At 34.2% G+C, this 72,089-nt stretch overlaps 3 protein-coding genes across 3 annotated transcripts; 1 reads left to right on the top strand and 2 right to left on the bottom strand.

Annotated features, from left to right (window-relative positions):
- Positions 1 to 420: 420 nt before the first annotated feature.
- Positions 421 to 6,162, bottom strand: LOC136220087 (GPN-loop GTPase QQT2). Its single transcript, XM_066007779.1, has 7 exons — positions 6,037 to 6,162; positions 3,192 to 3,314; positions 2,982 to 3,108; positions 2,659 to 2,885; positions 2,224 to 2,514; positions 1,022 to 1,227; positions 421 to 938 (listed from the first exon to the last, which is right to left on the bottom strand). The coding sequence occupies exons 2-7, from the start codon at positions 3,267 to 3,269 to the stop codon at positions 659 to 661; spliced, it is 1,209 nt and encodes a 402-aa protein (XP_065863851.1). The 5' UTR covers positions 3,270 to 3,314; positions 6,037 to 6,162; the 3' UTR covers positions 421 to 658.
- A 29,767-nt stretch (positions 6,163 to 35,929) lies between these two features.
- LOC136220085 (flowering time control protein FCA) lies at positions 35,930 to 49,135 on the top strand. Its single transcript, XM_066007777.1, has 17 exons — positions 35,930 to 36,547; positions 37,509 to 37,576; positions 38,058 to 38,136; positions 40,661 to 40,743; positions 40,824 to 40,875; positions 41,209 to 41,276; positions 41,514 to 41,580; positions 41,945 to 42,024; positions 42,111 to 42,175; positions 42,289 to 42,357; positions 42,447 to 42,603; positions 44,752 to 45,294; positions 46,493 to 46,687; positions 46,766 to 47,071; positions 47,145 to 47,183; positions 48,567 to 48,618; positions 48,803 to 49,135. Exons 1-17 carry the CDS (start codon positions 36,058 to 36,060, stop codon positions 48,808 to 48,810), a joined length of 2,421 nt encoding a protein of 806 aa, XP_065863849.1. The 5' UTR covers positions 35,930 to 36,057; the 3' UTR covers positions 48,811 to 49,135.
- On the bottom strand, positions 49,077 to 53,439 carry LOC136220086 (peroxidase 40-like). The gene is made up of 4 exons (XM_066007778.1): positions 53,260 to 53,439; positions 51,886 to 52,077; positions 50,434 to 50,599; positions 49,077 to 49,566 (listed from the first exon to the last, which is right to left on the bottom strand). Exons 1-4 carry the CDS (start codon positions 53,305 to 53,307, stop codon positions 49,175 to 49,177), a joined length of 798 nt encoding a protein of 265 aa, XP_065863850.1. The 5' UTR covers positions 53,308 to 53,439; the 3' UTR covers positions 49,077 to 49,174.
- Positions 53,440 to 72,089: the final 18,650 nt, after the last annotated feature.

Below are 72,089 nucleotides of genomic sequence, written 5' to 3'. Positions count from 1 at the left end.
TCACCCAAACAACAAAATTCCATTCACCCGGAAAAAAAAAAAAGGCTTGCTTAACTTTTAAAAGTTACAAATACCTCTTATTTTTATCCAATCACCTATTTTAATCCGATTGCATTCTATTTTGTCCAATTATATTCAATAACTTATCTAGTTACATCTGTCCATGAATTTCAAAATTGAATTTCAAAATTTCCTAATTTTTTTGTCTATTTGGCAAACACATCTCCCATTCTCCATATCTAACAAATTCTATTGAAAAATAAGGGGTTATTGAAACAATCGTGATCATTTGGACTTCTGAAAGTTCAAGGTACTGTTGAAGTTTTGGGCCAAAGACATCGGCAAACAGATGTATTAGGCCAAAAAAACAACTGATCCAAACAGATATACTTTTGAAAATACCATAGATACTAGTGCAAATGACTAAACCTGATGTTATGTTATGTATTAACCACTAATAACAACTACTTATGAGTATAAACAAGTAATTAGGTTTGTCAATAATCCCAAATCTCCAATCTAAAACACTCAAACTCATTATAAAATGAGCTCACAAAACAAAATATTGACAGACAAACAAACAACAAACAGAGCACATGATTACCTATCATCAATTCTATGTAAGTTCATATATGAAGTTAGTTAGCTCAAGAAAACATCACCTAAAAGAGAAACTTCCAACTTCTTCATCTTCCTCCTCATCTATACCATCATCATCTTCGTCTTCTTCGCTGAACCTCTCAAAGTCCTCATCTTCATCTTCATCTTCCTTATCCATCATAGCATCTTCCTTGGCTTTTCTGTCCTTCAAACCCGTGCTCAACACCACAGTTTCTCCCCTTGTCTGCTCCATATCGTTCCTCAACTTCTCCATGTTCTGCCTTCGGCGTTCTTCCTCTAATCGCAGCTTCTCTGCCCGTCTCTTATCCAGGTCAGCCCTGTGACAATTAAGTTTAGATGTTAGGGGAAATGGGAGTGATTGTGAAAATAATGAATAGCGTTTGAGGGGTTATGGTGTTACTTGTAGGTTTCCATGTATTCCTCAGCACTAGCCTCGACAGCCTTGAAGAAGGAATCCATTCCAGCTCCAGAGATGGCTGAGACTCCGACGGATTTTAAGTTTTTGTAGAATTCGTCTAGTACGAGGGAAAGGCTTTGTGCTAATGTGGATGAATATGAGTTATCGGAATTTACTGCTGCTTGAAAGGCTTCAAAATCTTCCATCCACTGCAGAAATCACAGCTGTTAGAATATAACACATTTATAAAGGATATAAAGCAAAATCTTACGGCTGTCAATTTAGGACATGATTTACCCCGTTGACACGATTATCATAACATACATAATCATGTAGAATATATAGATTACATATCACGATTACGACATGATAATCCATTTTGACACTTCTAAGAACATTGGATGCACTAATCCCAGAGATAACTAAGGAATGAAATATAATAATGAAGACAGTTGGAAAATCCACAAGCAACAGAGAAAATTTGAACTTCCAATTTAACTCCTGAAGCAATGACGTTAAAAAACGAAAATCATAATATTCCAACATCAAAGAGTAGCTTTCATGCTTTAATGTACATTTGACAATAAAGTTATACGGGTATAAAGTTTCTACTGTCACTAAAGTAGGAGTGTTGTGCATAGATGGTCACTATAGTAGTTTTTTGACCTGATAAAGTCACTAAAGTAGGCCAAATTATGTCTATAAAGTCACTATAGCCGGATCCAACCATCTATACCATCAGAAAATTGACATGGTTATCATATCAACAACACCTCGCAATATATCTGACACATACCGCCACATGGCAGTCACATGGTGACACGTGACAATTAAAAAATGAATTTTCTAATTATTCTTACCAAATTGATCTAACTTTTTTTTTAAGATTTCATTTCCACAAGGCGATATGCATCAAACATATCATGAGGTGTTGTTGATGTGGCAACCACAACAGTTTTTCGATGGTTCAGATTATCTGATCCGGTAATAGCGATTTTATTGACATAAAGTTGCTACTCTATTGCGTCAAAAACTATTTTAATGACCACCGGTGCACAAATTCCATAAGTTGGTGACCATAAAAACTTTTTACCCAAAATTATACAGACTGGAAGTCTGGAACACAGTCAGCAGTGTTGAATACTTGAAAACAGATTTAAAGGCCAACTTGGTTGAGAAGGTATATTTATACGGAACGCTAGTACCTCCAAAGCAAACTGGTGTTGAGCCACATCAGTCTTGTTGAATGCAAGCACAAGAGGCAATCGTGTCTTGTAGAGTATGCTACAAGCATAAAGCATGTTGCTCATGAAAGTAGTTGGGCTAGACGAACGAGGTGTGTCGACTACGTAAGTAACTACTGTTGGAAATGTAGAAGCGAAAGCTTCTGTAATAATAGCTCCGGAAGCAGACCAAGTGAATATCTCAATCTGACCAGGTGTATCCACAAGAACGTAATCAAGCTGATCTGCTCTGTTCTCAATCATTTGAATGACCTAAATTGGTAATCAGAAAAAGAAAAATAAGAATGTCTTGCGACATACAGTAGAAATACAAAGAATGGAAAAACGAGTACACGGAAAATATATTTGTACAATTATCAGTAACTTTAAGACACGGACACCAAAGTAAAGTTTCACCTCATCAAACTTTGTAGCAAACAAGTTTAAGGATGTCAGGATTCCACCATTTGGTCCAAGATTAAACTGCTTCATCACTTCCTTGTAACGAACAGTGTCTCGTATGTCAATGTTTGCACCATATGGAAGACTCATCACAGCAGGATCAAGATTGAGTACATAACCACGAAGATTTGTTGCTTGAGTATGATAAACCAACCTATGAAGGAAAGTCGTTTTTCCACTTCCTGCGGAAATGTGAGGATGATATTCATGTCAGTTTAATAGTGCACTTCATTCCAGTATCAATTAAGACCAAATTTTGTTCATCAAATTTACTCTACCTGCCATTCCAACAACAATAATGACAACAGGTTTTCTTTTGAAATTTGACGGGGAAGACCCAGCCTGTCCAGATGTTGATTCTTTAATATTGAGCTTGTCCATTGTTTCAGAAAGCTCCTCTTTCTCCTGAAGATCAAAATTCGAAGTTAAGAAATCAACAAGTGAAGCAATAAAGCTCATAAACTAAACAATATTAATTCATAGCATACCTTAGAATCCACCTGCATTGATGAACCATCATCTGTTGACTTAATACCCATTTTCTCAGAGTCAGAATCAATATCCATTTTGAGCAAAAGCAAATTCAACTATCAACAAACTGATCCTTAGCACTGCAAGAAACCACAGACCATCGTCACGAGAATCAACAGTAGAACAAATACAAACTTTTCTCTTAACCTATAAAATAACTGTAGTAATTCAAATCGTACAAAATATGGAAGACGAAAGCATTCAGGGACGGATCCAGGGAGGCACTTCAGCACCCACTGGTCGACGGAAAACACCGAAAATTCTATGGAAACTGTGTAAGTAAAGGGCCTTATGAAAAACACCAAAAAAATATCAATTTAACACTCATAAATCACGAGAGACCACCACAAGCATCCCCTGTCCGTGAATCCTGGATCCGTTACTGAATGCAATTTGGAAGAAACACTTCGCGGAAACAGGTTATAGCATACAGGATATGGTATTCTTATTCTAATATATTGAATCAACTGAAATAAATAAAAAACAATCTATCCACAATAGCTTAGAACACAAAGCAACTGTGTGAGATAAGTACAAAACTAGAGCCTTTTATTCGGGAGAGATTGAAAACAACAGGACCAGAAAGAATAGTAAACGAGTGAGTACTAATCTTATTGGGTATATTAGTATATTTATTTACTTAACCATCTAATTTTCATGAATTTCATCTGTCATAAAGGTGGGCCTTAAGCAAGAACTCTATTGAACAATGAGAAACAATAGACTGTTCCTGATTTTGTTAATCCATTCATACCATATCAAAAGAGACAAGAAACCAGCTCCAATTATTCAAGACAACAAAAATATCAAATAATCAAACTTCACTTATGATATAAGACAGATTAAAGGATTCTGGTTAAGATACAATCATAGTTGTTAAAGGAGCAAGGCCCACTAAGGTGGTAAGGGGTCCTGGAGCTAGGCACAAGGCACACGCCTGATGAACATGAGGCGTAGAAAATAAAAAAAATATATATGTATATAAAATCTACATATCAAGAGGGCGAGCCTTGGCGCAACGGTAAAACGTTGTTGCCGTGTGACCAGAGGTCACGGGTTCGAGTCTTAGGAGCGGTCTCTTGCCAATTAAATTGGCAAGGGAAGGCTTGCCCCCAATACACCCTTGTGGTGGGACCCCTCCCCGGACCCTCGCTCAGCGGGGACGCGTAATGCGACCGGGCCGCCCTTTTTATAAAATCTACATATCAATATCACTAAATACTCTATTACTACACAAACAAGCCGAAACCACATGAAAACATAACATTAAATGTCAAAAACACCAAGTTAAGTTCATAGAGACATATAATTAACCTAAGTACATAACTAATGCTAATAAACTAATAAGCATTCATTGTGATAGAGAATAGTCTAGTCCGTAGTAGGAATATTCTGGAAGGGGTGAGGTGTATGGGATAAGGGTATTTTGGGTATAAGATGTTAGGACATGTGTCTAGGGTATGAGTGATTAGTACATAAGGAAGGGTTAGGGAAGGGAGAAGGTAAGGAGGTTTTACATTGTTGTTTGGCTGCTCATTGCTGTGGCTCTACCTAGTAGAGAGGGAGGAGGTTTCTCCTGGGGGATTAGAACATCCGTTCTATCCATTGTTTATCATTGTTTATCTTTTATATATCAATATATATCAACATTTCTCTTTTCTATTTTCATCTTGGTATTTGAGTTTCTATCACATTGTCGATCCAAAAGAACTCAAAAAAACTAATCATCATCATCAAGATCCTCCTCATGATTAATATTGTCCTCTCCAAAGTCTCCACTATCATTTTCATCTCCAATTTCCTCCTCCTCATCTAAGTGACATAGATGGCCTAGCTCTCACAAGCATCGAGGAGTTGTTTTTGCTTTTTCCTTTTGCTTAGCCTTAACAACTGAGGTGGAAGCAACACGTTTGCTTCGAGTTTGAGTTGTATATATTTCATCGTCAACCCCACTAGCCCTAGCACATCATCCTCGAACACTAAATCATCATCTTCATGTTCTTGCTTTGTTTTACACTTTTACTTAGATCAGATCAAGGGTGAAAATTAAGTTTACTTATGGGGCGTTTGGTTCGCATAGGGTTAACGGAATGAAATCTAGAAAGGGAAACAAAGAGAAAGGAAAGGAATGGCCATGAATTCCCCAAACGCCCCCTTAGTTTAGATAAGTGGTTGGCTATTAAAAAAACCCTAATCAAAACACTAAATGTTACTTGAAGCCTACGCAAGGGGCACATGGAGACAGCCTTTTAAAGTGCACCTCTCCCAAGGGAATTAAAGCTCACTACCTTGAGCCTTGCATAAGGCGTGCCTCAGCCTTCAACAACTATTGATACAATTGCAGGGTCATTTCCAAGTTATCAGATTATCACCATGTATACAGGATAATGGAAAATCCCCTTTCAAAGGTTCTAAAACAAACGTCTTCCCCATCATTGAAACTTTAAACCATGCCAAATTTTTCAATAACAGAAATCTTCAATATACTGAGGATACGTGGGGTTTTGCTTACCCCGAGCATCTGAACCCTAGATTCTAGCAACTAAACAGCTCCATGAATTAATATCCTTAAGTTCAAACTCTTTATCATTTCAATTTTGCAAAGAGACGAACGAACTACAAACAAAGCCAAAAAGATACATATACACACTGGAAAAATTTAAACAAGCAATCAATGAAAGCTATTACTAGAAAACGGAATACGTAAACAGAAACCACACAGATGAACTAAACGATGACTTAACATTGGCCAAATAATGTGTACGTAATCCTACAAATGCGTTGACTCAAACAGAAACTGACCTTGACGGAGAAGAAAATAGACTCAAAGAGATGGCGCCGGAAAGTCAGGTGGATGGTCGGGCGTTACGGCTAATCGCCGGGTTTTGGTGAAGTAGTGGAAGATGAACCAGGGTTCAGAGAGGAGAGAGGCAGACTAAAGAGGGGTAGTAATTTATAGGCGCGTTAGAATAAACAAAGGGTAAATTACACCCATGCCCACTGAACTTTAATTATTTTAACATTATGCCACTGAACTTCAATGCTTAACGGTTTGACCACTGACCTTTATATGTTTTTAACAGATCACTCAATTTTAATTTATTTCTCAAAATGACTGTTAAAAACCTCAAAATAAAAATATTCAAGAATTAAAGTTGTTCATAATGATATTTACCGTAAAACCACATTTTTTATTTTCCAAAATCACATTTTTGGAAACTTTTTCTCTCTAAAAATTCAATATCTCTCGACCAAACAACACCTAAATGACCTCAAAATGAAAATTTTTAAGAATTAAAGTTTCTTAGAATATCATTAACTCTTTAAATTTTTTATTTTGAGACCGTCAACGGTCGTTTTGAGGTATTAAGTAGCCATCGATGTTAAAAAGTGTAAAATTGAGCGGCTATATTATTAAAAAATTAAAATTCAGTAGCCACAATGTTAAAATGGGTAAAGTTCAATGTCCATGTGTATAATTTACCCAATAAACAAATGATGGGAAATTAAACGGTAAATCACAAGAAAAGGGCCTAAATCATTATATCATTTGTTAATATTTACAAATATCGGGAGAACCGGACACGATAAACCGGATTTGTAGTTAAGTTTAAGGGTACGAAAAATAACCAGTAATCGGATTACCAAATCGATATCGAAATCGAAATCTTAGTTTCGTTCAGTTCGATTCGGTTTTAATTTTGACCTAGTTCGATAATAGGCTATAGGTTCGATTATTGAAAAAAAAAATAAAAACATTTTCATTTTCATTATGATGTGGAGATGAACTTGAAGCAATAGGAGTAGGAACACATAAAGAAATAGAAGCACTAGTAGCGTCAGACATTTTGTCTGTCCTTGGAGGAAAGACATTTTCAAGAAATTTCACAGCTCTGGATTCACATGTATTATACTCATTCAATGTCATAAATCTATAAGCAGCATTGTTTGAGGCATAGCCAATGAAAACATAATCAAAGGTTTTAGGTCCTATGTTTGGTTTTCTAAAAGATGGAAAAACAACTTTGGCAAGACAACCTCATACCTTAAAAAACTCAAATTAGGTGCAAACCCCTTCCAAAGTTCATAAGAAGTCTTGTCTAATTTTTTGTAAGGAGCCTTGTTCAAAATATAACATGTAGATAAGACAGCTTCCCCCACATATTATTAGACAAACCAGAACTAATCAACATGACATTCATCATCTCTTTGAGAGTCCTATTTTTTTCTTTCAACTGCACTCTTTCACTGAGCTGTATACGGTGCATAGGTTTCATATATAATACCATTTTTCTCACAAAAGGTCTTAAGGAAAGTAGTTTCGTACTCTCCTCCTTTATCAGACCTAAATCTTTTTATTTTTCTATCTAGCTGATTTTCACTTCTGTTTTATACTTTACAAACATTTGTTCACTCTCGTCTTTTGATTTCAATAAATACACCTGAATATATCTAGGAAAATCATCAACAAAAGTCATATAATATCTCTTACCACTTTTGCTAACAGAATTTTTGAAATCAGCCAAGTCATAATGAACTAAATCAAACAATTATGTACTTCTACTCTCAACAGGTAAAAAAGGTTTCTTTGCAAATTTTGCTTCCACACATACAAAATTGGAGACTCCGAAGTATTGATTATGATCTTTCTATTTCACGCCCGATGCCGATTGAGGTCGTTTAGGGTCGGGTGTGACATTACGTGTCCTAATCTACCATGCCATACATCCATAGATTCACAAGTAAGCAAAAGCAGAGGTACTTGCATTATTTCCAATAGAGTTCACAGAAACAATGTTCACAATAAAAAGACCATCAGCTAGGTACCCTTTTTCCCACAAAAGTCTCATTCCTAGTGAGAATAACCTTATTAGCCTCAAAAATAATTTTCAGTCCAGTCTTATTTAATAAACTACCAGAAATAAGGTTTCTACGAAGTGCAGGCACATACAACACATTGTTCAAAGATAGTCTTTTTTCAGAAGTTAATTTAATTAAAATTGCACCTTTACTGACAACGCCAACAGTTGTGGTGTTTCCTATGTAGACACATTCTCCATTGGCAGCATCCTCAAAGTGATGAAATATGCATAATTGTTGAGCAATTTCCGCAAGTGCACGATTTCGCTTGTAGTAATAAAAAGATATCGATCCCACAGAGAACGCTTTTTAACGAAAACTTATTTTAATTCAGTTTGATTCACGTTTTAGGTTTATAATATGGAAAATCGTTAATTGAATTTTGGGTTTTGAGATTGAATTAATAAGAATCAGATTAGAATATGTAGAATGTTAGAAATCAATTATGTTTTGAGTTTGAATTACAAAACGGAAACGTTTAGTGTTTAAAATAAGAGATTAATTGTGTTCGTTTGCATTAAGCAAAGAAAACAACTTTAAACTTTGTATAAATTATAAAAGTGTAATAACGTAAACTTCTTCAATTAAAAGGCTTTGAACCGCAGACAATCTTCCTACGGTCGGGATAGATTGCTACCTTAACCAAATTAATTCTCGAAGAATGAATTTGCCTAAGTGTTCAACAAAGTTTCCTTGTAAAGATATTGAATTTAACTACGTTTTAATGAAAACACCAGAACTCACTTCGGATCAATTACAGAAGTGCTACATAAAATTATACGAAATTGCATGAACTTTATTAGATGAAGTATGAATTTGATATAAGTTTACAGAGAATAGAAAGCATGGAAGCATTCAAAACGACATTCAAGTTTCGGGTTGTCAATCCTTTCTCCTCAAACCTTGTTAGAGTTTGTCAGGCTCCGGGGTTGAATCCGCTACTTAATCTTCTCGCTGAGTCTTCGGAATAGAGATGATTCTTCTACTACCAAAATGTAAACTAGTTTGAACTGATCTTACTCTAAATCTAACTGCTACTGTGTTTGTAATTAATTTAAGAACAACTTGTGTACGGCAAGATTGCTTTTACAAAAATGAAATCTAATCTCTGACTCATTTTTTAGTCAGAGTTTCTGCATAAATTATGCACTAAACTTAATAAATCTAACTCTCTATACTCTGAAATCAACTCTTTATTTATAGATATTGAAGAGTCGTGTCTAAGGGTCGTGTCCGCTGCGAAGAGACGTTTGAATAAATGTCATTCAGTCTTATTCATTGCATTTATTCGTACTAAAAATAAAATGATATATGCAATATCTCCTCCCACACTTAATTTGGACCATGTCCTCATTGGTGCAAAAATTGATAAAAAAACGAAAAATGGTACGAAAATAAATCATACAAATTAAGAAAGAAAAAGTATGAAATTAAATCATCCATCATCAGATATTAAAATGTATCAAACATAATAGAAAATAGGAACATTGTACCAAACTTAATTAAGACAACATAACCAGAGAAATGAGTAAAGAAAAAATTAGATAAAACCTATTCATGTGGAGGTGAACCCGGTGGAGATGGTGTAGTCACGACTCCTTGACGACGAAAAAATGATAACAACCGGCGTCGGGTTGACGTTTGCTCTCTCCTCAAAGAATGGATGTTTGCATCCATCGCATTTAATCGTGAACTCGTCTCTTGATTGTTCGCCACAATATCATCGAACTGGAAATTCATTTGACGGCTGTGTGCATGCATTTGGTTCAAAATTTGTTGCAAATTAACTTGATCATCAACATTGTTCTCTTCATCTACATGACCTTGTGCTTGTGCTAGGGCGTGTGGTTCAACATGCTCCTCCTCCTCACCTTCTTCGTCATCTTCATCATACCGTCATCCCCACCAAAATGCGTCTGCTCATTACCATCCTCTTTAATACCATTACCATGTGAACTTGAAGTATCAACATCGAACTTGCTAAACTAACCAACATTGGCTAACCACTAAAGGAATGTGTAAAAGTTGCGGCATAATCCCAAAACAAGTGATTGCATAAAATTACATCGGATAATGATTAGGAGTAAGTGATTGAAAACTACTCCATGATACCCGTAGCATCCAAAACAAGACCCGTAATCAAAGTACGCATAGTAACTTGCTTATTGGTTGAAACGGAAACATGGTTAAAATTCTTAAAAAGTAAAGGTTGGTGTGGAATTGATTGGGGAAGAAGAAAATGGTTTTAAATAGAGTTGATGTGATGGTTGTGTAAGTGATAGGGTTATATAGGGTTGAATATATGTGTTAGGAGTTAGTGTAGGAATAGGAAAAGGTTAATTTTTATGCAAAATTTGGATCTCCCCCTACCTACAGGTCGTGTGTCGCGACCGAGAGTCCAGAATCTCGGTCGCGACACGGTGATTTCAGGGGGAAAATTTCTCCTGAAATTTCATGTGTTCGCTGAACCTGTAGAGATTATATAATCTCGACCGAGATTCGGCACCTGATTGCTGAAAACGCGCGTATTAACTCCGTTTCGTGCAATTTTCTGGGTAAATATGTCTTGTAATAAAATAAATGTGTACCTGAACTTAAAAACACAAATTAAAACATTAAATACAAGGTAAACCAAAGATTTATCCTTATTAAAGTGTGAGTAATGAAACATTTAAGGCCTTCAATAGAGTTTTAATGAACAATTAATGTGCATTAAATCACATAAGTTAAATGAATCTTCTAAAAAATAAATAATGGTACATTAATGTAAGTGCATGTAGGTATTTAATCATGTTTAAAACGTTAGACATTAAACTCAATCAAATTAATTAAATTTGATACAGAATCATATGAAAAGTTATATGGCTCATTTTGATAAATTCATATTGATAAGTTAATAATTAACATGATATAAGTTCATAGAAGTTCATAATGAACTTAAGGATGTAAAATGAAAAAAAAATCATTATCATGTTCAATAGTTAATAATGATTATAACGTATTTAGCATTAAATTGATTTATACATATTCATTAATAATGGTATATAAATTTTAACAGACATAAACCAGAATGAAAAAATGAAATTATGAAATGAATTGAAGTTTTATTGCATAATACATATTTACATTTTTATAAACAAGAACATATGTACAAGGAAAATTAAAAACAAAACAAACCTATATACAAACATAATAAAACAAATCAAACGAAACTTAAAGTAAAGTCTCATCCCGTTGAATTGGGATTTGCATAGCCCGATAACGATCAATCTTCGCTTGCACGAAGATCTGTCTTTCGTCAAAAGAAAGAAATCATGGGCCAACTCGAAAAAATTCTCTCGACAAAATCCCTCAATTTCCAGGAATTCATAGTCAAGGATAGGGAATGGTTCTTTATCAGTCCAAGGAACCGAAACAACGTCTTTGGTTCTTAAAATAATTCCTCATATTATATTCCCATATCCAATTTTCATGTTCTTGGAACGTGATGCGGCAACGAATCCCTCTATTAAGATCTTTTGAGGAATTAATGGTGTTGCCATGGAAAATGTCTCCCAACACATACAATTTAAGAGAGGAAGTCATGTTTGGAGAATTATGAATGTCTGTAACCTTTAGATATGTTATAAGAATTTCAGAATTCTGAAAGAGATGAAGTGAAAATAAAAGAATTCTGAACTTTCTGAAATATATAGGTTAACAGAATGAAATATTATGTCTATTGAAAACGAAATGGTGTTAATTTATGCCTTTTGGGTTAAAACTGACAAAAAAAATCGAATCTACAGCAAAGAATTAAGGAAGATGCAAAAAACTAAGGTGACAGGTCGACCATATGCCCGTGTCACGACCGAGATGCTGGAATCTCGGTCGCGACACGCTTTACCCCTCTTGGATAAAGGCACGTCGAAACCTTCTTCCGCTCGTCTCGGTAAGTTCAGAAATTTCCTATTTTATTCATGAAAAACCTAAACTTGAAATCTCTACTGAGATTTCTGGATTCTCAACTAAGATTCCTGAAATTTCACTAAACACAATAAAATTTTCTGAAAAACATTTAGAAACATGACTTTAAAGAATTTTTATTGAATAAAACTTGTTTATACACAAATCAAACTTATGAAATGAAAATAAAACAAAAATAAATTAAACTAAAAACAAATAAACATAAAAATTATGAACAAGAAACAAGAAGAATGAAGATTTAAAAATGAAAACTAAGCGAAAAAAATTATGAACAAGAGATAAGAAGAATGAAAAATTTACAAGTGAAAAACTAAGCGAATCAATTTTCAAAGAACTTGTTCACAAATTCAATTGCTTGAATTGGAGCTCATTCATATTCAAAATATTTTTATCAACTAAATATGGTCTTGTCCATTTTAACTTACCTGGAAATAATTTCAATTGGGAATTAAAAAGTTGAGCTGTATCCCAAACTTTGAAATTATTATTATATTTTTTTTTTGCGTTTTCTTTTTTTTAGCATTTTCTTTTTTTTAGCGTTTTTTTATTGTTTTCTCAAATTAAGGATCTAATGATTTCGGTTGAATGCCCGAACTTCTAGTTCTGGCCACGAACAAAAACTACGCATATGAACCGAAACTTTTGAAACTATGGTAAAAGTCGATAATTCCTTCCTGGCGGACAAGATAATTTCAATGACAGTATTCCCTATTCCACGTTCTAATGAATTTGTCTGAGAAAAGTCTAATGGTGATGATCCTGCTGTTTCTTAGAGAGATTGATGTAGGTGTTTTAAGGAAATGATATGATAAAAGAAGAAATTATTTGGGTGTAATGTAGGAATTGAATAATTTTTTTACAAAGAGATATGACGTTTTGGTAAGGGTTAAAGGTGTTTGGGAAAAAGTAAATTTTTCAGGGAAAATCATCTGTCACGTCTGACATGTTGTTTCAAAAAATTCCTTCCCCTTTGATGTATCTGTATACTGGATTTCTTTTCTGTAGACAACTGTGAATTTATATTGATAATCAAATCTCCAGTTTATCTTTGAAAAAACTTGGATTTTTTTTATCTGCAAACATCTAAATGCAAACGTTAAATAACAATGAGGATTTAGTCCTAGTGACCATCCTCAATAAATAAAATAAAACTAGAAAATAAATAAATACATATATTATAAACGAAGGTTCGAAATAAAACACGAAATATATAAATTTTTGTAAAAAAAATTGGCGTTCCCAGACAACGGCGTCAAAAACTTGTTGAGCAATTTCCGCAAGTGCACGGTTTCGCTTGTAGTAATAAAAAGATATCGATCCCACAGAGAACGCTTTTTAACAAAAACTTATTTTAATTCAGTTTGATTCACGTTTTAGGTTTATAATATGGAAAATCGTTAATTGAATTTTGGGTTTTGAGATTGAATTAGTAAGAATCAGATTAGAATATGTAGAATGTTATAAATCAATTATGTTTTGAGTTTGAATTACAAAACGGAAACGTTTAGTGTCTAAAATAAGAGATTAATTGTGTTCGTTTGCATTAAGCAAAGAAAACAACTTTAAACTTTGTATAAATTATAAAAGTGTAATAACGTAAACTCCTTCAATTAAAAGGCTTTAAACCGCAGACAATCTTCCTACAGTCGGGATAGATTACTACCTTAACCAAATTAATTCTCGAAGAATGAATTTGCCTAAGTGTTCAACAAAGTTTCCTTGTAAAGATATTGAATTTAACTACGTTTTAATGAAAACACCAGAACTCACTTCGGATCAATTACAGAAGTGCTACATAAAATTATATTGAATTGCATGAACTTTATTAGATGAAGTATGAATTTGATACAAGTTTACAGAGAACAGAAAGCATGGAAGCATTCAAAACGACATTCAAGTTCCAGGTTGTCAATCCTTTCTCCTCAAACCTCGTTAGAGTTTATCAGGCTCCGGGGTCGAATCCGCTACTTAATCTTCTCACTGAGTCTTCGGAATAGAGATGGTTCTTCAACTACCAAAATGTAAACTAGTTTGAATAGATCTTACTCTAAATCTAATTGCTACTGTGTTTGTAATTAATTTAAGAACAACTTGTGTACGACAAGATTGCTTTTACAAAAATGAAATCTAATCTCTGACTCATTTCTGAGTCAGAGTTTCTGCATAAATTCTGCACTAATCTTAATAAATCTAACTCTCTATACTCTGAAATCAACTCTTTATTTATAGATATTGAAGAGTCGTGTCTAAGGGTCGTGTCCGTTGCGAAGAGATGTTTCTATCCACTCGAACGGACGTGTTTCTTTGTAATTGAACATGTGAAGATAGTGCCACCTGAAAATCTGAAGTTACCGAGAATGGAAAATCTCTACCGAGATTAGGGGGGCAATTTCTGTGCTTCAGAACGAACAAGCAAAGCGACTGAAAAAGGCATATCGCGACCGAGATTAGGGAATCTCGGTCGCGACTCGGAGTCTCTACCGAGATTCCGGAATCCCTACCGAGATTCGGAATTTTCCTACCATTTTTGACTTCGTTCCTGTCTTCCTCGTATCGGTGTGCTGATTTTCTCGTCTTTTGGCTCGTAACTTAGGGTATTTCCTTCGTTTTTGATCCGTTTTCGTTTCTATTTGGATTTTACCAAATATTTAGGTACCTTGCATAAAAGAAACATATTCGGATGTAAAAGTACTCTAAATAGATATAAACAGCACAAATTCGAGCAAAACTGATATAAATAAAGATGATATTTTAGGTATATTTTAGGCTTAACAATATTCATATGTGTCATCTATTTCTGATTGTGATTTTCTTACAACCTATGTAAACAGATGGATAAAAGTTGGATACAACTTAGAAATAAACTTGATCCATTATATATTAAAGGCGTTCAAGAATTTATCGATATTCCTAGCTCTCAAGTTGACTTTATTGGTAGAATTCGTTGTCCATGTCAAAATTACAATAATTGTTACTTGAAAATGGTAGTTGAGGTGAGATATGATTTGCTTAGGCATGGAATGACTATGGATTATACTCAATGTCCCTGACCAAAGGACTCAAACAAGAGCTGTGTCAAGAATGGGGAAAAGGCTCAAATGTGGCTAAACTAAGGGTTGGATACTGTTATTTTTGTTTGTCTTGAGCAAGACTAAGGGTTCGAATTAATTTGAAATGGCTAAGAAAAAAAAAACTACTGCCCTTATCATTTTTAATGCTCAAATTCATCAGATGTGGTCTCGAAATGCATAACATGGCAAGTTCTAGAATTTCAAACTAAAATTGGACAACACTCAGAAAAATAGAACAAAGTGTAATGTATTTTGTTCTTGCATTTAGGCTCAAAGTCTTTCCAAAAATAGGGATAAAAGTGGTGTTGCTTCATTCAAAACATCTTTCCATGTAAGGGAGATTAATCAAGTAGTTCATATGCATCTTTAAGGCAATTGTGCAATCATGACCCTTTGAAATCAATGACCTTACTCAATACAAGACTTAAGGATTTCAGTACTAAGTTAGCAACCTAGTTTCAATCGAGCGCAAAATAGAGAGCTAGCATTGGTAGTTTTAGGGACGAAGCTGTTGGATATTAGGCTAAGGTATAGCAGCGGAAATATGAAAATTTTAGCCTACTTCCTTTTTAACCATAGGATCCGTTAATCGTTATTTCATATAAAGAGGGATAAGAAGGAATACCTTTCGATGATCAATCTACCGTTGCAAACGAAGTGCCCACAACTTCAAAAGAGATGGAAACTGTTTACCAATCTGTTCCTATCCGAAACAGACCTTCCAGACCTCCGAACGACAATCCCTTCGGTGGAAACGTGGAAGAATATGTCTAGAAGCTCCTGTCAAAAAATCGCGACGATCCGACGGTTCAATCTCCGGGAATCCGCGAAATAGTGAACTGACCTGATGTAGGTGAAGAAAAACGAAATTCTCCCTTTTGTTTGTTTTTCTTGTTTCATGAACACAAATAAAACACAGAAAGATTAAGTTAGAATCAACCGTATGAGATGCAACCAAAATAGATTGCCTCTAATTAATCAACACAAGATTAAAGAGAAAAGGAGATGAATGAAATTAATCAATCGACGGAAGCCGCATGAATTCTTGTCCACGAACTAGGGGATGCGAATTCACTTTCTCTTTCTAAAGGAGTATTTCGAAAATCACCAAGAGGGGAGGGAGAAGGCTTAGTAGAAATTCACACATTAGGGGTATATATAATAACTTGTATCTAAACCCTAGTTAGATAGGAATAGGTTACTTAATAGGAATTCAATTTGGAATAGGATTGCTAATTATTATCTTATAATATATCTAATATATTTAGGATAATAATAAATAACCTAATTGGATAATAATAGGAGTATATTAATCTAATTAAAACTCTTAATTTAATTATCTCTCTTAATTAATTTAATTCACAAACCTAATCAAATTAGGATTAAGGGAATTAAAATAATTCCTAACTTATTATATACAAATTTCGGCCTCCCCTAATTAAATGGGCCTTATTGGGCTCATTTGGGCTTCCATCTATTAATGACATCCATCTCTCTTTTGGTTCCAAGTCTTATGTGTGATCCATTAGGTTCTTACTACTTTTGGCCGTATGCAACTATTAAATTAATTTCTTCAAGAATTATATTTAATCCTTGCATAACGGAATAATGTACTGAGTATGTTATAGGCAAGTCTGTAATCATTCCCCCAGAGTCCGTTAAGAAGACAGGTTGATTCTGTCGTTAACCCTTCCGTATTAGTTACAGTATAATTCGATCATTTATCAACTATATCCTTGAACTGAATCTTATGACTATGGATGATGTCAAGTCACATATAGCGAGACGTTCGTTTTACTTGTTCAGGCCGAGTCAACTCAAATAGATAGGTTAAGTGAAATCTGTATTTCAAGTCTTAAGCTATCACCTTGCAAGGATTTAGAGTCGACTCTTCCACAAGCGATCCTTGGATATATCTCCCATTAATCGGGAGTGATAAATGTTCAATCCAATGTATAACTACCCTGACATTACTTCCTGTGACACCCAACCTTTGCAGTTCACACCCTAGAGTCATCTCTGTTAAGGATCGTGGGACCGCAGGATCAAAGTCTCACATTCAGTAATTCAGGATGACCAATTAACATTCCTTTGAGTCTGAGGATTACTTATACCTATTAATACCAATGAGATGAACAGGTGACAAGGATGAATCTATCCATCCTGTTATCTCAAATCGGATCCCCAATCCTAATGAACGACGTTTCATCGGATCTATGTAACTGTCCAGATATCTATATATATGAAGCTTGTGAGATCAGGTTTCTGTCGGACAGAAGACATTGTTACATACAAGTCTCAGCAGTGATATATCAATCCTAAACATATCACTTGACTTGGGGTGGTTTTAAGTTTATTAGTTTATTATAAAGTTTTGTCTCACTTCATGCTTGTATGAACACTTTATAATCACTTTAAACAAACTTACGGATTTCCTTTTATTAGACTTTATTTAGTGCTTAAAAGGGATTGCCTTTATATAGTTATAAAACATATATCTCATTAAAACAAATGATATAAAGAACAATTCATTTACATTAAGTTTGTATCCTGCAACAATTGTCTATAAGACACTAAACCCCAACAGAAGCAAGAGGTGGACACCTCACACTATTTTCAACACATATCCCATAAAACTATGCCTAATTTTGCAACAGCAAATTGCACATAATCCATCCAAATTTCAGCACCAAATTCATAAATTTACAGCAACAAATTCATCAATTTATAGCAGTAAATCAGCACCAAAAACCATCAGCAAATTCATAAATTTATAGCAGTAAATCAGCACCAAAAACTAGAAAATTTGCATCAATTAACTCAGAAAATTTCTGCAGCAAATTCAGAAATTTAATCCCAAACATACCAGCATGAAAATCATAGCAAATCATCACTACTAATTGGATTAGAGACCCCTAAATACCTCACACTTAATTATCGTATTGTCCTCAATGCGGAATAAAACATGATTATAGGATGAAGGGCAATAAAAAAAATTAAATGAAAGAGAAAGGGGTACTGCCCTGATTTGTGAGATTGCACAAGGATTAGTTGATTTTAAACAATGATTCTCAATTGCGGACCATCTTTTCTTCCAATCACATCGTTAATACAACACTGGTGAACAGACAAATGATTCTCCAAGCAAGTCTTCATCTAGAAAAAAAATGGAAAAAAGAACCAGCACAATAAGGAAGATGAAGGCAATTAAAATTAAATAAAGCAACAAAATGCAAGAATTTAAATATAAATAAATTTAGCTCTATCAAAGCTAAACGATTGGCTGCCTCCCAAAAGCGCCTCTATTTAACGTCTTTGGCCAGACGTTTATGATTTTACATTATCCAATTCCTAACCGTGCATCCTCCTTTCCATCCCAATCATAACCAAAAATATTTTCAAGACTGTCCGGGTTACTCTTTTCCTGCATAGTGAAATCAATCAAGCTAACCTGAAAAATACAATGAAATTCAATTGGATATAAAATTATACCCTCTTGAATATCCAAATTTTCATTAGCCTTAGATGAGTGAATCACAAAAAAATTCTCTGAATTCATGATTGAATTACTCGCATCCAAAACATAAAAATCCTTTGAATAATCTAACTCATCAATAGCTATGTAATTTTTATCATCAATTACCATATCATTTTCTATTATTACATCTTCCTCTAACGCATAGTCATGAACTAAAATTGGAGTGGATAAATTCAAAACAATTTCATCAAGGGACATACCTGAGGTTGATGAATTAATAGAATATGATTGATAATTATCTGAACTTGATTGGTTCAAAAAGAAATTGGGACATGGAGAATAATATGGATCAGAATTCCAGCGGTACTCATTAATGAGTTGAAGCACATGATCCATAATTATGAAAAATCACTCAAAAGAACAACAACGAAAAAAAAATACAAACCTGATTATTAATAAAATTAAAGCAAGTTAAACTAATCCCCGACAACGGCGCCAAAATTTGACGGGTGTCGAATCCAACAAAAATAATTATAACTTCACTTAGCCGAAAACAGATTGTAAAAGAGCAAGTAAAGGTCGAACCTAGAGGATTAGTACTGTTTTAACTAAATTATTAATCAAGAAGATAATAAAATTAAATAAGGGGAGATTTGATTAGATTGATTAACTAAATTAACAAAAACAACGAAATAGAATTGGGATTGAATGTAAATAGTAAAGAAGATTTCAGTCAAGGGATTCTCAGGCAAGGATTTCAGTTAGTCTTGATCATTGACGAAAAAGATTATTCTTCTAAATTAAATATCAAATTAGTTTGGATTATTCTTCCGTATTATTAAATTGGTTAAGTAAGACTATAACCAATCCCTAATTAACAAATAACCTTTCCTCAACGGCTAAGATTCAACCTGTTAATAGCATTATGAAATAGAAGAACCTAATCTAAGCCAACCGATTCCCAGCGATATCGATTCAGAAACTTAATTATTGATTCACTTGATATGATAAAATTGAATCTTGATGTATTAATGTCACGTGGAGAAAGGAATTTCAGATTGTCAGTCTGATTTTATCTTCGAATACATTCCAAGATTCGATTTTATGTTATCAATCACTACCTGCTTTGATTCAACTAAAAAACGACTCTTCGATTCCCTAGTTTAATCAAATAGTTGTATGTTAATTTAGTCAAAGAACAATTATCCGTTATTACTCAAATGTAAATTAACAATTGGGATGAAATCCCTAAACACAGCGACTAAATAAATGACATGAATAGAGAAGAATTATAAAAGTAAAACGATCTCACAATACTTGAGAAAACTTGCCCTTGAATTAACCCTTAAACGAAATTGGAAATTTAGCTATGAATAGCCATGGAAGAATAACGCTTTCTCTCTTGGGAAAAAGAGAACAAAATAAAAATAAAAGCTAAACCTACAACTGAATAAAAAAACTAAATAAAAATTCAATTATTTAGAGATAGGTCCTCTCTTGTTTATAGGAATTCTCTAATCCTAATTAGGAGATAAATCCTAGCTAATTATAAAAAATAAATATTATAACTTCCTAATACTACTTGACTTTTTCCTTCCTGATTTGTAGGCTCAAAACTCCTTAATAGACATCTGAAAACGTGATAAAATTGAACAGATTCGCACTTAACATATTTGGAAAGATTTCTGCCCGTCTACTTCTTAGTCTTGGGCAAGACTAACTCCATTTTCGTTTCAGCTCCCTTGATTCAGCTAGTCTTGGGCAAGACTAACTCCAATTTCGTCTCAAGTCCAAAGTTTCTTCAAGTTAAGTCCAATTCTGCTCCTTTTAGTCATTTGAGTCATGTGGAGATAAATCATACCAAAACAAGCAATAACACCCAAAACAACACTAAATTAATTAAATAACCTAGCACTAAAGTGGACATTTGAACGTTGAATTGGACACTTATTAAATGACTATGGATTATACTCAATGGATACATCATGGTGAGCTATTTACCCCTGCTAATATATATCGAAGTGCTGAAATAAATGATCATAATAATGATAATTTGGATGGACCAAGCGACAATCAGAACGATGATATTCCAATAATGTTGGATGATATGCGGAGATCAAACTTTGTTGAAACTCATACAAGAGAAGGATCAATTAATTATGACAATGTTGAAATTGATCCCTTACATGACAATTTCACTAGATTGGTTAGTGATGCTCAAAGGGAGTTATACCCCGGATGTATAAAGTACTCCAAATTATCGTTTCTACTACGATTGATGCATAATAAGATAATAACTAATTCTAGCATCAAGTCATTAATATGAATCCATAGTTGATTAAGGATGCTCTACCTGATGGCGATACTCTTCCAAAATCTTATTATGAGGTTAAGAAGATTATGCGTGATCTTGGACTTGGTTATATTAAGATAGACGCATGCCCAAATTATTGCATATTATATTGGAAGAAGAACGAGAAATATGATACTTGTTTGAATTTAGATTGTTTGGCTCCCAAGTGGAAAGTTTGTTTGAATAAAAGTAAAAAAATTACGGAGAAAGTTGTTAGATACTTTCCTATTATGTAATTATACTCACTTGAAATCTAAAAGTATGTTATTACCTTCAATGTTACTTAAAAATATTTTAAATTTTTTTGTAGGAGAAAATGATTGCAGAATTCCAAAAGTCTAAAGAACAAGTAGTTCAACTATCTGGGCAAGAAATTGTTAAAAAAATTTTGAAACCAAAATTTGGCTACTCTCGTGGGTTAGGGTATAAAGCAAAGCCAAGTACAAGTAGAGTAACTCATGTCTATGAAGAGAGCTTTCAATCTGAGAAACAAGCTCGTGAACTACTTGAAGAGAAACTACAAAATCAAGAGGACAAAATCAAAAGTCAAAAAACACAATTGCAAACTTACAAGCATCACAAGATGAGCTTAAAGCTCTTTTTTACTCTATGCTTAATCATAATGGAGGCCAAATTTAAAGATTGTTTTTAGACTTAGCGTATAGAGCAACGCCAAGTACAAATAGAGTAGCTTGTGTCTATGAAGAGAGCTTTCAATCTGAGAAACAAGCTCGTGAACTACTTGAAGAGAAATTACGAAATCAAGAGGACAAGATCAAAAGTCAATATGAAAAGATCAAAAGTCAAGAAGACGCAATTGCAAACTTACAAGCATCATAAGATGAGCTTAAAGCTCTTTTGCATTCTATGTTTAATCGTAATGGAGGCCAAATTTAAAGATTGTTTTTAGACTTAGCGTTGCTTTTAAACATCTTATGTCTTCAATTAATTTTATTAGACTGGGTTTAGTTTTTACTATTGTTAGAACATTTTACAATTTTATTTTGGAAATGATGAAACATTTATGATTAATGTTCATTCATTGATATCAAAAAGATATTATTTTTATTCCAATTATTTGGTAGAATTATTTATATAGGTTTGAAAAATTAAATGTGTCACTATTTATGTGTATTGCAACTATGATTAAATTTGTCGCAATTACTCATAAAAAAACTTACTATATTTTCGTCACAATTAAGTTTAAACATTGTGACAAATATAATGTAAAGTTAACTACAAAGATCCGTTTTGCAATAATAAAAGATGTGGAGGAACTAATCTTGCATCTCTATACTCGTGTTGCCGAATTTCCTTATGTGTTGCCTAAATTTGTTTACAACTAGACCTGTCCACGGGCCCGGGTACCCACTCGGCCCGCCCAGGCCCGTGTCCCTTGGACCGGGCTTGGACAATAAAAATTGTTCATCGGCCCAGCCCGGCCCAGGTCCGCCAAAGCCCGCCTATTTTTTGGGCGGGCTTGGGATTAATAAAAATAACACGGGCCGGCCCAGCCCGGCCCGCTTATTAATATTAATTAATAAATATATATTTATATATTAAATGTTTATTTTTTATAATTAACAATTATACATATATATATTTAGGTGGGCTTATATGGGTTGGGCTCGGGATTTGATTTTTAAGCCCGAGCCCAGCCCGGCCCGAGTCCGCCTAAATTAATTGTGGGCTGGGCTGGGCTGGGCTTGGGCTGAGCATTTTTACTTAAAAACCCGACTGGCCCGGCCCATGGACAGGTCTATTTACAACAATGCTTCCTTAGTTCAACTAGAGTTGTACAAGTGTGATTTTATCGTTTCTACTACGATTGATGCATAATAAGATAATGACTAATTCTAGGATCAAGTCATTTAATATGAATCTATAGTTGATTAAGGATGCTCTACCTGAGGCCGAGACTCTTCCAAAATCTTATTATGAAGTTAAGAAGATTATGCGTGATCTTGGACTTGGTTATATTAAGATAGACGCATGCCCAGATGATTGCACATTATATTGGAAGGAGAACGAGAAATATGATACTTGTTTGAATTTAGATTGTTTGGCTCCCAAGTGGAAAGTTGCTTTGAATAAAAGTAAAAAAATTAAGGAGAAAGTTGTTAGATACTTCCCTATTATGTAATTATACTCACTTGAAGTCTAAAAGTACGTTATTACCTTCAATGTTACTTAAAAAATATTTTAAATTTTTTTGTAGGAGAAAACGACTGCAGAATTCAAAAAGTCTAAAGAACAAGCAGTTCAACTATCTGGGCAACAAATTGTTGAAATTTTTTTGAAACCAAAATGTGGCTACTCTCGTGGGTTAGGGTATAGAGCAAAGCCAAGTACAAATAGAGTAGCTCGTGTCTATGAAGAGAGCTTTCAATCTGAGAAACAAGCTCGTGAACTACTTGAAGAGAAATTACGAAATCAAGAGGACAAGATCAAAAGTCAATATGAAAAGATCAAAAGTCAAGAAGACGCAATTGCAAACTTACAAGCATCATAAGATGAGCTTAAAGCTCTTTTTCATTCTATGTTTAATCGTAATGGAGGCCAAATTTAAAGATTGTTTTTAGACTTAGCGTTGCTTTTAAACATCTTATGTCTTTAATTAATTTTATTAGACTGGGTTTAGTTTTTACTATCGTTAGAACATTTTACAATTTTATTTTGGAAATGATGAAACATTTATGATTAATGTTCATTCATTGATATCAAAAAGATATTATTTTTATTCCAATTATTTGGTAGAATTATTTATACAGGTTTGAAAAATTAAATGTGTCACTATTTATGTGTATTGCAACTATGATTAAATTTGTCGCAATTACTCATAAAAAAACTTACTATATTTTCGTCACTATTAAGTTTAAACATTGTGACAAATATAATGTAAAGTTAACTACAAAGATCCGTTTTGCAATAATAAAAGATGTGGAGGAACTAATCTTGCATCTCTATACTCGTGTTGCCGAATTTCCTTATGTGTTGCCTAAATTTGTTTACAACAATGCTTCCTTAGTTCAATTAGAGTTGTACAAGTGTGATTTTATCGTTTCTACTACCATTGATGCATAATAAGATAATGACTAATTCTAGGATCAAGTCATTTAATATGAATCTATAGTTGATTAAGGATGCTCTACCTGAGGGCGAGACTCTTCCAAAATCTTATTATGAAGTTAAGAAGATTATGCGTGATATTGGACTTGGTTATATTAAGATAGACGCATGCCCAGATGATTGCACATTATATTGGAAGGAGAACGAGAAATATGATACTTGTTTGAATTTAGATTGTTTGGCTCCCAAGTGGAAAGTTGCTTTGAATAAAAGTAAAAAAAAAAATTAAGGAGAAAGTTGTTAGATACTTCCCTATTATGTAATTATACTCATTTGAAGTCTAAAAGTACATTATTACCATCAATGTTACTTAAAAAATATTTTAAATTTTTTTGTAGGAGAAAATGACTACAGAATTCAAAAAGTCTAAAGAACAAGCAGTTCAACTATCTGGGCAACAAATTGTTGAAATTTTTTTGAAACCAAAATGTGGCTACTCTCGTGGGTTAGGGTATAGAGCAAAGCCAAGTACAAGTAGAGTAGTTCGTGTGTATGAAGAGAGATTTCAATCTGAGAAACAAGCTCGTGAACTACTTGAAGAGAAACTACGAAATTAAGAGGACAAGATCAAAAGTCAATATGAAAAGATCAAAAGTCAAGAAGACACAATTGCAAACTTACAAGCATCATAAGATGAGCTTATAGCTCTTTTTCATTCTATGCTTAATCGTAATGGAAGCCAAATTTAAAGATTGTTTTTAAACTTAGCATTGCTTTTAAACATCTTATGTTTTCAATTAATTTTATTAGACTGGGTTTAGTTTTTACTATTGTTAGAACATTTTACATTTTTATTTTGGAAATGATGAAACATTTATGATTAATGTTCATTCATTGATATCAAAAAGATATTATTTTTATTCAAATTATTTGGTAGAATTATTTATACAGATTTGAAAAATTAAATGCGTCATTATCTATGTGTATTGCAACTATGATTAAATTTATCGCAATTACTTATAAAAAAACTTACTATCTTTTCGTCACAATTAAGTTTAAACATTGTGAAAAATATAATGTAAAGTTAACTACAAAGATCTGTTTTGCAATAAGAAAAGATGTGGAGGAACTAATCTTGCATCTCTATACTCGTGTTGCCGAATTTCCGTATGTGTTGCCTAAATTTGTTTACAACAATGCTTTCTTAGTTCAACTAGAGTTTCACAAGTGTGATTTTATACCTGATTGGAGGATAAATTGGCCACATCTCAAAGAATTGAAGTTGGAATGTTCTTGTATTCCTGATTATGCTATAGAAAATGTTGTATCTGTTGGTCCCGAGTAACGTGATAATATTAGTTGCGGGGGGGGGGGGGGGGGGGGTTAGGAACTATTTAAAAAAATTCACGTCAAAGCCGACTTGTTTTTCGTTTAAGACTTTAACTTAGTCTTTTAGCACAGTGGTACTAAGTAAGTTTTAGACACAAGCTTATTCAACGGGTGACTAAGACTGTTTCTGTTCTTGAGTCAAAATATATCACTTAAGTCTATTCCTAAACTCATATTCTCAGTTCACTTAACTCAGCTTATGTTCTTTTTAGTATTTCACTAGGCATTATTTTAGCAAGTAATATATAAAGGAGTTAATGGTTAGAAAGATACTACTCATCGGACATATCCTGGTTCGGCCTATCCGCCTACGTCCAGTCCTCGAAATTCCTTCCGAGCTTTTCGAATCCTCTACTGAGCTCTTTAAAGGTAGAGTAAAAACTTTTTACAATAGCAACTGAGTATACAAGAGTACCTTCCTCTATTCCTCTACTCAATCCTATTTCTACCGCTGAGTGCTATAACCGAGCAACTCAGCTTCTCCTTTCTATACTTCTAGAAATGATAAGAATTTTGTTCTAAACAAAAGCTAAGAACACTTTAGATGAAATAGACCACTCTAGACTTTGACACAAGAATATGAATTGGTGTAAGATTTGCTTTGCTTTTCTAATATAGAACTTCGAGTAATGATTTGGTTAGTGTTTCGACTTGTTGAAGATCTGCACCGAATGAAGCATTTGAGAGGCCTGTTTATAGTGACAACTGAGGCACCGATCATTTTGAATTTTGAAATAACCGTTGGAGGGAAACGGCTTCCTGTCGCTTTCACTCAGTCAGTGCTCAGCATTTTCGGCCAATAAGAATCCTGTATCTTCTGTCTTCGGCAGTGCTCAGATGCTTTTCGTCCAGCTGGTCAGAATGTCTCTACATTTATGGCAAAGTCTAGCAGACAACTTTCTGCGTCTTCTGAACTTTACCCAAAGTAGAAATACTTTATCTCCAAGTTTGTTCAGGTCAGCTGCTGACCTGACTTCCTTATCACACAACTCATCAGTTTCGTCCTGAAGCTTTTGGGAAAGGCTTCTCGATCATTCTTTTCGCTGGGCTTGCGTTTCATTCAGCTTGAGCCGCGTTTTGATCTGCTTGGGCCGTGTGGCTTTCAACCGTTAACTTGGGCTTGACTTTCTCTTGTGGGCTTTTGGGCCTCACACTTTTAATGTCTTGATTCTTATAATTACAATTAACTCAACATTGAACAAACACATTAGTATAAAACAAGAGATTACTTTGAAACACTATTATTATGGCTTGACTACCGGACCGTCGTTGTTCTGACGTCTCGTTATTGATTCAAAATCTTTGAAAAATTTAGTTTTGGGAGCAATACATAATACTTTGGATTATGAAATTTCATGTCCAAACCTTGAGCAATTAAATTTGTATCGATTTGTGTAGAGACCAGATTTAGATTCTGAGTTTCAATTTAAGCGGAGTTTGGCAATGAATATTATTGGGACGCTTCAACATGTGAAGCTGTTTGAAATTGGGAGCTGGGTTATCAAGGTAACTTATAAAGCTTTTCCTTTTTGTTGTTGGAAAGTAGATTCTTAATATTCCTGAATTTTCATTTTTATTATGTTTACCTTTGAAGATTCTACCAGCTTTGGAGGTGGAAGGTCTATCTTCTCCATTATTAAACTGCAAATATTTGACTCTGCATGCTACTAATTTCGATAAGGACCTCCCTGGAATTATTTGTGCAATTCGCAGTTCAGATGTGCTTGAGAAATTAGTTTTGAAGTTGCACCTCGTTAAGGTAATTGGTTGTCATGCCAATTATATTCAATTTCCATGTAATGTGTCTTTCTTTAAGATCAATGGGCTAACAAACTCTTCTCTGCAGTCTCAAAGCACACGAAATGATTGCAGAAGAAAGAAGAACTACTAGGATTCAAATGAAACGGTTTCCAATTGTTCAGTGCCAAATTTGAAGACGGTTAAGATTTTTAGGCTATCAGGGAGAGATGATAGACATATACTTGTGTTCAAATTTATTGAGTGTCTATTGAAGAATGCTGAGATGTTGGACATGATGGTCATCATTTTACCCGCGGTAATGACATCATTTTACCCGCGGTAATGACATCGATCTCATTCCCGTCCCATTAACAATCCTATTAGGTAATTTAAATTAATTTTACGTATGTATATATATTATAGGCCTAATGCTTCCCCAGCCCCCTTAACTTGTCCAAATTGGTCACTTTACCCCCTCAACTCATCGAATGTCCTATTTACCCCCTTAACTCTATAAAAGTGGTATTTCTCACCCCCTCAACTTGTCCATTTATCCCTCCAACTCATAGAATGTTCTATTTACCCCCTTAACTCCATAAAAGTGGTATTTTTCACTCCTCACAATTCGTTATCGAAGCCTAAATTAATAACTTTTTTTAAACGTTAAACCTATATTTATGCTATTTTGTAAATGGAACCTAAATTGATAATTCCCCAAAAATCATAGGCCTATTTTGGTACATTAACTTGTTTATATTAATGTCCTTGTTATTTGTATTTTTTATTCGTTCTTTCTCTTTTCAACTTTTTTTACTACTATAAATGGATAAGAAATACCATTTTTATAGAGTTAAGAGAGTAAATAGGATCATAAGTGGTGAGAAATACTACTTTTATGGAGTTAAGGGGGTAAATAGGATATTCGATGAGTTGAAAAGGGGTAAAATGACAAATTTAGACAAGTTAAGGGGGTGAGAAATACCATTTTTATGGAGTTAATGGGGTAAATAGGACATTCGATGAGTTGGAGGGGTAAAATGACCAATTTGGACAAGTTAAGGGGGCTGGAGAAGCATTAAGCCTATATTATATGTTGAATTTATTTTGTTAATTTACATCTTTAATTTGCATTTATTTCTAATCTAGGTTTGAATTTTATTTAAAGTAATGTTTATTAAATTTCTTACCTTAAAATAGATAAAGCTTCCATATCATATTAAATAATAAACGTGAATTAATTTTTATTTCCATTTAACTTATGTTTGTTTTTTTATTTATTTAAGGTAATGTTTAATAAATTTCTCACCTTGAAATAGATAAAGCTTCCATATCATATTAAATAATAAACGTGAATTAATTTTTATTTCCATTTAACTGATGTTTGGTTTTTTCGATTTAAGGTAATGTTTAATAAATTTCTCACCTTAAAATAGATAAAATTTCCATATTTTATTAAATTATAAATACAATTAAATTTTATTTCCTAATCAAGATTTAATTTTTATTTAGAGTAATTTTTTTCATATATGTTAATGTGATCCTTAATTTGTTTTACTTTACATATGCATTACTAAAACAATTGCAAATATGTTTGTAATAAATACTTGTCTTATTCCTTTATAATTAATTCATACGATTAAAAGAGGAAAATACATAGGAATTTTCACATGCACCTAAATGAGCAAGTGAATTTGCTCATTCACCGTTAGATATAGGCTTATTAAATCTAAGTTTCAGGATGCTTTGAATCTCCACCCTAGGATTCTAATAAGCCTAAATTTAACGGTGAATGAACAAATTCTACATGCTCATTAAGGTGTGTGTGATCAAAACTGGGAAAATACACGATGTAAACTATTAATGACATTCTAATTAATTTTAACTCAATTTATATGGTTATTATAACAATATATATATATATATATATATATATATATATAGTTATCCAAATTAATTACATCTCAAAATACCCCTAAAAGATAACAATATTTTCTCAAGTGATCTTTTGATATTTAAACTTTACATAAGGTTATGCTATAACTGTACACACAGTTATCGAGAATAAATATGGGAAAGGATTTGATTTCATCCTTAAATTCATTTCAATAAAATAAATAAATTTAATTTATTTCTAATATATGAAATATTGTTTTTCATCAATTTAAACCCTCGAAACTAGGTTATGTTATAACCGCATGGATGGTTATAAAAATAAAACACGAGAAATAATATAATTATGTACTTTTTAGTTTTTTAAAGTTAAAAAATTTGTCCAATAAAACCCCAGAGAGTGATAAAAAAAATTATCTATATAATTTATTCAGTTTTAATATGATGTCTAGAGTTATGTTATATATATATTTATATATTCAATAAATTTCATTTATATTATTATATCTCTAAATATAACAATGTATTCTAATAAGGGCAAAGTACGAAAAAAATGCTCGTTGTTTGCCTTATTTGCAAATAGAGGTCTGTGGTTTAAAAGTTTGTAAATAGAGGTATGTGGTATACTTTTTTTACAAAACAAAGTATTTAAAATTAAACTTTTAAGTAATTGATAACAATAAGAGCATTTTTTAATTTTTTTTCAATTACATTTATATATTGACATAATACAGATCACAAAATCAAATTGCAACCGTGTAAAAATGAACTTAAATATCAATTTAGTTCATAAACTGCCAGATTAGTAAAGAAAACATAAAGTTTCACCATATTATTTATTGTTTCGATTTAGAAAGTCATTTTTCGGGGTTGCGTTTTGCTGATATGTAAGAATAATTTTTTTTAGATAAAAACGTCTTTGGTTGTAATTAGAACTTAAATGTGTAATTGTAATACTTTGTTTTGTAAATAAAACATACTACAGACCTTTATTTGTAAACTTTTAAACCACATGCATCTGTTTGCAAATTGGGCAAACCACAAGCATTTTTTTCGTACTTTTCCCTTCTAATAATCGTCAAATTCGAACTCTCTAAATAAGGTTATGTTATGACTGTATGCACAATTATAAATTTGAATACGGGAGGAAATACAATTATATTTTAGATCAATTTTGAAATATCATTATACACTTAATTTTTGACCAATTGGGTAGGATTATGTTATAACCATATGCACTGGTATAAAATTTAATGTACATATGAATGTTTTCAATCATTTGAGTATATGGCTTATATCATTTACAAAGCATAAATAAACAGCAAACACATAACATCATAATAGTACTGATTTATTGGGCAAGGTAGGGTGAGACTACGTCTTTTCCATTACAAGAAAAATGCTTTTGGGCAACAGGTTTTAGCAAAAACTTAAAAAGTTGTTGCAAAACATGTTTTTAGTAATCAATATTTTTGGTTCGTTACCAATCAGGGTCACTAAAATTTTATTCACACACTCTGGACAAATTTTTTCGCGAGTGATTTTTTTTTCCAGTTTTGGCATCAAGAGCATTGTTGCTGTAAATGATATACGTTTTTGCAACCATCGAAGTAATTACTGTAAAAGATGTAATATACAACAACTAAGCACGTGTTGTTGCTGTAAATTTCAGCATAAACGACAACAATGTAGTATTTTTGCTTTTTTTAAAATACATTTTAACTACATAGGCTATTGTTTCCAAACATATTTATTAGATCAATTGAAAACTTAACTGATTTACTATATATTGCTACAATGTAGTCGTTGCCAAAACAATAACTTTAATAACACATATTTCTAAATTGTTATCAAAACTTGTGATGTACAAAACTCCCTCCAAAATTTTTAACTCCTAAAAATAACTCCCTCCAAAATTTTGGCTTAAGAAGTTGGTGGAAAAAATTGATAAACTTTGGCAACAAGACTCTTGTTGCATTTAACGTTATAGGTTTAGCTACAACTCTATATATTGCCAAAACTACCTATTATACTATTTAAAAAATAAATACCATTAATATATAAGTAAGCTTTAGTAATGTATTGTTTTTAGATTGTTTCTAAAGCCTTTTTCCTGCTAACTCCCTCCAAAACATTTCACATGATGTGAAAATGTGATAAAAAAATTAAATGTTAGCAACAAGCGTGTTGTTGCGGTATATTCAACTATATATGGCAACAATAATAAGTTGTTGCAGTTAAAGAATATTGTCCAACTACAAGCCTATTATTGCAAAACATTAATTATTATTCTAATTAAATTAGTATGTATATAATATTTTAAAGATTAGACACGTTAAGGGGAAAAGTTCACAATCCCAAGATATCATCCAATAAACCCCTAATTCTCTCTACCAACTCCAAATGTTGAACGTGATATCCTCAATAAACTTTGTAGCTGGCGAATCTTCATCGGGGAAGAGCAACTATCTTCCATTTTCTATCTTCGACCTTTGCTGCTCTCACTTTTTTTGTCTTCGTTATTGCGTATTTTAGCTCCATCAGATTACTAATCGAAATGGGTTGATTAGAAAAAAACGTTTGTGCAGTTCAATCTCTCCGACCTCATTTAGGGTTTGCGTTTCTCCCGTCTGCCTCGCTCTTTTCCCTTCCATGGTCAGCCATTATTGATCAATACTCATATATAGTTCTGCAACAAATTGATAATTTTATAAGTTGATTTCTTAAACTCTTCTGACTTTCATTGGTATTGATATAGGTTCAACTGTATAGATAATGTGATTTTGTAAATAGATAATCTTGTAATCTTGCATGTTGTTTGTAATTTTGTTTCGGATATGTGTTTCTTATTTATGTTGGAATTGATTATTTTTGCAGCAGTGTTCTTTTTGACTGAGAAACAACTTGGTTGGTAATATTGTAATATTTTCTCATACTAGAAGGCATGGTAATATTGTAGCATATTCCCTTGCTTCTTGGGCAACGTCACTAGAAGAGTCCCTTAATCTAATTGAGGAATTTCCTCCTTGATATGGTTTAAATAGATTATGTTAATTGAGATATTGTACTTCACTTTGTAAAATGTAAACCATAAGTCTTTGTTTGGATGAAGGTTAATTGTAGTAATGGAATGTAAACTTTTAAGTTAACCTCGCTTGCAAGTGTTTTTTAGAGTGTAAATATAGGTTAATGGAGTTAATATTTTATTTCCATTAACCTAAAAAATGTTCCTCCAAATTGGTGGCTAATGAGAATAATGTAAACTTTTTAACTAATTTACATCCATTTCCGCTTATTTCAATTCCATAAATGCCCAAACGATGTTAATTTCTAGCCTCCATTTTCATCGCTTCTTCTTCCATTCCATTACCTCCATTAACTTTTATTAACTCTCATGTCAATTAACCTTCCAACAACCAATCAAAGGCTGAAGCCCATGTCTAAAATAGACTAAACTTAAAGAAGATAAAAATTATGTCGATATTAACAAAAACCCCCATGAATGAGTCATCCTTATATCTTAGCAATGAAAGCAATCTAAATTGCTAGGTTTTAAAATATTCATTTTTTATCACCAGTTTTTCTAAAAGCCTAAATATTGAAGTGTGTAGAATTGGAAAATAGTATATTGAAACGTATTCACATCAAGTGAACATGCCCTAATGGAAAGTACTCCATTTTTTTAATTAAGGACATAAGATTTCGAATTGGCAAGTATATAGAAATCTCAATAGTAATAATTAATTGAATTGACAATATTAGTGGGATGGAATATTGTGCCATTGTCATAAGAGTGTTAATTAAATTCACAACTGTATATATACATGTGATTAAAGCCCCACATGACATAATATTGCTATTAGAGCCATGCTTTCATCTATGTGTTTATTTCAATTTGTTCATTAAGTTCATATATATTGGTTATGGCTTGAGTAGTTTTAATATTTCCAATTATCAAATAATTCAGTTCTTGATTAACTAATTTGTAAAATTTATTCGCATTTGATTTTGACTGACTTTTTTTCATAACTATAGTTCTATTGAAGAAGGTGATAAAGCTTCCTCTGCTCCATCCCTCTCTCATTTAAGTATGTTTTGCTATTAATTTTCATATAAATACTTCTTTTTAGTTCACTTTTTGGGTATAAGTTATAGAATTAATTTGCATATGTGGGAATTTTATCTTTATTTTCTTTTTATTAGATTTTGATTACATAGATGGAAAAAACTCGTAACTTTATTGGTATGAACTAGCAACATTGTGTGAAAACCATTAACATTTACAAATAAGTAAGACTACTGGTTTTTAAACTAGTAAGTAATTCTATATTTATTTTCTTATATTAGATTTTGGTTACATATATGAAAAAAAACTAGTTCCCTAGTTTGAACCATCAACCTTATTTATTTGGAAACATGTAACTTTTGAAAACAAGTAATGTTATTGGTTTCAAAACCAGTAGTATTACTGATTTACAAACCAATAATTTAACTCGTTTTAAAACCAATGTTAAAAATGTGTTTGAACAATGAATTTGAGTACAATATAAAAATCATTACATTGATCTCTACTTGTGTTGTTATTGCTGTGTGGAGGGTTTAACTAAAATGAGCTTAATGTTGAAGGGAAATTAGGAAACAACCATGGATAAAAAATGGATGAAACTACAAGATCGATGTTCTCAATATTATTTATAAGGGATAAACAACTTTCTTGATTTTGCATTCACCAATTCTAATGCATGTAAGGACAACAACATTGGAAAAACAAATTAGATGCCCTTGTAGTAAATGTGCAAATGTGTATCATAAAGTTAGAAGTGAAGTTCGATTTGATTTATTGAAGAACGTTTTTTTTGCAAAGCTACATTTTATGGGACAAACACGGTGAAAAACATATTGATCTTAGTTTTGAAAGTGAGGGAACTAGTTTAGTGATGGTTTTGATGATGCAAACATGCTTGATATGTTACAAGTTGAATGTGGTGTGGCTGGAATGGGGTTACAAGTAGAAGCCGAATAACCCTCGGGAGAAGCAGCTCAATTCTATCACCTCTCAAAGGACTACAAAGAGACATTGGTTGTAGATGGATCAAAAATATCGAAGTTTGTTTACATTATGAAATTGTTACATCTTAAGTGCCTGAACCATTGGACTGACACCTCTTCACTCAATTGTTGAAGTTTTAAAATGAGATTAAGGTAGCAATTTGCCAAATTCATATGAGACATATCACAAAATTATTAGTGATTTGAGTCTTGATTATGTTAAAATCGATGTGTGTTGAAATGATTGTATTGTTTATTAGCGGGAACATGTTGATGCGCATAAGTGTCCAAAATGTCACACTCCTAGGTGGAAGGCAAAGGGAAAAATGAACCTCACAAGGTTTTACGATACTTCCCTATAAAACCTAGATTGCAAAGGTTGTTTATGTCAACCAAGACATCAAAAGAAATGCATTGGCATAAAGAGGAAATAATCGATGGTGGGGGTAATGAGACATCCAGCAGATTCTCTTATATGGAAGTCATTTGATGAGGAGTTTAGATCATTTATATATGATCTTAGAAGCATGATACTTGGGTTAGCTGCAGATGGCTTCCAACCCTTCAATAATTTTAGGGGATCGTGTCACAATATTTGACCTGTTGTTTTGACTCTTTACAATTTGACGCCATAGATGTGCATGAAGTCTCCTTATCTTTTTTTTATCTTTACCTATTGATGGACCTAACTCTATAGGAATAGATTTAGATGTCTATTTGCAACCTTTGATAGAGGAGTTGAAAGAGCTATGGGAGGTTGATGCTGAAACATATGATGCATACACGAAGCATAATTTTATTATGCGTGCAAGTCTCTCGTGGACTATAAGTGATTTTCCAGCATATGCAGACTTGTCTGGGTGGAGTACAAAAGGATCTTTTGACTGCCTTTCTTGTCATAAGAAACCTGCATCACGTCCAATTAAAAATAGGACATCTTATATGAGGCATAAGTGTTGGCTGCCGACGAACCATAGATGGCGAAAACTACAAAGAGCCTTTGATAAAATTGTTGAAAAAGGGAATGCTCCTCTTCCATTATCGGGTGATGATGTATTGCTGCAATGTATCCAATTTACTTAGGTTCCATTTGGCAAGACTGATACAAAGAGGAAGTGGGATGAGATGAATAGCATGTATGGATGGAGGAAAAAGAGCATTTTCTTTGAGTTGTCTTATTGGAATAAGCTGAAATTGCGCTAAATTCGTATAAGGCACATCTTGGCGTCACAAACCATCGAAAACAACGTTACGTCGGATGTCGCATAACAATGTCATAAAAAACATGGAAAAGAAAGAAGTTGTTTAACTTAGTATTGAAATTAAAACATCAATTTTAAATTCATTATAATAGTAGTTACTTAACTCCTAAGCATATAGTGAGTATTTTAAGAGTATTTCCATTTCCATCTCATACATTTCATGGTGTTTTTACCATATTCTCGTCCTATACCTTTTATATACGCGATTTAGATCGTCTTACTAAAATTAGATAGTACCGAATATCTATATAAAATCTATACCGTTAACGAGTACTTTAAGAGTATTTCCATTCCCATATCATAACTGTCACAGTTTTTTTACCATATTCTTGTTCCATATCTTTTATACACGATTTAGATAATTTTATTATCTAACATATTCCCGTCCTATACCTTTTATACGCGACTCGGATAGTTTTACTAAAATTGGATAGTACCGAATACCGGTGAAATCTATACCGTTATTAATTTCCGATTCGATGAAGTAAAAGCCCAATGAGAAGCTAAAAGTATCGGCCCAAAATCCACCGATGCCTTCGCTACAATGATTTCTTAGCTCAGACAGTGAAGTTCCTTCCTTATTAGAACTATACCAATTTTCCCTCTTCTTTCTTTAGGAAGCACAAAGACCCGCACTTTACTCCATTTTCCCTCTTTCAATTTCCTTTTCAGTGCATTAGGGTTCTTCAGAGTTGTATGGATAGGCACAGGGGAGAGCGCTACGGCGGTGCCGGTGGTGGTGCTGGTGCTGCCATCAACACTAGCAACAACAACAGCTACAACCAGGACTCTTATCACAGCCGTAGACCGTCTAGGTTCTCCGATGGGCCACCTCCTCGATTCTCTGATACTCCTATGAATCGTTTTTCCAACAACGGTACCGATACTGGCAACAATTTCGACCACAGCAGCCCTAATGAATTTCGTGGTGGTGCTGGTGGTGGACGCGGTTTCGAGAGCTCTCCGCGTCATACTCCTCCTGTTGGTAGTGGAGGTGGAATAGGAGGATTTGGACCTCCGGGAGGCGTTGGTACCGGTGGTCTTGGTGGATTTAGGCCAATGGGCGGTAGAGGTGCAGGGTTTGGGCCTAACTTTCAGGCTCCTTCGCCGCTGGCTCCTCCTCCTCCACAACCTCTTTCGGGTCAAAAACGAGGTTATCCATTCTCTGCCCGTGAAACTTCTCCTGGTAAGTTTTTGTAAATTGTCATTCGTTCTCAATATTAACGCGTTAGAATTTTTCGGTTCTTAGAAAATTGCCGAGCATTTAACTTGAACCTCTTCAGTCTGAATGTGTGTTAGCATGTGGTTTCATGTACTAGGCTTGGTTAAGGCTCATAACTGAGCATATACACTTTAGGGCCTGGCATTGTCCTCATAGATTTTTGCCCTAACTCATGTTGGTTGAAGATAAAAAATATAATCAAGAATTTAGGTTTTTGATAGAACAGTATATAATCAAGAATTTAGAGCAAAATATAGTCAAGAACAAAATATAATCAAGAATTTAGGTTTTTGAATTGAAAATTGGGTGATAAATATGCAAAATCAGGGGTTTAGACAACATCACTTGATTGATTGAAGCTTTGCTATAAAAGAAAGCTAAATATTTTTTTGTTGATTGTTAGTAATTTTCACCTCTTTTATGAGTTTTAGTGAACTTGTCTAGTGGTTTTCATGGTCTTCCTTTCCTTTTTGGTCCATTTATTTATTTAGGAGAGATTCAATTTTTTGCTTACCTTCTTCCCTTGTTTCTATTTGGAACTTTAGCATCTTAATTACTCATTCACCACCATCACCCTTGCTATCCTCTATCATAGTCATAGATTTGTTTAGCTCTTAACTGTATGTCTTGTACCGCAAGTTTACAATATATTTTTGTGCTGCAATTCTGCCGCATAATTTCTTAATTCTGTGGGTTGTTGGCAGAACTCTCTAGTAACAGGTTCCACCTATTCCGAGCATATGATCATTTTTTTTTAAGTCAGTGGTCACACATATGTTCGTTGTTAAGAAGAAAATTAATAGAGCTCTTCGTCTTGCATATTGAATTTAGGCCAGCATCTTATTGCCTTTGAATCTCATTTACATCTTCAGAGCCTTTTCTCTTTTTCTTGAGGTGCTAATGGCCTCTGTTAATTATCTTTCAGATTCTGATAGTGGTAGTTTTGCCAAACTCTTTGTTGGATCTGTTCCAAGGACTGCTAATGAAGAAGATGTAAGTTGGTTACTTCTTTGTTCGACTCATTTTGAAATGATACAAGTTGTATAATGATGCCTGAACTATTGTTCGTAGTAGTTAATTTAAACCCAAGAACACATGTGCAGAGGCCATCGAAGGGGAGATATTTGTGAATACTACCTTATTGACTTTTGTTTAGCTGCATGTCTAACCATTGCTAAAACCCATGTTGGCTTATGACTGGTTCATACCTGATTAATAATGTCATCCCTTCTCTTTTTTCTTTACCATGATATCTGCAAATTAATTATGGTACTAAATATACACCATCAAGCTGTATCTGTTTTATGGCATCAGATGCCATAATATGAAATTACCTGATATTATTAACTTTTGCATATATTTTTGATCAAGATTCGTTGCGCCTGTAAATTACATTCCTGTATTGATTTAAATGTAACTTTTAATTCTTCGTTGGAATACGTGCATCTAAAATAGAATCACTTCACGATGCCAGATTCGCCCCGTGTTTGAGCTTCATGGAACAGTTTTAGAGGTTGCTCTGATCAAAGATAAGAGAACAGGACAACAGCAAGGTATGTATAAATGCTATTTTCCAATGAAATAATTGTGTTCACACCTATGTCATTTCAGGTCCTCTAACTCTATGGGGCTGATGGGAGCAAAGTATGCTCATCGTTCGTCTCAGTTTGTTTTTGCAACAAGTTTCGGGCTTGTTGATTTTGGTAGCACACTTTTTTTTTGTCCACATCCTGTGAAAACAAGGCATTTTGTGTATAGCATTTGGGGACTTGAAGGTGATTAGATACTCCTGTTGTCATAGTGGTTCCATCAGTAGGGGCACTACCCAACAAGGCATTTTGTGTTGGGAGTGTCTGTTGCTTTACTGTAGCTTTTTAATGTCGGGATATTTAAAGGAAAGTTTTGTACATGGGATGGAAAGAAACTTAAATTGTTCCTTTTTGAATGGGTGGTAAATAGATTGTTATTTGAAGGAATTCAGTGGTTTGGTATGATGATCATGAACTCGGGGCTGTTCAATTCTTGAGTGACTTGGAATGTCTACCTATCTTGTAAATTGTCATATCAAACAGAGTTGGAGTTAGATACTTTTTCTTTTATGGATGGTTATTGGATTAAATGAGGTGTGGATGGTTCTTATTTGCCCCTTAAAGCTACATTTGGAATTGCAAACTTTTTGTTCATGGGATGGATGTGGATGGTATCCGTTTGATTACTTAAATTTGTATCTTATATTCAAGGCAGTTAGCTGAGTTAGTTCCTATGTTGCACGGAAACTGAAACGGACACTGGGAAATGTTATTTCTAAGAAAATTTAGCTAGGAAGCAATAATGGAAATGGAAACTGAAACACTAGTGAAGAAGAGTTTCCGTGCAACATAGGTTAGTTCCACTGCTAGAACGAATCGCTTATCCGTGTTGGTGATTGTTGGCAGGATACTTATGATTTAGACTTTATATTTTGGCTTCTTTCTCAAATATGGATGTTGTAGATTTAGCAGCGTGATAAGGAAACTCAATTGAATTCTGATGCTCAGAGATGGGTATCAACTTCTAATGTGCAATTATTTCTTATTTCTAGAGAAGTTCCGACTTAGTTCTTTTGCTTGAAAATAATAAGAGAACTCAATCATTGTGGTTTTCATGCAGTAGTTGGTATTGGTTACTTTTTTGATGTTGAATGTGAATGTCATATTAAGCTCAGAATTCAGCCTGTTTTTCCTTGTGCTGTGGCAGATTGTGGGTGAATTAATGTGGTGTATGATGTTTATGATTTAGAATGAAGTGTGATGTCGAATTAATGTGGTGTATGAATTACCTTGGTGTATGATCTTAGTGTTCTGATTTGGGTGAGCACCGGTCTCTCTCGCAAATGTCGTCATTAACTACCATACCATCTATGTATGCTTATGAGATTGAGTGCTTTCTAGCAGCTAAGTTTTTTTCTGCAGGCACCATGCTCTGTTTCTGCTATCAATTTATTCATCAGTGTTGCTTTTTCCGTGGCTTGCTTCACTGCAGATATAGTATTTGAAGTAGCTCATGATTTCTTTTCTCTTTTAGAGTAGAATAATCTCTTTCTGCATGCTTGGTAGATGATATCAGCTCCCTCATTACACTGCCGTTTTCTGCAGAAGCCTGTTGTAGTATATGAAAATTTAAACATCCTCCTATAGTTAAATCTTTACTGTTCATACTAGCTCTTAGACTAGAATTTTAGACTTAGTTGTTAGCAAGAGATGTATATTGTGTGACTGTGCATTTTAAGCGGAAGGATAAGCCGCATTTGAATTAATTTTCTTATAAGCCAGTAGGAGGGTGAGGAGGATGTGAAATATGTTACAGTTTTGGTTGTAACAAGTGCAGATCTGTAAGAACCGTTATTTTGCAGTCATCACTAGTTTCATGATCAGATAATACCAATAGTTCTTAGCATTAACTTATTTCTTATCATTGTTTGAATTCAGCAGAAGCCCTCAAGCATTTCAGTTTTATGAACAAGGTTCTGTATTTGATTATTGTTTGGGGGCTGCTAATTATGGTTCCTTCTTTTGAACCTTCAGTTTCGTATTCGTCATTCTTTCACAGAATGGTGCTTGGCTCTGCGTTGTGAATATGCGTTTTGAATGATTGTGAACCGTGTTTCCCCAAAAGGAAATATATATGTTTTCTGGTTCCTCGTGAACTTCTCATTGTTGAATGTGTCACATCAGGTCCTTCATTGTTGTACTAAATTTATCTGTACGCATTGGAGTGCTTCAAGATGCAATGATTTAGCTAACTCTCTAATTTACATTTGGGCTTTTTGAGTGCACCCTGACCTCTTTCTCTATCTAGATAAACTGCGAATTTACTTGCCATGTGCATTGACCTGATGATAAACATACTTCTTATTCAGTTTATAGTTATAGTGATTTGACTAAATAAAGTCAGGTTAACAACAACTTTCTTGAGTATACAACTTTACTGTATGTATGCATAGGCACTTACTAATTTGATGTATTGCATAGATCTGCCATTGCTAGAAAGATAAAATTAGCAAACAGAAATCAGTTTAAAGACCATTAACTTATGCAGGTTGTTGTTTTGTCAAATATGCAACCCCAGAAGCAGCCGATAGAGCTATCAGAGCTTTGCATAATCAACATACCATACCAGGAGTGAGTTCTACTTTCTGCTTGTTTTTTGGTTAGCTGGGGCTTAGTGTAGTATTTTCATGCCTTGAGTGTTTCTTTTCCAGGGAGTAGGTCCTATCCAAGTAAGATATGCTGATGGGGAACGAGAGCGTCTTGGTACTTTTTTTAATTCAACATTTTGTTGTATCTGGAAAGTTATTACTATATTCCCTTTTTCAATAATTCTTGTTTATTTATTTGTTAAATTATAAAGTTGATGTGTTGGGCCTGTAGGCATTCCAAGCTCTTCCATCATATGGAGGGCCGCCTCTTTTATTAGTTAATGATATCTAGAAACAGCTACTCATCAGTAGATGTTTTGCTGAGTAGAAAATGTTAACTATGCTTTTTTGATTGATGATTGATATGCATGTTCTTTTTCTTTTTCTTTTCTATTCATCTTGGAAATTCTAATTCCCACAGTGTACACTTTTTTTTTCCATATGGTAGGTGCTGTTGAGTACAAATTGTTCGTGGGGTCATTAAACAAACAAGCTACAGAAAAGGAAGTAGAGGAAGTATGTCAGACATATCAATTGGCTGAGTTTACTATGCTTTCTAAACTAAATTTAAATATTCTGGCACCTGGCACCTCCCCTCCAATTGTACTGGCTACAAAAGAAGCTTTCCATTCATATGATAGTGTGGAGGCGTAACATTTTTCTGTTATATTGCTTTGATGAGTATAAATTCTTGTTTGTTATATAATTTTCTTTTAAGGCATGAGTATCAAACTACTACTTGATCTTTTTCAGGTTTTTTCTCCATATGGCCACGTTGAAGATGTCTATCTCATGCGTGATGAAATGAAGCAAAGCCGTGGTATGTTTTTTACTTTGTTATTCTAAACAAAATGTTATGCCGGTTTCATTGAGGACCAGGTTTTCAGCCCTGGTTTCTTTACTGTGCCAGAAGCTGACCTTGTGGACTGAATCAGAACTCAGAAGCTTATCTTAAATATTATTTTTTCTTTTTCCTTGAGCATCTGCCGAAAATGATACGCTATCTGCTCAGTTTTTTTGAGAGGCATGTGATGGTTGGTACCATCAGTTTGGGTCATTAGCTCTAGAAATCTTATAGCAGTTTCATGCGTTGCTTTCTTTCATAACAATGTCTTAATTTATGTGACCCTAATGTCTACAATTTTAATTTCCTGTTGCCTTCTTCTTTGTTATTCTTTCTGAAGGTTGTGGATTTGTTAAATACTCTCATAAAGAAATGGCATTGTCTGCAATAAATTCTCTTAACGGAACCTACAAAATGATAGTAAGTACAGTTATTTATTTCTGTAATCTGAAGTTTACTGAATATATTTCAAGCAATATCGTTGATTTCCAATTTTTTAACTAAAGGGATGCGATCAACCATTGACTGTTCGGTTTGCTGATCCTAAGAGGCCAAGGGCTGGAGAGTCAAGGTCTGTTTGGCTGATATCATCTTTAATCTTTGTTCTGTGTTTTTTTACCCCACCAGTGAGAAAGGGGATAGAACATCATGCCAGATTTTAATAGGGTAACTTAATTGTCCCAGGGGTCCTCCTGGTCCTGCATTTGGAGGTCCAGGCTTTGGTCCTCGATTTCAAGCTCCAGGGCAGCAGAGGTGTTTTTCCCTTACTCAATTTGTGAAATGCCTTTTCTATATCACTGTCTTCCTTCCATAAATAGTGTTTAACACTTCGGTTTTATTAGGCCACCACCGAATTTTGGTGAGCCTATGGGTGATCGACCTCCACCTAATGCTTGGCGTCCTATCAGCCCACAGAATATGGGGCCTTCACCAAATATACGTGGTTTTGGGAATCAAGTGCCTAATAGGCCTGTTGACCTTGCAACGCCTTTAAATCAGGTGAGTTCAACTGGTAGTTATCCAACACAAATACTGATGCTAGATATGTGTGTTATTTTGTTTTTCCATTCAATTTAAAGAATCTTTTTTTCCCCTGTTAGTATATTGATTGTTTGATCTACTTCACATTTGCTTTAATGCTCTTGTTTATTCACCCGAAGAAAAAGAAATAGTGCTCTTGCAGTTGCCTAATTGTGCTTCCTGACCCATTGATAGCTTTTAATTTATTCTTACCATTTATTGCACACTAAGTTTCTTTTAGGGAAAAGTACAAAAATAAACCGTGTGGGTTGGGTCATTTTCAAACATAAGCTACGTTGGTTTAAAAATTTGCAAACTAGTACCTTGTGGTTCATTCCTTCAGTCCAAACTGAGTAACGGTGTTAAAAAAAAAGTCAAAAGTCAAATGGTAAAAAGCTATTTTTATTTTTATATTTATTTATTGTATAAATTAATCCCCTTATTATCTAATTATCACAACCAAACCCCAAAATAAAAATCAAAGTCACCATCTCCTCCATCTCTCTTTAATCTCTCCTCTATCACCCTCACCATCTCTCTTCCCACACTATGATTTTTCGATGGTGACTTGTTAAATTAATCATGGTCGCGACATGCTTCTCACTTTTTGACTTTGTTATGTGCTATAAGTAGCTTACCACAATTTCATCCTCCAAATTAATTGTTCCAGTTATGAGAATTAAGGAAGTTACTCTACAAATCTTTTCAATTGCAGAAACTTATATCTTTTATGAACGTTATATCGAGTTTCCCTGTGATTCCTGCGTTGTTGTACATTATATCGAGTTTTCCGTGCATTGAAACGGCGGCGTTTACGGCCTTTTCGACGTCGGATTCTTTTGTGACATCGCAGTGGATGTAAGTTGTTTGTTGTCCTGATTTAGATCTGATTTCCTCTGTCAGATTCATTGCTGAAATTGAAAGAGAAAAGTATGCAATTGTGTCTCGAATTTGGGATTTCTTGGAAGCTTTTGAATAAACCTAATCAATATCATGATCAATGAAGCTTTCGAATAAGACTAATGCTAACAATTTCATTTCCAAAGCAACTTTGGTTTTTATTTCTTTGCTGGATAACCCTCTCTTCAACCCACGTCACTACAATGAACCATCTCTTTAACTTTCCAGTCCATATTTTCTATGTACAATGTGTTTTCTGTGACACCATTTTACTGGTATTATTATAAAGTTTCAAAATTTCTTATGTAAATATTGTCTTTTTTTTTAATTTTTTTTTTTATGTTTCTATTCCTATCATGTACTGGTAAGGCATCCATAAATTCCAAAAGGAATATGATTTGCAATTACCGTAGGGTTTAAGATTAAGGTCGTAGGCAGATTTAGTTGAATCTTGCGAAGAGTCTTGCCGTTCCTTCGCGGATTCCACTTGCTCCACCGGTTATCAACGCGACCTTTCCCTGTAATCTGGATTGATTCAAATGTAGACTCTTTAGAAATGATTTTAATTCTGAATTTTGAATTCGATTAATTAGATTTTGGTGATGATTTAGGAGAAAAAGAAAGATGTTATGCTTACCTTTTGGCAAAATTAGAGACGGCAGCAGCAGCAGACATTGTTGATGGTTCTTAAGTGGATTTGTTTGAAAATGATGATGTTGAATGATTATGGGAGAGATATATTTGCTAATTTATAGCTTAAATGATGTGAGAGAATGTGGAGATTAAAGAGAGAGGGAGAGAGCGTGTGTCTAGAGAGAGAAAGAAAATACTTAAAGAGAGAGGGTGAGTTTGATTTTTTTATTTTTGTTTTGAGGTTTGTTTGTGATAATTTGATAATAAGGGGTTTAATTTATAAAACAAATAAATATAAAGACTTTTACTTTTTTTAACACCTTTAGCTTGGACTACCTTTGCTAACGGAATACGCAAACTTTTAAACCACATGGTTTATGTTTGGAAAAGGCCCAAAACCACAATGTTTATTTTTGTACTTTTCCCTTTCTTTTATATATTCAGCATTGATTTCTCATTATTTGAAATATTTTAGATCCCTCATTCCATTTAGCTGAGAACCTTCTATGATGTTTTGCTTGCTTAAAACTAAGCGTGGCGCTTTTGGTGATCTTTTCTAATTGACTAAGGAACGTTAACTTCTTTTTTAATCAGGGTTTTAATCAGCCTTTACAAGTTCCACCTGTCAACCAGCAAATATCGCCATTACAGAAACCTGTCAATTCTCCTCAGAATTTGCCACCTCTTCAACCGCACCATCAAGTCACTTCTCATGCTGGCCAGTTACAAACTCATCCGACTGCTAATCAGACACCTTTTTCTCAAGCACCACCATCACAGCAGTACCAAGGTATGGGCGGACATTTGTCTGCTTCTCAACCTCATCTCCTGCAACAGACCAAATCATCTGCTATGCCTCAACAAGCGCCTTCAAATATGAATGCACCGTCTCATCTTGCACCTGGTATAACAAATCAACCGCAGATGCCTGTTCCTGTCCAGCAGCAACATCTTCAGCCTCTCCAGCAGTCCCCTTCTCCTTTAGCTCAGATGCTTTCACAGCAGACGCAGACCCTGCAAGCCACCTTTCAATCATCTCAGCAGACATTCTCACAGCTTCAACAACAAATGCAGATGATGCAACCATCAAATCAGAATTTGGCATTGCAGCAGAATTCCCAGCCAACTAAACAGCAGGTATGATTGGATTATAGGGACAAATTCACATTTCAAAATTCAAAAGATATATATATATATATATATATATATATATATATATATATAGAGAGAGAGAGAGAGAGAGAGAGAGAGAGGGCAATGCTTGACGATAGTTGCTTAAAACTGCTGACCATAGTTATTAAAGGCGCGCCTGGTGCGCTATTTTGCGCCAAGGGCAGTTGCCAAAGGCGTGCCTTGGTGAGTTAGGGGTAGTTTTATGGTTTTTTTGACAGTCAAGTGTTCTGAAGGGTCCAAAATGAGAAAAAAAATATTAAGAAGGAAGAGAGAGATTATACATTTGAACTAATTAGAAGAGGCAACCACAAAATGTTATTATAAGAGGAAGAAGTTTAGTAGAACAAAACGAATTCAAACAGAAACACACCCAAGGGAATTCAAATTCAATATGAGTGATTAATTTGGAGAGTTTTGATGAGGAGTAGAACTTAGGATTTAGTATTCAACTTTAGCTTTCTAACATGGGGTTTATTTTGCATTTTAAAACTTATTTATGCTTAATATTGTCATGATTTAGTATTCATTGCATTTTTATGTTAGTTTTATAGTTTTATAATTTTTGTTTTTGTAAGTGCGCCTTGTCTTGCTATGGCGCGCGCCATCGCCGTGCGCCTTGTCTTGCTATGGCGCGCGCCATCGCCGTGCGCCATGCTCCAAGGCTCCAGGACCCCTAGCGCCTTAGTGCGCCATGCGCCTTTAATAACTATGCTGCTGACGGAAAAATTTTGATTTCTGAATTTTGAAATGTAATTGCAGCACTAGTTCACATTGTTGAATTTTCTGGGCTCATAATTTTATTCGCAGTTCTCCCATTGTTGGATACTACTTTTTCAATGTGGATGGGACTAGTCTAGATGTTATGCACCTTTCACCTTAAAAATACCTGCTTGACAATTGTTCATGTTAGAACTTAGAATGTTCTGGGTGTAGGACCGATACCTTTTCCATGGTGTACTCTTACGGGTAGGGCTAGAGGTAGGCTTTAGATGGTTAGCTCTTCTCTAGTAGTTGTTCTGTGAAGATCTTGAATACTAGCCTATGTTCCTTTTCCATTTTAGTAGTCACAGTATGTGGTGCCGTTTCAATCACTGGCATCTCTGTTTTCTAAGTTCTACAACATTGTCACTAGTGCTAAGAATTTCTCTTCCTTGCATTTCAGTGGCCCGGGATTGCGGCTCAAACCGTTGCTAGTACACCTACTACACTTGCATCGGATGTCACCTCGACTACTTCATCTGCTCCTGTCACAACTGGAATGGCACAATCAGTTGCTCCTGTAAAGTTCACATGGACAGAGCATACATCACCGGAAGGTTTCAAGTATTATTATAACAGCATCACTAGGGAAAGCCGTGTAAGAAACTCATCACTTGACATACTCTACTGTTGGCATTTTATGTTCATACTAAATGATGAGTTTCCGCTCTTGCAGTGGGAGAAACCAGAAGAGTTGAAATCATTTGAACAGCCAGCACCATCACAGCAGCTGCAACAAAAACCTCCTCTTCAACAGCCTCAGAATCAGTTAAACCCTCAAGCTATGCCTCAAAACCAGTTAAACCCTCAAGCTATGTCTCAAAACCAGTTAAACCCTCAAGCTATGTCTCAAAACCAGTTAAACCCTCAAGCTATGCCAACCCCGCAAGGGCCACAAGCACAACAAATGCACCTTCAGGCTCAATTTCAAACACAGTTTCGCCACCCACAGCCACAGCAACAACCTTTATTTCCTTCATCGGTCAGTTTCTAAATGATTTTCTTAGCTTTATTAGTTGGTTTTCAATTGCTGACTCTTATCATGTGGAATACAGTATGCTGCTTCTGGAGGCAGAATTCCTCAAGATGCTCAGGTACCTATAGTTCTTCAGAAATTTACTGTTGCTGCTTACAAATGCAATTATCTTGATCCGCGGTATCTGGTTTTCTGTAAATGCCAAATAGAAGTATTTTTTGTCAAATGAGTTGGTTGGTTTAAGTAGCCTTGTAATTATCCTGTTGTACTCATATTCGGGAAATTGACATAATTGTTTTTAATTACCAATTTTTTTATTTATTTAGAATGGATTTCATACTATTTCCGAGTATTTGGTCACCCCACTGGTCAGGAAGGAAACAAAGGATTTGCAAGAATTTTTTGCCTGTCCACCTATCATACAGGCGCACCAATTTCAGTCCGCCTGTGTGATAGGTAGACCAATATCAGTCTGCCTGTGGACTGGTCATTAAAGTAACCTGGCAAAGTTCACAATTATATTGGGAAATATCAGTCTGCCTATGTGACAGGTGGACTGATAAAAGTTCCTGCAACCAACTTGTCCATCTTTTTCCAACTGGCGGGGTGAGCCAAAATTACTACATGCACGAAAATAGTTTGAAATCCAACCCTACATGGAAATTCATTGGTAATTAGCCACAAATGTGTCAATTTCCCCAAAAACTCCCTTTTATAGGAATTGTTATATCATTGACGGTATATGACCAGTCTATATTGAAGCCATTGTCAGATTGTCCAACTGTTTCGGGCAAAAGATTGCCTTTTAAGATGCATGGTTGGTTGACCATGTCATTCTTTTAAGTTATGATTTGTCCTTGTTTCATTGCTCAACCTTTGAATGGTCTAAAGCCATTGCTCAACGTTTGATTTTAAAGTGTTTCACGTTTCCGAAACTTCTACGAAACATTTCGGGTCAAGTTTCCATAATTTTAAATACAATGTAATGTGTTTTCAGAAGTGGATCAATGTTAATTACATGTTTAGTAAATAATATTTTCTAGATTATCTCGTACAAGCTTTCAAAATGAAAAAAAGAGTCTATTTCTTCCCTTTATTATTTACACGTTTCTGTACCTATATCTTTTACAAATATCGTCTCCATGTAACATAGTCGTTAACTAGACTCTATTTGTAGACATTTATCAATAATTTTTTGCTGTTTTTTTTGTTTATCCTTTATTATTTGGGTAAATAATTTATTAGTCCCCACGTTTTTACCTAATATACTATTTAGTCCTTATATTTTAATAATACACCGTTTAGTCCTTACCTTTTGTTCTATTCAAACAGTTTAATCTCTTAAATATTTGAAGTATTAAACCCTTTAGTCCCTAAGGGACTAAACAGTGTATTAGGTAAAAATGTAAGGACTAATAAATTATTTATCCTTATTTTTAATGGAAAAACCCGTAGCGTTTTCTATAATTCAACTATGTTTCTGAATTCAAAGTTACTGCAGGGGCTTCATGCTGCTCAGGAATGGATGTGGAAGAACAAGGCGGCTGGTTCTGGTAATTGAATCTAGTTCTAAAGTTTGTTTAAAGTTGGTTCGGGAATCGGCTAGCAAGTTTGTCGAATCTTTTGGAAACTGTTAAAATCTACATTATTTTTCTCCAAAATCCAGGGAATTGTCGATCTTTCTTTTTCTTCTCGAACTTTCTGCCTCAATCTTACAGATTTTTATCTCGTCTCCAGGTACGTGAAGTGCCACCCGACTCCTACGGCCTCTGGTGCTGTAGAATTTCTGCTTATCCTCTTATGGTGCAAGAGAATGTTGGCCAAACTCAGTGGCAATGAATCACCATTGAAGCTGAAGATATCTAACTGAGATGTGCATTATCGGTCCGAGTTCCGGGATTAGTTAATGACATGAGTTCTTGGAGCAATTAGTACTCCAAACTGTGTATTAATAAAAATATTTTTTTGTGTAACATGTTTAGCAGTTAGTTAAATTTATAATAACTAGAACTTTAGAAATATTAAGATAATTAATCATAAAATAGTGATTGAACATCCATCTCTTTAAAACATCTGATACCGGTTGATTCATTCCAACCCGAATTTATTCTAATTAACTATCCTGCAATTCCTACGGATTTCCCCCTCGGAAAATCCCGACCCTATACTTCCCATTCTCAGCATTGAATTCTTGAAATCCTCAAAGAAAAGAAGAGGGTCTTGAGCGTAGGCTTCGACAATCTGTCGGGTTTGATAATCGTCGGTGACGAGAGTCTGATCGGACTGAAGTAAACCCTCCCCGGAAAGTAGATTAATGTAGTACTGATTGTCGAATGTTGCTGGCGTGACTAAGTCGAGACGTGCTGTTATGGAGTTACTGTTTGGTTCGGAACAGAGCTGCTGCAATGGCTGAATGAAAGCTAAATTAACATCTGGACTTCCTTGTCCTTGTAGCCTAGAGGAGAATGTTGGACATCTTGCTGCTCCTATTGTGTGCCCTCCTGCAATTTTACACGAAAATGGTTATCGAAAAAATGACATTTCCAATAAATGCGGTACTAAAAAATGATATTTATAAAATTAGGTTGAAAAACTGACATTTCTAAAAAATGCAAGAGAACGGATACTAAAATATGATATTTGTAAAAAAATGTAAAGGACCGATATGTGAGGGAAATGTGTAAATAACAAAACTACAAGGGATATCTATAAAATTAGGTTTGAAGTCTATTTAGATCTCTTCTAAAATTACCAATTAGGTCTTTACGTATATCTTGAAAGTCAATTAAGTTTCTAATCTTCTAAATTTTTCAATTAAGTCTCTAACTTGTGCAAATACAATCAATCAGGGTCCTCCCATAATTGAAATAAAATTTGGATTATTTCAGTTCGGTTTTTATACTCTAGATTTGTTTCAGTTTTACTAAAAAAAATTGGTCAAACCGAATCAAAATTAATATATTATACTAAAATAATTTTTTTTTATGTGTATATAATATTTATTTCAGTTAATTTATCTGATTTTTTTTTTCTAAAACTGAAAGTACTATAAATATTACAAAAAAAAAAAAGCTCTTTCGGGGACGACAAAAATTGTTTCCAAAAACATTAAATTTTTTGGTACCTATACTTCCGGAGTTGTTTTTTTGTCCTTATTTTTCGCTATTGATATAAATAAAGTCGAAAATATAAAATAACCGAAATCTAAATTATCAAGAACTATTGATTAAAATCGAATTGAAAATATAAAATAACTGAACCAAATTCTATTTCAATTATAGAAGAGATTCAATTAACGGTTTCATCGTACATTTAAGCATATAATTTGATTTTAACTTTGAATTTTGAGTTAATTTAATAGAAATTACCAGAAAGAGCCACCATATCATTTAAGGAGAGACCAACATTTTGGAAGGAAGCCACAAGTGCTGGGACTGTAGAATTTGGAGCTGGAATATTTGTTGATGCTGCTGCTTTGCTTGCACTCAAGCTATCTTTTCTTCCCATTTCTACTTCCCAACTCGGTCCACCTGACTGCAAAATGAATTTCGGGGATAAGAGTCAAATTTGTCAAAACGTCGTACCAACGTTACTGCCGGATAAAATGGTTCGTGTCAATAAGAATAGAAAATTTAACTCAATTTTACCATTTTTAAAGTAAGTATTCACGAATCAAAATTTGTTAGTAATTAATAATAAATTAATAAATTGACAAATTGAACTAAGGGTTAAATTTGTCAAACGTTGTCGAATGAGACGACTGATTTTACTATTGGATACAATGGTTCATGTTGCATCAGAATAGAAAATTTAACTCAATTTTACCATTAATATTAAGTAAGTATTCACGAATCAAACTTTGTTATAATTAATAATAAATTAACAAATTAACAAATTGAACTAAGGGTTATTTATCAAAACGCTGCCGTTGAGACGGCTGATTTATTATAGGATACAATGGTTCATGTCGCACCAGAATAGAAACTTTAACTCAATTTTACCATTTTTTAAGTAAGTATTCACGAATCAAAATTTGTTAGTAATTAGTAATAAATTGACAAATTGACAAATTGACCTAAGGGTTAAATTTCTCAAAACATCTTCGTAGGAGACGGCCAACTTTACTATCGGATAAAATGGTTTATATTGCATTAGAATAGAAATTTCAATTCAATTTTACCATTTTTTAAGTAATTATTTACGAATCAAAATCTGTTAGTAATTAATAATAAATTAATAAGTTGAAAAATTGAGCTAAGGGTAAAATTTGTCAAAACGTTGTCGTATGAGATGTCCAATTTTACTACCGGATAAATGGTTCAATATCACATTATGATGAAAATTCTAGCCTAATTTTATCATTTTCTAAATAAAAATTCACAATCAAAATTTGTTAATAATTAATAACAAATTGAGTTAAGGTTTCTGATGAAGCATTTGGGCCTCAAAGCCCACCAATGATGCTCCATACAGCATTTGGGCCTCAAAGCCTAACGACTGTTCGATCCCAATTTCTCATCCGTTTCTATTGTTGGAGTAAGTCGAACCTTTTTATACAAAATAAATGGCCGAACTAAGATTAATTTGACGAAAGACAACACGGTTCTTTAACTTTGTTTTCCGAGTCCAATTAATCCAAAATAACATGTAGAAAAAAACACCAATCATAGTGGTTAAATTAAAACGTGTCATTTTTGGACCGATTTAACCAAATTAATTTATCATGGTTACGGACCAAATTACCCTTTATTTATTTCATACAATAAGGGTAAATCTTTTTTTTTTTTTTAAATCCAATGAAAAATTAAGAAATTACTTACCAGAACAACAGAATCTCTAGCAACAATGGCAAGAATATCAGCACATGAAACAGTTTCAGGACAAACAGATTCCAATTCAGATTTAATTGAATCAATCACTTCAAATCCTCTTAATGAATTCAAATTTGGTACTGCAGTTTTTTCCCCCACAAAATTTACTGTATCATCTAGCAACACCGAAGCATCACAACCCTGCAAATTAATCGGAAAAAAAAACGGGTTAAATTTGCCTCTAACGTATTGGAAAAGTTTAATTTTATAGTACAAAACAACTCAATTTTGCTCTCGTTTTAGAAATTTTAGCTCAATTTTACTACCTAAGGTATCAAAATGGTTTTAAGGTTTTTGAAGACGTGTCAATTTAGTCCCAACGTATAAAATAACATACTTTTAGCCTCAATGTTTGTTAAATGGTGCAATTATGAGTAACGGAACATGGAGCTAAATTAGTACCATTTTGTAAAGGTTGAGGTGTCAAGTTCCGTTAGCTAGGGCTATAATTGCACAAGTTCACAAATATTGAGGCTAAAATAGTGCTATTTTTTCACGTTGAGGGCTAACTTGACACTTTCTAAAAAACTTTCAAGCTATTTTGATACATTATTTGAAATTAAGCTATTTTCTATGATGAGGGTAAAATTGAACTTTTCGGACAAAACAGACTCAAAACCGTTTAGTACAATTTTACCATTTTTTAAATCAACTGACGGAATTTCTTAGAAAAGCGTAAAATCGAGCTAAAATTTCAATCATAGATAGATTTGAACTTAAGCTATTTTTTAAGATGAGGATAAAATTGAATTTCTCTAATAGTTTTAGTGTCAAAATTGATTCAAAACAACACAATTTTATTTTTATAGTAGAAATTTTAGCTCAAATTTATATTTTTCTTAAACATCGACCAAAATTAGCGAGTAATTCCTTAGGAAATGATAAAATTGAGCTAGAATTTTTACCGTATATTTAAAATTACTCTTATTTTCTACGAAAGGATGAAATTGAACTTCTCTAATAAATTTAAGGGCAAAATTGACTCAAAAAGCCAACTTTGCTCCTATAGTATAAATATTGTGAAAATTAGTGTCAAAATTCTTAGTAAAAAAATAAAAAAATAGAGTTAAAATTTCTACTATAGAAACAAATCATAGCTATTTTCTACTATGAAAGAAAAATTAAACTTCCCGAATAATCTTAGCCAAAAAATTGACTATATGATACTTAGTTTTGGTACACAAATTAAAGGAATAACTTTATTGAAATCAAAAGTGAAATCCAACGACTTTATTAAAAGAAAAAAAAAACCTTAAAAAAAAACAGACTCAAATTTCAATGACTATCGATATATTTTACCCGTAAAAACACGAAATCACTTACATTAACGAAACAATCATGGAAGTGAAGACGAAGCAACGAAGCAGCCATTCTCGGGTCTTGAGAAATTGCAGTTTCAACCCAAGAAAAGATAATAGATTCTGCCTCAGGACAAGTTTGTTGGTAAATATGAAATTGAAGAACAAATCCAATTCCACCTTCAAAACAATTTTTTTCATTTGGTAAAGTGTTTGGTGTTTTTGTAGATAAGGTTATTACAACCTTAAAAATCACAAGTAAACATAAAACTAACAAGTAATTTGATTTTCCCATTTTGTTGGAGGTATGAATGAGTGAATTGCTATGGGGTTTGTTATATATATACACACAATTATATGATGTTTGATGTCATGTACTTGAGGGAGTAGGTATAAACAAACAAGAAATAAGGGAAATTATATTTTTAAGTCCTTGATTTTTTCAGTTTTTATCCGACTAGACTCTCTCTGGGGTAGTTATAATCGTATAATTAGGTTTCTGCTTATCAAATTAATTAATTGTGAAGATTTAATTCAATTAAGAGAGTTACTCATTTCATTTTCGTGTGTATCAGTGTTTTTACAAGTTCTCTGTAACTACATTATCTTATAAAATACTACTATAGACAGTGACGGATCCAGGATTCATTGAGAGAGGGTGCTTATCGTGATTTATAAGTGCTAAATTGATACTTTTTTTTAGTGTTTTTACATAAAAAAAAATTAAAGATTCATATTCATAATTTTTATAGAATTTTTAGCGTTTCCCGACGAACGGTGGGTGCTCAACCCCCTCTCTAAACCCCCTATATCCGTCCCTAAATGTTTGAACCATTCAATAATGTTCTGAAAATCGGCCTAAATGGCCGACTAGACATAGATTTTTAGAACACTATTCCGATTTTTTCAAATCGGACTGTATAAGTTGCTTTACCGATTTTTGACCGCGCGGACGGTCCCAAGTAGCTCCGGAGCAGCCTTTTTAAAAAAATTTACTTTTGAATTTTGTTTCAATTTTTTTAACTTTTAAATAAGATACATATTAAATAACCAAAACTTAAAAAAATATGTTATTTTTAAGAATATTAATATTATTTTATTCGTACATTTTTATTTTTTTTAAAGGACTTTAATATCACAAATATTAATATGTATATGCTTTTATATTTATTTATTTATTTTGAAAAAATATGTTTTCTTTATGGTTGAAAAATATGATTATATTATTATTATTATTATATATAAATAATAATTAAAAAATATAAAAAATAACAATTCCCATGGAGGCTTCATCGATATTACCTACCAAATAAAAGGCCTGTTCAGAGAGACTATCGAATTCTCCGGAAAGGATCAATTTAAACCCTTTAATTGTTTCTGCTAAACCGACATATTTTCCCGGAGAACCAGTAAATACTTCTGCTACGAAAAAGGGTTGTGATAAGAAACGTTCAATTTTTCGTGCTCTTGCAATGGAGACCCTGTCCATCTGACTAAAACCTAACGTGCTTTTTTTTGATTAAAAATGCACTTTTTTGAATGCAGATGAAATAAATAATATTACGTTAATTGAGTTGTATATTCAAAATTGATTAGTTTAACATCAAGAATTTAATATGTGTGATTATATTTCATCATTATGTATCAAACTAAAATATTAAGGTATTAATAAATAAATAAAAACTGAAAATATATATCCCTTGATATTCTTCTATTTGGGGTTAAAGGGTGTTTGGTTGCTTCTTTTTCATATCATGTTTGCCTTTTCACTATGAAAAAGAGAATTTTAGTTGTTTGGTTAGACACATGATGTTTGCTATTTGTGGCTGAAAAGTAGTTTTTTTTAGGGTAATTAATTTATTAGTCCCTATATTTTGACAAAACACACAGTTTAGCCCCTGTATTTTCAAAAACACACGGTAAAGTCCCTAACCTTTTTCTCGATGAACTGTTTAGTCCCTAATGCTTGTCTCGATGAACTGTTTAGTCCCTGCCGTTAGACTCTCATGAAGATTCTATTAGTCAATTTGGATTTGCGTTCTTCTTTTCCTTTATTTTCATTTCCTTTAAACTCTACTGAAATCAACTTTGAGTGTTCTTCTTCTTAATTTTCTTCTTAATCGTTCAAATTCGTAAGCATTGGGTCTGTTTTTTTTTCTCGTTCTCCATACAAAAAGGTTCTTCTTCTAAATTGGATTTTCTCTTCTGAAATTTGAAGGTAAATAGTAAAGGGTAATTTAGTCATTTCCGAATTCATAAACAGAAAAAAATCTAACAAACAGACAAAAGGACTAAACAGTTTACTGAGAAAAAGGTTAGAGACCTTACCATGTGTTTTTGAAAATACATGGACTAAACAGTGTGTTTTGTCAAAATACAGGAACTAATAAATTAATTACCCTTTTTTTTTTTTTTATAAAAGGTATATATTAGCCCAACCAAACATGCCCTAAAATATTGAATTAAATGAAGGCTTAATATATCCCTTACCCCTTGAACTTATCCAAAAAGGTTTATTGGCCCCTGAACTTACATGACGTTTATTAGCTCTCTAAACTTGCTTAAATCGTAATGATTAAGTCCCTAAATCTATAAAAAGTCATAAAAATGTACAAAATAAAAAGTTAATTTTTTTTAAAGACTTAAAATCACGAAGTAAGCCTTTACCTTTAAGTTTTGAATTTTTTTTACGGATTTAGACAAATTGCAATGTAGATCATTTTAAACAAGTTCAGAGGGCAAATGGATCACTATAAGCAGTTCAAGAGGCCAACGAGTCCTTTTAAATAAATTCAGATGGTTAATAGGTTATTTTAAGTAAGTTGAGGGGGCTAACGAGACACTATATAAGTTCATGGGGCCAATCAATCTTTTTGGACAAGTTCAGAGAGTTTTGATGTACTAAGCCTTAAATGAATTAACTCGCACAGAGACTAAATTGACCTAAAAACAAAAGTTATATGACTACAAATTCAATTTTTGAAATTATCTATTTAGTCCATACTTATAAAGTTGTTTTGCACTTTGACCCAAAGTAGGTATATACGTATGTGTATGGATTTACCTAATGCCATGTGCTTGGCAGTTTTCTTCTTTATGCAGCTACAAGACTCATTCTAAGGGTTTGAACTATTCAATTGTGATGATATCATTTATTTTCTTTATGATAATTACTTTTGATTAATTAGTTAGAGATTACAAAAACATTCATTAGTTAAAATTTGATCCTAACGTTTTTAGGGATGTGTAAATTTGGCTGTAACGTATGAAATAGTATAAATTTAAATGTGTAAATTTGACTGTAACGTATGAAATAGTATAAAATAGTATAAATTTAAGCTTTAACGATTTTAAGTAAGATCAATTTTAGTCATATGTTATCGAAAATTTGAAAAAATTGGTTCGACTGTTATTTAACTGTAGCATTGGACCTTCCAAGTATTATTTACGTCTAAGATATTTAGGTTTTACTAACACAATTAAAAATAAAAAAACTGTTAGATTGCTAACAACTGAGCAATGGCGAATGCAGGATTGGTCGGTTGGAGGGGACTGATTTTACACGTGCGTCTGTAATTTTTTTTTTTGCTAAATCGAACTTGTTCAAATTGTTTTCGTATATATATATATATATACGTGTTATAATCTGAGTGGTCAATGACCAATTTTTAAGAACCAATATAAAACTTCTCAAAATTAAGCTACATTGTGTTTAAGATTCTTAACATGTAAAAAGAATTGTATCTAATAGAAAAAAACGGATATAGAAATTTGGATTTAAGAAAGACCAAACAGGCCAAAAAAAATTAGAATTTTGGATTTAGAGAATGACCTAACAGGCTAATTTTTTTTTTAAAATTTTGGATTTAGCGAGAGCTTAACAGGACATGAGCGAACTTAGTACCCCATCAATTTCTTTTTGGAGATAGGAGGGCCGGAACCACCACAACCTCAAATTTTGTGGAGACAGAAGGGCCGATACTCCCATGGTCATGGTGGTTCCGGCGGCCGAAGGGCCCGGTATATGCCCCTGCAACTAAGGACCAGTTTCGCATTGTTGTGCCCAACAGAACCTGCTGTAGGAAAAAGTGTTATGCGAAAAAACTGATGAGTGTTGGTAAAAACACAATAAAAATTCTAAAAACTCAAGAAGTAAAAAACTCAACAGAACCTCCACTTTCTTTAAAAGCTACAAATTGTAGTTTTTTCTCAAAGCAACTTTCTCAATTTTTAAGGAAAGCATTTTTGTATTTACCAAACGTTGCTTTTAACTGAAAAAACTGCTTTTGGAGTCTGGAAAAGTAATGAAAAACGCATCCTAAATCTGTCACATATAATTTAATAACAAAAAACTTTATCTAAATGTCTAAAATGCTTACTATCTTACTAATACAGTTACAAATAACTAGAAAAACAAAATGTGTGAAATTGAGATTTCGAGCCCTACCATACATGTCTATTTTCTTAGTAGCTTGTGACAAAAGAGCACTATTCCTACTTCAGAGTGGGTATCCTAAAATTCACAACAAAATTGAATCGGGAGAGAATCATTTTAAAATAATATTCATAATATATTGCATATATTATAGAAATTTGAAAATAATAATATTGTTAATATACCCAGGCCCGTAGCTGAGTATAAGGTGCCCTCCTGCGGCCTAATTTGTTTTTTTTTTTCTTAATGAAATTTTAGGTCTATGATCTTTCATACTCCCTCTATTCTCAAATAAGTGTCGTTTTAGATAATTGTTTTTGTTCTTTTTTTAAGTGTCGTTTTTGTTTAAAAATAAAATTTAGTATAGTTTTTTGATCTAAGCATTTAAATTTTGTCTTGATTTATGTGTTTTTTAAGCTTTCAAAGTTTTTTCTCCAACCATTATAGGAGAGAGAATTTTTATTTAGTTAATCCATGTAAATTTATTAATTTAAGTGCATAATTAATTGTCTTTCTTAATTTGTGTGAAAAACTCTAAAACGACACTTATTTAAGAATGGAGGGAGTATTTTTTTGGTTCATTAATCTCTTTATCTTTAATTAGATATATTAAGCCCCTTATCTTTTATTTTGGCCACAGTAAACCCTTGATGACCAGAAAAATCAATTTTAAACATAATTAGATATTCACAACTTTCTAATTTGGTAAGCAATGACTTAATGTGATAAAAAATAAATGATCAGAAACTTAATGTATCTAAATAAAAGATTAAGGGCTTAATAAATCAAAAACTGAAAGATCAAGGGCCTAACTATGCTTTTTGTCTTTTATTAATTTCGTATTTGATTATTGAGTTCACTAAATGAACTGGACGTGAGGGGGTGTTAGACCCTTCAAGTATGCCTCTTAAAGTAAAAAAAAAAAAAAATATGAATATAGATATGAAAAACACATGAAAATAAATTCAAGTATTTCACATAGGACCCCAAAATCTTTAAGACGTCTCTGAATATACCTTACCGTTTTATTAGTCTTATTAATACTTCATTAATGTCTATGATTTTTTTTTAAAAAACATATAAAAAAGAACAAAGGGGTATATTATTTGACTAAATTTGAATTCTCTTTTTTTTTTTTGTTGGTAACAGAGGAAGGGCTTACACCCAAAAAAACCAGAAAAAAACAATAGCACAACAGAAATTAAACTATATCAACTCCATTTGAGATGAAGCCAATCTAGTCTTCCAGCAAGATGTCACGGAGGCCTGCAGGCTGTCAATCACACTCGTGATGACCTAAGGGAAAAGTTCCTGCGAAGTTCGCCATCCAATCTGCGGTTCTGTTACCTTCCCGGAAGGTATGAACCACTTTGACGTCCCAGTTTTGCTTCAGAAGGGTTTTGCACTTATCTATTAGCCAATAGTATCTGTGATTGGATCCACCACTACCTTGCACCAGTTTCACAACACCTAGCGAATCCAGCTAAAAAATAACCCGCCTATATCCTTTGCTCTAGGCCAGCACCATCCCGTAATAAAAACCCCAGAATTCTGCAAGTTCCGCCGTACAGATTCTGAGATTACAATTAAAGCCCCCTTTCCAGTCACCTTTCTCATCTCTGATTAAACCCCCTGCGCGGCCGCTGGCCCCGGGTCTCCCTTACTAGCCCCATCACAGTTAACTTTTACCCAATTCTCTCCCGGCGGAATCCAAACAACATTCCTTCTTTTCTTCCTTGAATTTCCCGACTCATCCGCCACCCTACTCTCTAAATACGCAGTGGCCTGGCTCATAATTACTTCCTGTTTCCGCCGAGGATCCAGATGAGTAGAATTAAAAACAACCTCGTTTCTCCACTTCCATATCCACCAGCACGCGAACGAGAAAACCGACTGCCACTCAATCCCTTTCCAGCGAGTACAGATCGCTAAGTTCATAGTAATCCAGTCCTTCAGATTTCCTATGCTAAATTTCTAATACCAGTTAGCAGGAACAAACAGCTCCCAAACTTCCTTTGCTTTAGTGCAATCCCGTAAGAGATGGATGATTGACTCATCTTCCGCGCAGCTTGGACATTTCGCATTTGTTATCAGCTGGCGCCGGACCCTATTGCAGTTCGTTAATATTGACTCCCGCTGCACCAGCCAGATGAAATACCAGACTCGCTCCGTGGCGCCCAAGCTCCACGTTAATTTCCAATTCTGGGATGCTTCCCCATTCGCACGACTCGGCATATCAGAGTGAATTAGCTAATACATTGATCTCACCGAGAAGCTCCCAGAGGCATTTTTACGCCAAATCCAGCCATCACTTTCAGCACTATCTTCGAACAAAACATAAGACGCAAGCTGCATCAGGATCCCGTCGGGTAAAAAATTCTGCATCCTAGCCCAATTCCAACCTCCCGTATCTGCCCAATACTTGCTGACATTACAATTGATCTCATCATCCGGGATCGCGGTTATACTAACTGCAGTAAGGGCCAATTCCCCTATCCACACATCTGTCCAGAACCGGATATCCTTCCCTGTTCGGAGAAGTCTCCCCAATCCTCGAGTAATATCCTTAGCACTCTCCACTAAGCCCTTCCAAACACGACTACCTCCTCTCACTCTTCTGAACATATCCATTCCCTTCCCTCTCTTTGCATACTTCTCCTTAACAACTCGAGTCCAGAGCGTCCCAGGATCCGTAAGCATTTTCCAATTAAGTTTAGCTAACAAGGCTATATTATACTTTCTTGTCTGACAAATGCCTAAACCCCCCGTGTCTCTCTTCTGACAGACTCGCTCCCAGTTAACCAAGCTAATCTTTTTACTTCCGTCTCTGCTTCCCCAAAGAAACTTCCTGTTGATGAAGTCCAAAGTATTACAAGTTTTAACTGGGAGGAGATTAGTTTGCATTGTGTAGGTTGGTATAGCATTGAGGACTGATTTGATAAGGGTTGTTCTTCCGGCCAGCGACAACGTTTTCTCTCTCCAACCCGACAGCCTCTCCTGAACTCTCTCCACAACATATTTGAAACTATCCACGGTTACTTTCTCATGGATAACTGACACTCCCAGATACCTGCCCAGGGAGTTAGTCTTTTTAATCCCCAATTCCTCAACCACGCCCAACTGGTCTTGCTCGATGGTATTCGCCGAAAAAAAATGCTTGATTTATTCAAGCTAACCCGTTGTCCTGAACAGTCATAGAAGTAGCTCAGCACTGATTTTACCACTTGAGCTTGCTCTCGATTCGCTTCTGCCATCAAAACTATGTCGTCAGCAAAGAAGCAGTGCGAAAGCGGAGGGCCATCTTTCGATAATGTTATCGGCTTCCAAACCTTATCTTCAACTGCATCAAGGATCAAATGGTTGAGGCGCTCAAGGCAAAGCACGAAGAGAAAAGGCGATAGCGGATCGCCTTGTCTGATACCCCTTGAAGGTTTGAACCTCTCACCCTGCTCACCATGCCACATAACATTCATATAGGAATTCGACACACACTTCATAATGATATCAATCATACCTCTCGGTAAAGCAAGACTGCTCAGCGTGTCTTCAATAAAACCCCAGCTAAGACGGTCATACGCCTTCTCAAGGTCCAGCTTTATAACCATCGCCCCTTTTCTACCCTTCCTGTGTTTCAGGGAGTGAACCGTTTCTTGAATGAGAATGATATTGTCCGAGATTTGCCTCCCAGGGACGAAGCTGCTTTGCATTGGGCTCACCACACCGGAAGCAGCGGCTTCAATCTGTTAACAATACACTTAGTGACCAGTTTGTAGGAAACATTACATAAGCTAATGGGTCTAAACTGGGAGAAGTCCTCAGGAGCATTAGTCTTCGGAATTAGCGTGATATTAGTATGGTTGGTTTCCTCCTCCAACACCCCCTCATTCAGCACTTTCAGGACGTGCTTGCTCGTGTCCTGACCAACAATACTCCAAAACCTCTGATAGAAACCGGCCTGGAGCCCGTCCGGGCCAGGAGCCTTCCAAGGGGCCATGGCAGAGAGCGCCGTATAAACCTCCTCAGCATCGAAAGCCTTGGAGAGAGAGGCCTGCTCCTGATCATTAAAAGGGGGAAACACATTTCTAGCATTAAATTGGATTTTAGAGGGACATTCTTCCATATACAACTTACTAAAAAATTCCAGAGCCATATTCTTCAGGGCCTCGCTGTCCCAAACCCAGTTTCCCTCGGAATTACGAAGACCATTGATTTTATTGCGTCTTCTCTGAATGATGGTTGTCGTATGGAGAAAGGACGTGTTTCTGTCCCCTTCCCGGAGCCAGAGAATTCTTGATTTTTGAGCCCAGTAACATTCCTCTTGTTTCAGAATGTCGTTCAGTTCATCCAGAAGTCTCCTTTTTAGTCTGATCAGGCCCTGAGTGCACCGCCCTGATAGAGCTCTCTGAACCCCTGCCAGTCTTGTATACACTCGGTTCCTCCGTCTGAAAATATTCCCAAAAGAGTGGCTATTCCAATTGCTGATCCTAGCCGTTAGGTTCTGGATTTGGTCGCTTAGCTTTTCCTCCTGGTTCCACCAACTGGCAATCTGATCCTTGAAGCCCGGTGCTTCTAACCAGGCGTTTAGAAAACGAAACGGGGCCTGAATTCTCCTGCAATTCTGACTCAGTTCCATGAGGATGGGAACATGATCAGACTGGTTCCTTTGGAGATGCCTAATAGTGGCTTCAGGGAATCTATGTCTCCAATCTACATAACATAGACCCCGATCAAGGCGACAAGCAATGCGAGTTCTCGGAGTAGTACCGCGGAACCAGGTGAAGGGAGGACCTACAAAGCCCAGATCCACCAGACCAAGATCCGTAATCCAGTTTTTAAACAAAGTGCTTCTATCAATAGACCCATCTGCCCCGCCTTGCTTCTCCACCTGAGAACTGATACAATTAAAGTCACCACACAACAACCACAGATGGTTAACCATCCTTTTCATCTCCTTCGTACTCTCAAAAAAAAGTTTCTTATAGCTCATCTGGGGTCGCACATAGACAGCAGTGAGCAAGAACAGAGAATTCTGAAATAAACCCTATTTCATAGTAACCAGACAATGAATGAATTGGGTATTAAGACATTTGACCTCAACCTCCAGCTCGCTATCATCCAGAACAGCCATATCCCACCGCTGAATCCTTCCGCTTCAACAATCGTGTAATTGGGAAGCTGCACTTGCCTACTGACATCTTTAGCACGAGAGCTAGGAACTCTGGTTTCCACCAAACACAGCATAGAAGGCCTATAAATCTTCACTAAATGACGGAGAGCCCTTTGAAAGGCGGTGCCGCCAGCACCGAAACAATTCCAAGAAAGAATCTTCATAAGAGGTAATACTCAACGGAACACCACTACCTCACTAACCAGGGATTAGGAACTCTTCTGGGCACTCCCACCACCCATATCCCCTCCCTTCTGTCTAACATGGTCATGCAACAATTGAATCAGCTTGTCATCCCTTCCCTTCCCCATCTCGAATTTAGCTTTGTTCATATCAATAGGTTGAAGAGCAGCTCGTGTTACCGACTCAGTTCTAACTCGCTTACCTCGGTTATTACTTAAGCTGTTTTCATTTTGCTGGTTCTGGTCTGTCCCAACATCATCCTCCATGATCATCTCCTGGTTCTCTGTCTCCAGGCTTGCGAACGGATTGGTATCCCAAATTCCATTCTGACCTTGATTAATGCTTGTAGATGCCCCCGTTCTTTCACCCAATTTTCCAGTTGCTCTCCTTGGTTTTTCATTTTTAGGTCTGCCGCTGTGTTCATTCTGATAGCTAAAACCCTCAAAATTAATACTCGTTGATGGCACAGTCTTACTCGACAACTCGAACGGGTTCCGGGTCTGTTGATTGTCCGTCCTCTCCAGTCCCTTGAAATTACCTCTATTGTCCCTACCCTTCGGTGAAAACTTTCGCCTTGGCACTATCATCCAGGGCCCATAGTCCTCTATGCTGTTCACGGTGTTGCCTGTTTCAGGGTCCTGTGGTGCTTCCTGAACTATGTTAGTGTTCCCATCCTTCTTAGCACTGTCCTCCTGTTCAACGACCATTGCAATTGACACGGATTGTTCCTTTGGTGGTATCGCACTCGGCCAACTACATCCCGTTTTGAGATGTCCATACCTTCCACAATTTGTACAGGCTTTGTGCAGACCCTCATATTCCACTCTCTGTATATCCCCCTCCAATTCAAACTGGGCAATAAGAGGTTGTTGCAGGTTTACCTCAACACAGACACGAGCAAAGCGTCCCCTAGCCTTTTGAGCAGTGCTTTCGTCAACCCTGATTGGTTTTCCAATAGCCTCTGCTATTCCAAGGAGAACATCAACATCGTAATAGAGAAGAGGTAATTGGGGAAACCTTACCCAAACCAGCGATTTTTCCACACATGCTGCAGCTGGGTTAAAATCTGCATCCCATGTTCTGACTGTCAGATAATGCCCCTGAACCAGCCAAGGTCCATCATTGATAACATGGTCGCGGTCCATATCGTTATCGAATTGGACAATATGAAATCCCTCCCCAAGGTCCATCATACTAAAACCCGCAATCGGATTCCAAAGTTCCGCTGTTCTTTTCTGTAGCGCCACATAGCCCAAACTTCTTCCCAGCAACTTGATCACCAGCGCCTTTTCCCAAGGAACACTAAGTCTTTTTTTCAGTTCAGGATCAATAGTTACCCGTGGGCAGAGCGGATTGGTGTCCAGAGTATTGATCATAAGGAGCCCAGCCGTTCGAAGGTTCGTGCGAGTTCGCGAGGGAGTGGTGGCGTTCTTTGCTTCAGCAATGTCTTTCCAGGAGCGGCGCGGGGCGTCAACCTCCCCAGCAGAACGGTTGCCGCTTAAATCAGGCGGAACAGGGTACGGTGGCCGAATGGGATTGGAGAAGGGTGTCGTCATCGGTGCCCTAGCGAGAGAGAAAATTTGGTTATATTCGTTTCCATTTGAATTCTCTTTTATTCACTTTAAAATGATTATATCAAAATGAATTTCAATCATATATTATTTATTTATTTTGATAAATATGCATATATTAAATCTCAAAGTAGAAACGATCTGAACAAATTAATCTCCAAATCGAAGAAATGCAATCCCCATCAAAATTATAGGAGAATCAAAATCTTTTACTCGGCTAACAAAACCATGGGCTACCTTGTTTCAATCTCTATTGAATAAAAGAAAACAAACACGAAACAAAAAAGGAACTAAAACATAAAGCATCCGAGTACAAAAGGCATGAGTAAGATTGGAGAATTGACCCAGTAACTAGTCCTTCCACAGCGTTCTTAACGTCAAATTCATTGCATATATTAGTAAAGCATCGAATTCAAATTTCTAGTCAGGTTAAGGCTAAAACGAATTCAAATTTCTAGCAATTAAAGTTATCCTACTTGCAATCCATATTCCCCTCAAAATATATGACAATTGATTTTTATGACACCGTTCAGAAGAATTTCATATGAACTTTTAAAATTTAATTTTAAATCTTCTATAGATACATCGAAAAATCGTATTAATAAGATAGTATAACAACATTTCTCACTCTATATATTACAAGCGTTTCATATGTAGAATTTTTTTTAACTATGTTAATTCATATATTTTTAGTCTTAATTTTATGGAACGATACATTCTTGTTGAAAAAAAGAGGAAACTACTATTTTATCTTTTACCCATCCATTAAACTTGATTTTTTTATTTAATTTCAGTAAATTTTCATTTAATAAATAATTATATAAGAAATCTAAAAGAAGTAACTGCAATTTGGAAAAACTAAAATAAAAAGTATGATATTTTATTTACTAAAAGATTATATTAATTTGGTGATACAATACAGATAAAAAAGTTAGTTATCTATAAAATAAATTTGAACTTGACTTTAATGTAATTTTTTCAAAAACACTGGTCTTTGTTCTTGGGCTTATGGGCTTTTTTTTTTTGTTACAGAAAAGCCTTGGTCTTTGTTCCTGGGCTTGTTTATCTTTAGGAAAATTACACAGAAATTCATCTTTTAAAAATTATTTACAACTATGTCAAGTCATAATTTTAGATTTTGTAAAACTAGTAAAATCAGTACTTTTAATATATTTTAAGGATTAGAATTTATAAATTAGAAGTCTAAAATATATTTTCTAGAGTTTATAATTTATGAATTGGAGTCTAGAATTTTTAAATCATGGTGTAAAATCATAATATATAGGGAATAATGATATATTAAGAATTAAGTTTGACGATATGATTAGTTGTAATTTTGAACTTAATTATGATATTCATGTATTTGACCCTTTATCTTTTCAATGGCTTTTCCTACAATTAGTTTAAAAACATAAAATATTTATAAAAAAAAACATCATTGTTTCAAGCTGCATTTTTTACACACACACAAAATTGAATATGAATGTATAATTAAATAATTATGAATAAAAATTATTTTCAGAAATTATTTTTAGATTATAATAATTATGCATACAAATTATTTTCAGAAATGGTAAACAAGCATTGTTTATATAAATTTAAACATAATCATTTTAATAGTTATGGAGTGGAAATGGAATCATGAGCGTGCCAGTGATTTATAGTACCTACGAATTTTGGAATGCATTGAACTTAGGAATCAAACGATTGTTAGGAATAAAAAGGAGCAAATAATTCTTTAAAGCCCGGATTATTAAGAGCTAAATTGTAAGAATGCCGGAAATATAAAGTGTAAGAACTCGATTTGATTGCTTGAATAAACTAAAAATTATAAGAAAATGTATTGAAATAAAAGAAAAAGTGTAGAAATTTGGAATTGAAAGTAAATTTTGTAGTGTTTGGACTTGATTTTTGGATTATTTTTTTGCCGTTCTTTGCAAATGAGACCCATGATCTTCAACTCACGTGAGTAACTTCCAGAAGGTTTCAGCTGAAAGACGATCATCTCAACTGATTTCGAAAAACATCCAATTTGATAATCACTTAATTAATATTAAAATTAAATTACTTAAATAATTATTAATGGATTGATATTAATTAACTATCTTATCCATATAATAAAATTTAATTAAATTTCATATTAAATATAAATAATTAAAAATTGAATATACATTTTCTAAATTTTCTTTTTGAATATAAACACTAGTATATAGTCATTTAAAAAAGAAATTTTTTGAATTCTTATTTTAATTGGAAAAACTAAACCATATGAGATTCTTTTTTTTTTGAAACATATCCATATGAGATTCTAAATGTAATGTACCTTATTAATACATATGAAACAAGTGTCTGGATTATGGTATTATTAGTATAAAATAAATAAATAAATAAATAAATAAATAATGGAACATATTCGATTTTCTAGCTAGGAATTTTATTTTCAGAATTAGTCATGTCACTCAAATAGAAAAATGAGTTTGTTCTCATCAGAATAATTCTCCAACTCAGGTAGTGGTTCCAACAAATCATCATTCTCAACAAATTAAGTTTCATTATATCCATTAATTCATAAACTAATTTATAAGAAATTCACTTTGTATTTACTTCCTAGAGTGATCTACTACTCGTCAAATTATTAGAAGGATCTGGTTCTCCATGTCAATTGGAGGACATTCCATACATATTCTAACACGTATAACATGAACCCATATATATTATAAGAGGTCCCGCTATTTTAATTATTACGTGGAGTCACAATACACGTCCAAATGTGAATTGGGGATCCTCCGAGTGACATGGAAAACCGGGTGCTTAATATAAGAACTCCTATTACTGTATGAAGTTATCCACTAAGATATCAACGGTGTTTCAATCAGATTCTCTAAAACAAGAATCAGTGTTATAATCAACAAACGAGCATTAAAAATAGGAGTCTCTAATGATAATCCACACGAATGTGAGATGAACGAACGATGTGAGAAATCTCACTAAAAATTGACTAAGACTTAAAACAATGTTTTGGAAAATTTCTTGTATCACAAAAACAATACCCAAACCCTTTTGATGGTAGGGGATCCAATTTCATCCTTTTTGTTTTTAATCTGTGTGGAAGGACTATCGGTATTGATTAGGAAATCTGAGAGTAACTGAGCTTTGCATGGGATTCGGGTTAGCAATTCAGGACCAACTATTTCACATCTTTTCTTTGTGGGTGATCCAGTTATCTTTTTTAGAGCTACTTCTGTTGAATGTATTGCAGTTTGAAATCTATTAAATGTCTATCAAACAGCTTCTGATCAATGTATTCATTTTGACAAAATCGATATTAGTTTTAGTATGGGTGTGGGAGTGGAAAGCCGGAATAGGTGTGCGGAATTGCTAGGGGTGAGAGAAGTGAGGTCCTTTGAAAAATATTTAGGTTTACCATCATTGATTGGTAGGTCTAAAAAAGCAATATTTCAATTCCTTACGGACAGATTGATGAAGAGAAATGACATGTGGCAGGAGAAATGTTTATCTCGAGGGGGAAAGAGATTCTTATAAAGTTGATATCTTGTGAAAAGATTCTTGATCGGAGCCCTTCCCTGTGAGGCGCCGTTGGGATCGGCCAGGGACACTCTGATGCCTAAGTCAGTAATATTCTTGAGAGAATAAAATAGTAATCACAAAGTAGGGTTAGAATATTTTGTGTGTGTGCCTTTGTTGTCATGTTACAGGGGTATTTATATAGGTCTGAGTGATAACCATAATAACTCCCTTTTATTGCCTTTTTTAATAAAGTGTAATGCTCTTTTAATGCAGCTTAACTCTGACTTTTAACCTCCAAGTTGTTATTGCTTTTAAGGTATCATTAATGTTCATTAATGATGGTGACCCCGCCGTATAACAACTATTTGTCTTTATCATGGCGGATCGTCTTACGGGACGGACCCCGTATCCTTCTATCGTGGCGGATCGTCTTATGTAACAGACCTTGGATCTAGGATGGTCAAAGGCGTGTCACCGTATGCGTATCCCTCATCTAGCTGTTCGCCATATATACTAAGCTGGCGGATCTTTTTATGTCTTTTCTCCCTTTTGATCCTATTTTCATGGAATATTCCCAGCGAGGTCTTCATGATATCATTGCGGATGTTATCAGAAGCCCCCCTAAAAGGTCCATAAAGTCCTTTAGGGCTTTTTATCTCCTCCGCATGTAGGTGACATTTATTGCTTCTTGACTGACGTTTTTTCTTATTTCGATTGCCTTCTTAGTTCCTGCAAGAGTTTTCTGTGATTTTTCACCCTTTGCACACCAGATTTCCATGTAAGTTCATCATCCAATCTTTTTGGCTTGGACTTGATAATTTCTTATTTTGTCAAGCTTACTACGTACCCCATTAATTTTTTGGGAATCAAAGCCACGTAGTTCTACCGTCATTCTAGACATTCGCCACTCTAGCTTTGTTCCCCATTTTAAGCTTTATTCACATTTTTGGGGTTCTGGCACTCTAGGCACTTGTCTTTTTAGCTTTTACTTATTTTCCAAAGTGTTTTTACTTAGTTTTGGTGAAGGCAAGACTTCATTATCTTGAATGAAGACGAGATTTCATTGCTTTTGATGAAGGAGATTCGCCAATTGTAGCTTTATTTGGGCGTTCTTTGAGTCATTCGCCATTCGATAGGTTTTACTTTTGCCATCTGGGTATTTGCCTCGTGGGGTTTTTTCCTTCATTCGTCATATTTTGCATTCGCCACATCGGGCTTTTTCTTAGGTGTTCTTCGCGCCTTTCGCCATTTGATAGGCCTTACTTTTGCCATTTATGCATTTGCCTTGTGGGGCTTTTTTCTTTGTTCGCCATATTTTTCATTCACCACATCGGGCTTTTTCTTAGGCGTTCTTCACGCCTTTCGCCATTTGATAGGCTTACTTTTGCCATTTATGCATTTTCCTCGTGGGGCTTTTTCCTTCGCTAGCCATTGGGCGTATATTACCTCTTTGATTACATCCGCCTTCTTCAACTTTGCTATTTCTTCCTCTATAGAATTTGGAAAGAAATAGAACAAAACTAGACAAATGAATATAAGAAATATGGCGAGAAAGAATAAATTATAAAATATAGGGTACTATAACAGTTTAATGCACATATAAGAATACGTAAAAATACTAATTTTTAGGCCCATGGTTCCGTCTTTTCTGAGCAACTGTAGTTGCATCTTCCACCATGTTTAGCCTACGTGTCAATAATGACTTGCTTCATCTCCCATCCTTCAATCGACATTGTTACTACCAATGCATCTACATGTGGAGAGATTACTGGAACTGTTTCTGCAAAAAGGGTGATTGGGGGATGTTTTATCCAGGGTGGATATTTTGACTTCTTTTTTCACAGGTGGCTGATACCCTGGTCTATCTGCTATGACATTAATGACACTTTTGGATTTCTTTCTAGGCTCTATCTTTTGCTTGTCGTTGTCTTGTTATTTGGTATTCTAGAAAATGTATCTTCTACTTTTCCAGCTCCCAGCAAGCTTATATGTCATGGCCATTTCTTCTACGGAACCTACAATTCGCCTTGGCGTACATGCTCCCCTCCTTTGGGTTTGGGATATGTAATGTCCCGTTTATACTGATTCTTCTTCTTTATATTGTGGCAAGTTGGGAGCTTTAAGCCTTTTGTCCGCCTCATACCCCAGGATCCGTGCTGTGGATGGCAAATTCCTGTTAACAAGGTATGAACCTTCCTAGTATGATGATCCACCTGTTCAACCTTTGGATCTTTCCTTTTTGGCTAATGACATAATCAAGGAATTTTTTCTGAAGTGGCTCCGAATGTACACTTCTCTGGATTGAGCTTTATTTTTCATGCCAGTGTTTGACATTTTAGGGATCAATTGCTTGATATATGGAACAGACTTCATAGCGAAAGACTATTTGCATTGGCCTCGTTGGCAAATATCATGTATGATGCCATGTCTCCTTATGGAATTTTTAGTTCATCTTGGAATCAACTCAGTAATTCCTTCACGTTAGTCCCTGACTCTTGAATGAACTTAGTCAAAGTATAAAACCAAGTAAATATTATATGCCAAATAAATTCATAATAGAATTTTTAATCGTGCTTGCTTTAATAATACCATATATGACGGTCATAACTATAAAGGTTACTATTGCACATAAATATCGTAATGAATTTCTAATAATGAATAACCATAATGACAAAGGTTAAAAACAATGTCTTTTGCATTATAATGCACATTATCATCCAAGATAATAGATTTATTTTAAATATCATAAACATTATAACCTTCAATATTGGGTAAGATATAGTTACTATTCACTTGTAACTAATATTATGCTTTCATGCCTTAATGGCATTCAGAGATTATTAATGCCTTGTTTGGAGGAAGTGCAATTAAAGTAAGACAAATGATGGTTTAATAATGTAGTTATATATAGAATTACTCTTATATTATTTTATTTATATAAATAAAATAAATGACAAAGGGTAATTTTGGAAGAAAAAGACATGTATCATGATTCTCCTTCAATTCAGGGTGGAAGGAAATTTTTTCCAAAATTCACCCCTACCTATCTTCAAATGTCATCATCCAAACAATCTCTAAAGAACTCTTATGTATATCCTAAGAACTTTGCATAAATTAATGTTCTTATTCGAAACTAACACTTGCACTCTTTTGTAGTTAGTTAGGGACATGAAAGTTTTGTTTATCCAATTTGGTAATTCATCAATCTATAATGGCTTTAATAGTTAGGGACAATTACATGATAATCACAAATAGATTCAATATGTTCAAGTCTTTTACGTTGGTAAAAGAAATTCTAACAATGTCAGATAAACAGTTTTTATATGAATAAACACATCCTTGTAAAAAAGGGGATGAAATAACTGTTTGACAAAACAATATTCAAAAATATGAATTTCTGATATTAAAAGTACTATATATGAGAAAAGCCATACATAGATGGTGAATTGTATAAGAAAAACCAAATATGATTTTTTTGTAATTTCTTCTAATAGTTATATGCATGTTCATCCAAAAGACTGATCAGACCTAAATCATCTGTAATTACACGAGCCTTTTATGATATCTTAATATTAAGTGATAAAATCACCTTGAATGGATGAATTTTTTTATAAAATTCCAATATTACATGTATTATATTATAACATATTATACTCGTCATGTATAAAAATATAAGGCATATTGAGCATGCAAGATTTAATGAAGATATGTCTCTATGACTTTTTCTTTCATAACTTATTAGATTTATCATAATGATATTCATAGCACTTCACAAGGGTAAGGAACTTCAATTTTCTTTAATTAAAAATGGAATAAGAAAGGGGAGGAAACTTATCTTATTTATCATAAAATTCCAGATTTAATGTAGAAAACTCTTTCCCACCAATATATAGAGAACCTTATCTTTGGATAGATTTGTTTATACTAATTGAGCCAAGGTTTGAGATTGAGATTTCTGTTCTGTTGACTCC

This window comes from Euphorbia lathyris, chromosome 2, assembly GCF_963576675.1.
Source record: "Euphorbia lathyris chromosome 2, ddEupLath1.1, whole genome shotgun sequence".
Lineage (NCBI taxonomy): Eukaryota > Viridiplantae > Streptophyta > Magnoliopsida > Malpighiales > Euphorbiaceae > Euphorbia > Euphorbia lathyris.
Note: the sequence above shows the minus strand (reverse complement) of the source record. Positions and strands in the feature narration are given on the sequence as shown.

What these genes read in the sequence shown, in the direction of transcription:
- LOC136220087 (XM_066007779.1), bottom strand. Translation starts at nt 3,269, where the DNA reads ATGGATATTGATTCTGACTCTGAGAAAATGGGTATTAAGTCAACAGAT. An exon ending in CAATGCAGGTGGATTCTAAG is followed by an intron (nt 3,109 to 3,191) that starts GTATGCTATGAA and finishes TTTGATCTTCAG; the next exon opens with GAGAAAGAGGAGCTTTCTGA. An exon ending in AACACCAGTTTGCTTTGGAG is followed by an intron (nt 1,228 to 2,223) that starts GTACTAGCGTTC and finishes TGATTTCTGCAG; the next exon opens with TGGATGGAAGATTTTGAAGC.
- LOC136220085 (XM_066007777.1), top strand. Translation starts at nt 36,058, where the DNA reads ATGGATAGGCACAGGGGAGAGCGCTACGGCGGTGCCGGTGGTGGTGCT. An exon ending in ACGGAACCTACAAAATGATA is followed by an intron (nt 42,025 to 42,110) that starts GTAAGTACAGTT and finishes TTTTAACTAAAG; the next exon opens with GGATGCGATCAACCATTGAC. An exon ending in CCCAGCCAACTAAACAGCAG is followed by an intron (nt 45,295 to 46,492) that starts GTATGATTGGAT and finishes CTTGCATTTCAG; the next exon opens with TGGCCCGGGATTGCGGCTCA.
- LOC136220086 (XM_066007778.1), bottom strand. Translation starts at nt 53,307, where the DNA reads ATGGCTGCTTCGTTGCTTCGTCTTCACTTCCATGATTGTTTCGTTAAT. An exon ending in TCCATGATTGTTTCGTTAAT is followed by an intron (nt 52,078 to 53,259) that starts GTAAGTGATTTC and finishes ATTAATTTGCAG; the next exon opens with GGTTGTGATGCTTCGGTGTT. An exon ending in TGATATGGTGGCTCTTTCTG is followed by an intron (nt 49,567 to 50,433) that starts GTAATTTCTATT and finishes GTAAAATTGCAG; the next exon opens with GAGGGCACACAATAGGAGCA.